The sequence below is a fragment of the Marmota monax genome, unplaced genomic scaffold, assembly GCF_021218885.2.
Source record: "Marmota monax isolate L192 unplaced genomic scaffold, Marmota_monax_Labrador192_F-V1.1 WCK01_AAM20220418_F8-fsc00007, whole genome shotgun sequence".
NCBI classification, from domain to species: Eukaryota; Metazoa; Chordata; class Mammalia; order Rodentia; family Sciuridae; genus Marmota; species Marmota monax.
The window spans coordinates 9,230,919-9,281,542 of record NW_026692781.1 but is presented as its reverse complement, the minus strand read 5'-3'; the positions used below and the strand labels follow the sequence as shown (position 1 = coordinate 9,281,542).

Below are 50,624 nucleotides of genomic sequence, written 5' to 3'. Positions count from 1 at the left end.
TTCATGATTGCTTTCTCTATTTCTACAAGAAATGCGTTGGGATTTTGATTGGCATTGCATTAAACCTATAGAGAACTTTTGGTAATATCGCCATTTTGATGATGTTAGTTCTGCCTATCCATGAACAGGGTATATTTTTCCATCTTCTAAGATCTTCTTCTATTTCTCTCTTTAGGGTTCTGTAGTTTTCATTGTATAAGTCTTTCACCTCTTTTGTTAGGTTGATTCCCAAGTATTTTATTTTTTTTGAAGATATTGTGAATGGAGTGGTTGTCCTCATTTCCATTTCAGAGGATTTGTCGCTGATATACAGGAATGCCTTTGATTTATGCGTGTTGATTTTATATCCTGCCACTTTGCTGAATTCATTTATTAGCTCTAATAGTTTCTTTGTAGACCCTTTTGGGTCTGCTAGGTATAGAATCATGTCATCTGCAAATAGTGATAATTTAAGTTCTTCTTTTCCTATTTTGATGCCTTTAATTTCTTTCGTCTGTCTAATTGCTCTGGCCAGTGTTTCGAGAACTATGTTGAACAGAAGTGGTGAGAGAGGGCATCCCTGTCTTGTTCCAGATTTTAGAGGGAATGCCTTCAATTTTTCTCCATTCAGAATGATGCTAGCCTGAGGCTTAGCATAGATTGCTTTTACAATATTGAGGAATGTTCCTGTTATCCCTAGTTTTTCTAGAGTTTTGAACATAAAGGGATGCTGTACTTTGTCAAATGCTTTTTCCGCATCTATCGAGATGATCATATGATTCTTATTTTTAAGTCTATTGATGTGGTGAATAACATTTATTGATTTCCGTATATTGAACCAGCCTTGCATCCCAGGGATGAATCCTACTTGATCATGGTGCACAATTTTTTTGATAAGTTTTTGTATCCGAGTGGCCAGAATTTTATTGAGGATTTTTGCATCTAGGTTCATTAGAGATATTGGTCTGTAGTTTTCTTTCTTTGAAGTGTCTTTGTCTGGTTTAGGTATCAGGGTGATGTTGGCCTCGTAGAATGAATTTGGAAGTTCTCCCTCTTTTTCTATTTCCCGAAGTAGCTTGAAAAGTATTGGTATTAGTTCCTCTTTAAAGGTTTTGTAAAACTCTGCTGTATACCCATCCGGTCCTGGGCTTTTCTTAGTTGGTAGTCTTTTGATGGCTTCTTCTATTTCCTCAATTGCTATTGGTCTGTTTAGGTTGTCTATATCCTCCTGACTCAATCTGGGCAGATCATATGACTTAAGAAATTTATCTATGCCTTCACTATCTTCTAATTTATTGGAGTATAAGGATTCAAAATAATTTTTGATTATCTTCTGTATTTCTGAAGTGTCTGTTGTGATATTGCCTCTTTCATCCCGTATGTTAGTAATTTGAGTTCTCTCTCTTCTTCTCTTCGCTAGCATGGCTAAGGGTCTGTCGATTTTGTTTATTTTTTCAAAGAACCAACTTTTAGTTTTGTCAATTTTTTCAATTGTTTCTTTTGTTTCGATTTCATTAATTTCAGCTCTGATTTTAATTATTTCTTGCCTTCTACTTCTTTTGCTGTTGTTTTGCTCTTCTTTTTCTAGGGTTTTGAGATGAAGTATGAGATCATTTATTTGTTGGTTTTTTCTTTTTTTAAGGAATGAACTCCAAGCAATGAATTTTCCTCTTAGAACTGCTTTCAATGTGTCCCATAGATTCCGATATGTTGTGTCTGTGTTTTCATTAATCTCTAAGAATTTTTTAATTTCTTCCTTGATGTCTTCTATAACCCATTGATCGTTCAGTAACCTATTGTTCATTCTCCAAGTGATGTATTCTTTTCCCTTCCTTCTTTTATCATTGATTTTCAGTTCCATTCCATTATGATCAGATAGGATGCATGGTATTATCTCTACTCCTTTATATTGTCTAAGAGTTTCCCTGTGACATAATATATGATCTATTTTTGAGAAGGATCCATGTGCTGCTGAGAAAAAAGTGTAACTGCTTGATGTTGGGTGGTATATTCTATATATGTCAATTAAGTCTAGGTTATTAATTGTGTTATTGAGTTCTATAGTTTCCTTATTCAACTTTTGTTTGGAAGATCTGTCCAGTGGTGATAGAGGTGTGTTGAAGTCTCCCATGATTATTGTATGGTGGTCTATTAGACTCTTGAACTTGAGAAGAGTTTGTTTGATGAACATAGCTGCACCATTGTTTGGGGCATATATATTTATGATTGTTATGTCTTGTTGGTGTATGGTTCCCTTGAGTAGTATGTAGTGTCCCTCTTTATCCCTTTTGATTAACTTTGGCTTGAAATCTATTTTATTTGATATGAGTATGGATACTCCTGCTTGTTTCCGAAGTCCATATGAGTGATATGATTTTTCCCAACCTTTCACCTTCAGCCTATGTATGTCTTTTCCTATCAAATGCGTCTCCTGTAGGCAGCATATTGTTGGGTCTTGTTTTGTGATCCATTCTACTAGCCTGTGTCTCTTGATTGGTGAGTTTAAGCCATTAACATTTAGGGTTATTATTGAGATATGGGTTGTTCTTCCAGCCATATTTGTTTATTTATGTTACTAAACATGGTTTGTTTTCCTCTTTGATTATTTTCCCCCCTTTAGTGTCCTACCTCCCACTGTTGGTTTTCATTGTTATTTTCCATTTCCTCTTCCTGTAATGTTTTGCCAAGGATGTTTTGAAGAGATGGTTTTCTAGCTGCAAATTCTTTTAACTTTTGTTTATCGTGGAAGGTTTTAATTTCATCTTCCATCCTGAAGCTTAATTTCGCTGGAAACACAATTCTTGGTTGGAACCCATTTTCTTTCAGTGTTTGAAATATGTTATTCCAGGATCTTCTAGCTTTCAGAGTCTGTGTTGAAAGATCAGCTGTTATCCTGATTGGCTTACCCCTAAATGTGATCTGCTTCCTTTCTCTTGTAGCTTTTAAAATTCTCTCCTTATTCTGTATGTTGGGCATCTTCATTATAATGTGTCTAGGTGTGGGTCTCTTATGATTTTGTACATTCGGCGTCCTGTAGGCTTCTAGGATTTGGGGTTCTGTCTCATTCTTCAAGTCTGGGAAGTTTTCTCGTATTATTTCATTGAATAGATTGCTCATTCCTTTGGTTTGAAACTCTGTCCCTTCCTGTATCCCAATGACTCTTAAATTTGGTCTCTTGATGTTATCCCATATTTCTTGGATGTTCTGCTCATGGTTTCTTAACAGTCTTGCTGAGCTGTCTATGTTCTTTTCAAGTTGAAATACTTTATCTTCATTGTCTGATGTTCTGTCTTCTAAGTGTTCTACTCTGCTGGTAGTATTCTCAATTGAGTTTTTAAGTTGGCTTATTGCTTCCTGCATTTCTAGGATTTCTGTTTGTTTGTTTTTTATAACCTCTATTTCCCTGTATAGTTGATCTTTTGCTTCTTGGATTTGTTTATGTAATTCATTGTTGAAGTGATCTTTCATTGTCTGATTTTGCTGTCTGATGTCTTCCTTGAGACTCCAGATCATCTGAAGCATGTATATCCTGAATTCTTTATCTGACATTCCATCTGCTGCAGCTATTACCTCTTCTAACGTTGAGTTGACCTGCAATGCTTGTGGTCCTTTCTTTCCTTGTCTCTTCATACTGTTCGCGTTCCTTTCTACTTGGTGAAACTGTTGTGCTATTGAATTTTCCCCCTATATATTTATATTGGTCTTGTATAGTTGCAAAGTCTCCCTCGCAGGCGCGGGCGGCGGCTCTGTCCCTCTGCAGGCCGCTAGGCTTGTTCTGTCGGTGGTCACAGTTCTGTCTACTCTGCAGGCGCAGGCAGCGGCACTGCCCCTCTGCAGGCCTCTGGGGCTGTACTGCCAATGGGTCGCAGGTGCGCCTACCTTGCAGGCGCGGGGGGGGGGGGGCGGCTCTACCCTTCCTCAGGCCACTGGGCCTGTTCTGTCTCTTGGTTGCAGGTCTGGCCTGCTCTGATGGTGGTCACAGTTCCGTCTACCTTGCAGGCGCTGGGGGGAGGGGGCGGCTCTGCCCCTCAGCAGGCCGCTGGGCCTGCTCCGTGCATGGTCACAGTTCCCTCTACTTTGCCGGCACAGGGGGAGGGGGCGGCTCAGCCTCTCAGCAGGCCGCTGCTCCTCTTCTGCCGGTGGGTCGCAGGCCCGCCTACCTTGCAGGAGTGATTGGAAGCTCTGTCCCGCCGCGGGCCCCTGGGCCTTTTCTGTCCGTGGTCACAGTTCCACCTACCTGGCAGGCGCGGGTGGTGGGGGGCAGCTCTGCCCCTCAGCAGGCCGCTGGGCCTGCTCTGTGCGTGGTCACAGTTCCCTCTACTTTGCCGGCACAGGGGGAGGGGGCGGCTCAGCCTCTCAGCAGGACGCTGCTCCTATTCTGCCGGTGGGTCGCAGGCCCGCCTACCTTGCAGGAGTGATTGGAAGCTCTGTCCCACCGCGGGCCACTGGGCCTTTTCTGTCGGTGGTCACCTGGCAGGCGCGGGGGGTGGGGGGTGGCTCTGCCCCTCAGCAGGCCGCTGGGCCTGCTCTGTGCGTGGTCACAGTTCCCTCTACCTTGCCGGTGCAGGGGGAGGGGGCGGCTCTGCGTCTCAGCAGGTCGCTGCTCCTCTTCTGCCGGTGGGTCGCAGGCCCGCCTACCTTGCAGGAGTGATTCCCTATTTTGTATTTTATTTAGAGACAGAGTCTCATTGAGTTGCTTATCACCTCACCATTGCCGAGGCTGGCTTTGAACTCACTGTCCTTCTGCCTCAGCACTTACCACTGAGCCACACCCCAGACCTCACCATGTTTAAAACTGCAATTCCCCAGCTGTCCTGATCCCCTTTACCCTGTGGCCAGCTGATTTCAAGGCAGAAGCATCATGGTGGAAGCACAAGGCCAAGGAAAGCTGTCCTCCTCATGACAACCAGGGAGGAGAGACGGGCAAAAGGAGAAGAACAGAGAGAACAAGGACAAGATATAGCCTTCCAGAGCACACCCTCCTGCTCCCAGTGACCTACTTCCTCCAACTAGACCCTACCTCCTACAGTTTCCACCACCCAATAATTCTATCAAATTATGAATCAATCAATGGTGATGAGGTTACAGCTCATGATCCAATCATCTTCCTGAAAGTCCCACCCCCGAACACTGACTGATGCACTGGGGACTAAGCCTTCCACACATGAGCCTTTGGGGAACATTTCTAGATCTAAACTATAATACTGTTTAATGAGATGTTTTAATGACCTTTTGTTGCTTCAAGTCCTTTTTGTATGTTATCACTTACTTTTTGGGGTTCAAAATCCAGGGCTTCATATTTCCAGATTCATTTAATTCCTTTTCATTTCTGTTCTTTTGAACCAGCCAGTTCCTGACTGAACTCAGTTCTTTCCGGTATTGACTTGCTAAACAAAGCCAGAAAGAGTCAATAGGCATGAATTTTGTGCCAACCCCTTCTTCTAGGATCACAGGCTAACTGAACACTTTGCTTACCAAGTAATTAAGGACAACAATTTTATTGAATAATTTGCTACTATATAACACAAGTCATCATCTTTTCAGCCTCACCTGTAGATTTTTTTTTTTACTTTCTCTAAAGCGCTATATATTTTAGAGTTTATTTTTAACCAGAGGACCCCTGTACAAGGGACTAGATTTTGTATTAATCATGATAATACTAGCTGCTATACACACAAATTTAAATGGCTGCATGTGGTAAGCCATTCTTATAGACCGTGGCCGCCATTAGAAGATGGCGCCGGCTTCCACTGTGGCCTGTGATAAACAACTCCTTTTTTGGAGAGTTGGCGCGCAATCCCTTACCACCCTATGAGAGAGATCCACGTGGCAGCTTGGGATTGGTATGCGGGAGGCTTTATTAGGCTGTGCTTGGGCGCTCGGCGGGGGGGTCGCTAGAAGATGATACATGAAACAAGGCCTGAATAAACTGCTGAAAGAAGAATCCTGTGTCGTGTTTTCCCTTGCCGGCGAGGGGTCGTGACAGCTGCACATGATAAATGTTTTGTTCTCATTCATGAAATAGTGCTATGAGGAGACCAGAGCAATGGAGTGCCCTCCTCCATGTGGTCACTCAGGGATCCAAGATGTCTAAGCAAAGCCATCTTCCACATGTGGTTTCCAAGTTGCCCTGGGGGCTGCATCCATTCCTGCCAGTCACAAGTCTAGAAGGGCATGGATGAACTCTGGTAGGTTATGAGTCTAAGAAAATTTCTCTTCACATTTATCTGACCAGAACTCAGTCACATGACTCCACATAGATGAGAGGGGCTTGCCAGGTTGTATGAGGGATGTATTTTCTGGCAAACAGTCACAGTGCTATGCTATGGAAGGGAGAGAACCAATTATTTTATCAGACAGTTTGCTGGTCTCCTGCAATTTACATAGAAATATGTAAGTAATGTGAGCATGCAGCTTTCTCCTTTATCCTCCAAGCCCCTGCTCTAATTATTTGTTTGGTCCCACTGGGGTGGGCGATTTGTCAGGATGCCTATGTCCTTGGGCATGAGGTGAGAGACTTTCCTCACCTGATTCAGTCTAGGAAGGAGTCACAGAAGGAGTAGGCTGTGTATCCTTAAAGAACTGCTTCCTGCTTCCTTTGACCTCAACCTTGCAAAGCAGCTCAGTTTGGTAAAAAGTACTTCTTGGAACGAGGAATCACTAACTGCTGGTTCTTAGGACTTTAATAAACAAAGAAATTGAAAAGCTGAACCACTCTGTTCTTTGCTTCCTTGAGTGAGAGTAGGCAGCAAATGGGCGGAAGGAAGCAGGAATCGGGAGCCACTGCTGATGTGGTGGGCACTTCTTCCCAGTAATCTCTCTGTGGTTGAATAACATGGTACATGGGAGGTGGGCCGTTTGCCCCAGCTAATGGCTCATAGGGAATGAGTCCTGCCTGACACAGAGACAGGGGCTGAAACAGCCACTCGGGGGCCAGAGAAACCAGTTTTATGAAAGACACGTCTTTGTTAAAAGCCCAGCCCAATCAAATATGGACCTCTCCAGTGGCAGATTCAATACCAACCACACACTTCTGTCACAAAGGCTCCAGGCGTGCTCTGCCTAACCCTGAAACAGGAAGTGCATTTTCTTGTTCAGAGAATGTAGATGTGCGTGACTAAGGAGGATTACACGAACAGCTGACATCTATGCATACCCAGTGACCCTAATTGAATCAATGCACATAGGTGGCATTCTAGTTTACACAAAAGGGAGGGGGTTGCTCACCACTTAAAATAATTCCTGCAAGTTCTTCCATTAAGAACTGATTCTTGGAGCTGGGGACGTAGCTCAGTGGTAAAGTGCATATTAGCATATGAGAGGCTGTGGGTTTGATCCCCAGCACCACAAGGACAAAACAAAACAAGACAAGACTCATGATGTATTTAAAATATAACAGCTTAGCGGAGGTTTGTGATACATGCCTGTAATCCCAGTGAGCCAGGAGGCTGAGCCAGAAGGATCACAAGTTCAAGGCCAGTCTGGGTAACTTCGTAAGACCCTATTTCCAAATAAAAATCAAAAAAGGACTGAGGATGTAGCTCTATAGTAGAGCACCCTTGGGTTCAATTCCCAGTACAGGGAGGAAAAAAAAAAAAATATATATATATATATATATATATATATATATATATATATATATATATGTGAAATATAAATAGGTATACATAAAATATAGCTCATACTCAGCTTGTTAAAAATATAGCAATCGTGTAAAGAGAGTCACACCTGTAACTGCATAAGGCCCTTTGCAGCTTTAGGCTCTAGGGCGGAGGACAGACCAGCTGTCGCAGCCATAAACAGGTGGTGTAAGACAATAGCTCCACTGAGCTGACCGGCTTTCCAAGCCCTCCAGCAGCCAAGTGTCCAGCCAGAGTGTGCCAGGGAGGAGCACAGACCACCACGCTGCTCCCAGTCCACAGCAGAACCGACAGCCCATGGAGCCTCGGCCTCTCCTCCTGTTCCTTGGCCTCTGCTCAGGTAAGCACCGAAGGTGGGGGAGTTTCTCTAAGGTTGAAGAACTAGAGGCCCTCCCATGCTTCTTCAAAAGGAACGCAGAACCACAGGGCCTCACCAGTCAGAGGTTACTCTTTTTAGTTTCTTCCTCATGTTGTTTGATTGGGTTTTTGAACAAAAATTTTCAGTTCATGTTATCCAGATCAAATAGGAACTGCCCTGTCAGAGACATCCAGGTCTCTATCAGTGCCTGGTGTCCTGCTCAGCCACAGGGCCTGCCTTATAGAACTTGGAACATTGTAGACCACTGTCACAACCTGGGGATACCTTCAAATTTGAACAAATTCGAACAATGGGGACCTAGCGCAGCAACTTCTAATCACAAGTAATAGAGTTAACAAAGCCGTTAGTGGCTCTAAGAGAATTCTGACAATGAAGAGAATTGATTGACAGATACATGTGCTATAAAGAGAAGCCTGTTAATAATTGTTAATAATCTCTTCATAGAGATGAACTGTTTTGTAATTTTTTTAACTTCTGAAGTGAAAAATGTCCATATGAAGGCATTCCTGCTATTCTTGGGGAAAAAAAAAAAGGATGTTACCAAATGTAGGTGTGGATTTGAATTGAAGCTATAAAAACTTATACAGCCCTTGACCTGACTCTGCTCTGGAATGTGTCACAACACAGCAGCTGAAACACTATCCTGAATCCCAAACTTCCGATACAGGGAAATAGGAGATGTTTGCTGATTGCTCCATGTAAAAGTTTACTGGTGATATCATCCCAACTGAGAAATAAGGTAACTTACATTCTGTGATTTTTTTAATATTGCTCTGATAAGCACAGGACTCTGGACAAGAGGTAAAAAGCTATATTATTAATTTTTTCAATAGCAGGGTTGAGGGAAATAGTTTAAACTCAGCTAAATTATATCCTGTGGGATTTGGACTCTATCCAACCTAAGCTGGCCTGGTGTGTATGAGTGCATGTGTGTGTGCATGCTCAAATAACACACTCAATGAAAATTCCTAAGCGATATGCTTCTATAAAAATACTTAAGAGATCTCTTAGGATACCAAAGACCTCTAAAAATGTGTGTTTAGCTATGAAAAGAAGTTTACAATATGTATTTTGATCAAACCTAAAGTTTGCTAGTATTGATTCTCAGGGGTGGTTCATAGAAATTTAGAGCTAGATCAGGCATTCCTACACCTCAATTTTTATTGTAAGGAAACAGGCTGAAAGATAGAACTGACCTGCCCAAGGTCACTTAATTTATAAATTTTGGAATGTGATCAGTTGGAGACTTTGTTAGATGCATAGTCAGAAAGTAGCCTGAAATTACCAAGGTAGCAAGAGACACAGCATCAGAGATTAGAATTACCCACGGTGACTAGTAAGAGTCCAAAAGTCATTTTGCCCAACCCAGAGGCTCTTTCCTACATAGAAACACAAGTTGGACCAGTATGATACAAAAAGCACACTTGGAATTATGGCTCAATCAGTCCTCTCTGGGTAAAATGCTCATGCATATCAGAACACTTTTTCTTATGATATCTGAACATATAATCATTGCTGTTCTATTTACACAGCACCTTTCATTTCAACCTCTTCCACCTTTGTAATCCCAAGTAATTCATTGTCATCTTTCTCATGGCATCTAATTTTCCAACTCATTCACGGTTATTTATGTTAATGACACATGTCAATCTCTATGAAGACAGAAAGACAGGATTTGTGCCAGATTCACCTTTGAATATCTCCAAACTTCTATAGCAATGCTCGTATATCTCCAAACTCCTATAGCAATACAGCAATACTCAACAAATCTTTGATGAATGAATAATGTTACACCATCTGACTAAAAATTACCAAGAAAATCTTGCCAAAAAGGGAGATTCTGACATGATCTGTTTATTTATACACTGACTTTTCATAAAAGTTATTTACTGTGATTCACTAAATCCATGAAGAACTGACCCAACTCTTCAAACCATATTGGAGTTGGGAAGGGATTCATAGAATTCTTCCTTTGAATATTATAAATATTCGTCCCTTTAACCTGTGCCAATGAAACCAATCTATGAAATGGTGTATTATTGCTGTCAAACTGGAATAAACAATCATTTAAGAATAAGTAGCCCAGGACAATGCCAAAACGACAGCCAAGAGGCTCAGCGATCCACTCCTGGGCCCAGTCCCTGTGGTGGGTGGGGCCTGGGATGGACAAGGCATGGCAGACAGGAGCACTGCCATGTCCCAAGGGCTCAGTGGAGCAATTACAAAATCTGCATCTTTGAACTACACACTCCCTTGGAGAGTTGCCAAATGCAGGTGGCATTTGGGGGGTGCCATGTGGAAGCTCTGTGGAGTTATGTACCTTGGTATCCTTGGAAGCTTTGGTTTGGTAGCCTGGGAATTTTGAGGTTCAGAAAATTGGGGATACTAGAAATGAAGAGGTAGACTATGTCAACAAGAGTTCTCTACCTGGAGTCTATGAAGATAACAATAAAGGTATTTAAGCTACACTGAAAGCTTTAATAATCTGTATGGAAATGATACATTTATCTGTAGGGAGGAGGTAAACTGCCTCTGCTATAATCCCACCTCTAACTGGCAGGGGAACCAGGGATGGATTGCTCAGCTCGGAACCTCAGTTTTTTTATCTGTCAAGTGGGGGTAAAAAGTAACCTGAAAGGATCATTATAAGGATTCAAGATGATAATACAAAGACAGGGGCTTGAAGAAGGCTCTCTGGGATCATTAAAATACACATTTTACAAAGGGGTGAAAATGTATCAATTCGTTGCATTACAATGATGATTTCAAGCAAATCCAAAGCCCTAGGTGAGAAATCATGGTTGAGAGCCGGGCTCTGGGTTTGTGTTCTTGAATCTACCTCTTATGAAATATGGGCAAGTCACTTAACCTCCCTGTGCCTCAATTTCTTCATCTGTAGAGATAAGAGTAGCATCTAGTTGTGAGAATTGAGTTAGAATGTATTAAGTAAATATATGTATATAAATATCTGCATATAACAAATTGTTGTGTTGGTTATTATTTTCATTGACTAATAAAAAGAGAAAATATATAATTAATTTTTATTTAATAATTATTTTTTACAAACTCTTCCAAATGTAGAATCAAAGTAGAAAAATAGTAAAGAAAAATAATAACCTGCCGGGCGCAGTGGTGCACACCTGTAATCCCAGAGGCTCTGGAGACTGAGGCAAAAGGATCATAAGTTCAAAGCCAGCCTCAGCCACTTAGCAAGGCCCTAAGTAACTCAGAGACACACTGTCTCAAAATAAAATATAAAAAAAGGGCTGGAGATGTGGCTTAGTGGTTAAGCACCCCTAGGTTTCATCCCTGGTACCCAAAAATAAAAATAAAAAATAACCTATCTTAGAGGCTAAAAATTAATACTACTGGGCAAAAAGGGAAAGCATCTCACTCATTCAACATTTAAAATTTTCTTGGCCTACGGAGAAGTTCTGGTGGCCTCAGCAATAACCTGCGGAAAGGGGAGATCTGGTTACACGAACCAGGGTAAAAGCATCGTGTGTCTCCTTCCTCTAATCGTGTGTCTACTACCCTGAGCAGACAGTCCTCCGTCCCTGTGTGGCTTGAGTTACAAAGCTCTTTCACAAGACACTTGCTGGAATTTGGAACACATTTTCTCCCAGGAATAAAGATGCATGTGGTTGTGAGGTTCCAGCATAGCCACACCACACTCCGAGATTAAGACTTGGTACAGGAGCACGCACAGGGTTCTGCTCAGAGTTCTGCCCTCTGGCTGCTCAACCTTAGGCAAGTGGCCACCTTCTCTGGTGAGATGTCTGCCTGCCTCATCTGAGGCTGCTAAGGACCACAGAACTTGCTGGGCAGAGAAGGGCTGTCTTTGGTGATGCCACTCTCTATCCTGAAGGAAATGTAGAAAAGATGGGGTCACTCATGTTCCCAACAGGAGCCCTCAACCCCAGTCAACAAAGCACAGGGTTTTCACTTTTTTAACAACTGAGATGTGTATCAGCCAGCAGTGATTGCTTAAAAGTATGGTAAAACACACATTGTATGAATTTATCATTTGAACATTTTAAGGTGTACAAGTCAGCAGTATTCAGTGCATTTACATTGTTAAATGATATTACTATTAACTATTTCCAGAACATTTTCATCATCCCAAAAGGAAAATCTAAACCCAATAACAGTCGCTCCTCACACCTCAATGCCCACAAACCTCTGATCTCTCCATTTCTGTGGCTTTACCTATTCTGGACATTTCTACAAAAGGAAACATACAACATGTGTCCCTTTACATTTGGCATCTTTCACTCAGCATGATGTTGTCAAAGTCCACCTGTGCTGTAGCATGGATCAGTACTTTATTCCTTTTTGTGGCTGAATAATGTTCCATTGTTCAGATCTACTTCAATTTGTTTATCCATTTATGTACACACCCTGACTCCAGTACTCAGGGGTGCTATAGCTCTGAGCTATCCCCCAGTCCTTTTTTTTTGAAACAGGGTCTACTAAATTGCCCAGGTGGCCTTAAACTTGTGATCCTTTTGTGTCAGCCTCCTGAGTAGCTGATATTACAGGTGTGTGCCACCTCACCTAGATCATCCATTTATCTATGGATAGACAAGACCCTTGGCTGTTTCCACCTTTTGGATGTTGCTGTTATTCTTTTGGGTATGGTCTTAGGGGTAGAACTGCAGGATCATATGATAACTCAGATTTGCTGAGAACCTGTCACTTTACATTCCCACAGCAACATGGGAGGTTTCAGCGTCTCCACAGCCTCACCAGCACCCATTACTTTCTGTTTTGTTAACCATGTCCCTCCTGAGGAGTGCGATTGAGCACCTATCTTTGACTGTTCCTGGCATCATCCGATCTGAGGCCACCTTGTCCAACATTTCACTATCCCATGACCACTCGGAAACACTGACATTGGCTTTTCTGTGTGCATGTTCCTGGCAAATTTGATTCAGCCAGGGACTATGTTAAGGAATGTCACCTGTCCAAAGTACAAGTGTTGTGATAATCCGCCATGCCAACAACTGCCCTTGGAAAGGAGCTTAAGGCAACAAAACCTGCACCCAGGAGCCCTTTGACAGAGGCCCCGCCTGCCTTCTGAGCTCTGGGTTTGTCTTGATTTCCTTGTGTTAGTGAATGAAGGGTGGGGGTGGTGTCTGACCGGGTTTGTGTCATTTGCTTCTCAGCTGGTCTTGTCCTGGGCTCCGAACATGAGACCCGTCTGTTGGCAATGCTATTTAAAAACTATAGCAGCGTGGTCCGGCCAGTGGAGGACCACCACCAGGCTGTGGAGGTCACCGTGGGCCTGCAGCTGATACAGCTCATCAATGTGGTGAGACAGGGGCCTGGGGGCGGGGGTGGCACCCACCCCTCACACCTGGGGGCACTCTGCCTTCTGGTTGCCTCTCCATTCCCTAAAGAGGAGACATTTTCTTTTTTCAGGATGAAGTAAATCAGATTGTGACAACCAATGTTCGTCTGAAGCAGGTAATCCAGCACGATAACTGCATTTATGTTATTTTTATTCACCTTGAAACTAAACCTGGGCCCAGAGGAAATCAATTTAGGTACATACACTAAAATGTTAAAAGTAAGGATTTTAGAATGATGGGAATATAGACCCTGTTGTGTTTTGTTGTTGTTGTTGTTTTGGGGTTTTCTTTGTTTGTTTGTTTTATTTTGTTTTTTAAACCCAGGGCTTTTTCTATGTTCTGAATTTGCTAGGGCTACCATAACGAAGTACCACACTCTAGGTGGCTTAAACAACAGAAATTTATCATCTTAACATTTTGGAGTTCAAGGTCAAGATGCCAGCAGAGTTGGTTCCTTCTGAGGGCTATGAGAGAATGTCTGTTCCAGAACTTTCTCCTTGGCTTGTAGATGAGATCATGCTTTCTCCCTGGGTATACATCTGAGAGACATAGATGTTTTTAAATTTCCCCTTTTTATAAGGGCACCAGTTATATTGAAGTAATGCTTACCTTAACAGCCTCATTTTCACTTAGTTATCTCAGTGAAGACCCTATTTCCAAATAAAGTCACATTCTGAAACACTGGGAGTTAGGACTTCAACATATGAATTCTAAAGGGACACAATTCAGCCCATACCTTTGTGTTATCCCATTTTGCCACACTGAGCCAGATAATCCCAGTGACTCAGGAGGTTGAGACAGGAGGATTCCAAGCTCAAGGCCAGCAACTGAGTAAAGACACTGTCTCAAAATAAAAAAATAAAAAGGACAAAGATGTAGCTCAGTAGTAGAGTAGTGCCCCTGGGTTCAATTACCAGTACCAAAACAACAACCATAGTAAAAAACAAACAAATAAACAAACAAACAAAAAAAACAAATTCGCTACATTGGGCATATATTTTTTTTAGTGCAGGAAAATATATAATGCTTTTTAGAAATGACTTTGCCTGCTTGCCATAAATGTTTGCATTAGGACCAATGTCCTTAAGTCCTGAGGGTGGACAGTATGGCCTGGTGGATCTGCCACCCTCAGCTGTGTGACCTGGGGTCTCTTTGCTTCCTTTTCTGTAAACTAAGGTCACTAATCGTTCTATAGGACTGTTGTGAGGACTGGGTCCAGTACTTAGTACCCATGCGCACACTTTGCTGTTACTGTTGGCTAAAGTAAAAGGTGAATTCTGAATCAGACTTTCCTTATCCAAACATAATTTCTGTCCATTTCTGAATTACTGAGGCCATGAAGGCTCTTCACCCCCCAAACATTTTATAAAATGTTTTTGACTTTTTAATTGCTTCAATGTCTTCATTTCCAGCAATGGGTGGATTACAACCTAAAATGGAATCCAGATGACTATGGTGGTGTGAAAAAAATTCACATTCCCTCTGAAAAGATCTGGCGGCCGGACTTTGTTCTCTATAACAAGTAAGCAAAGCAGACAGGCGGGGAGGGGGATTCCTGGGGCAGGCGGAGCCCCGTGTCCGCACGGAAGGGCTGACTGCGGCCTGCTTCTCACCACGTTAACATTAAATAACCCTTAAAAACCAGAGCCACGTTGACAGGCCAGGCAGTGCCATATGGTGTCTCGTGTTACGAATAGAAACAATGATCAGAGCCAAATTGGATCAAGACTGTGGGTGGGGAGCATTTAATCCCTGAGAGCTCCTGAGGAGTGTGTGGCAACCACCCAAAGCACCCAAACTTCTTATCCCCAAGTTCCTTGGAATCAAATGTCCTTCCTACCTAATCGGTCTGTGCTCCCGAGGTTGATACTCATCACGTCCTGAACGTCATCCTGACACTGATGGTCCAGAATGCCTGCATTCCCATCCACCAGGTCCCATGACAGACTGCCTGTTGTGAAATTATAATGTGATTCAAGACGCTCCGGTTTAATGACACGTTCATTATCATATGCCCTTCATTTGTCAGGGAATGTTCATTTCAAAGAGCATCCTCCCCAGACAGGAGCATTTGTCGTTGGCCTAGAGGATTTACAGTCTGACATCACTCCATGTGGGTCTGGGGAGCAAGCTGTGCGTTCCAGCAGATGTATGGGGTGTATGGGGCAAGGGCCAGTGGATAAAAATGATGCACTTTACGGCAGCCTACCCAGCTTTGATTTTCTACTACATGTTGTCCAGTTACACTTAGGTTCAAGTATGAACCAAATTACCCAATCAGCGATATAAACTTTTTGGACAAATATGCTGACATAGCAGAATATCCATGTTCAGTTTCTTTCAGGCAGAACCTGGGGGAAGCAGTTAAAGTTCACTGGGCTTTCTGACATGTTTACGTAGGAACACCCTGGTGGAGAGAGAACCTCAGTTTACCTGCTTATTGGGAGAGACTAAGACAATCTTTTGACCCTCTGCTCTTTCAGGAGGGTCTAATGCCACACAGTTCTCTGGATTAAGAATCCTACTTAATCCAGAGAACTGGATTAAGGAAAAGTCGGGGAAAGAAAAATCTCTTGTTTTACAACAGGAGGGATCAATACATGCCATTAAGTCCCTAAAATCCCATGGGGCAAACCCTACCCTACTGATTTAACTCCTATTCTAATACTTACTTCCTGGTACCAAGTGTCCTAATCATGCAAGGCTTGACCACTGAGCTACACCTCCAGCCCTCAATACCTATTCTAATTGCCTCACTTTTTTGCAAAGTCCCTTGGACACAGGCTGTTTATGGAAGAATGTCCACTGAATAAGGCCTATAGAAGTGGCTTATTGCTACTTTTCAGTACATACCATGTTTTTTTTTTTTAATTTTATTTTTTTGCAGTACTTGAAATTGAACCCAGGGCTTCAAGCATGCTAGGCAAGTGCTCTACTACTGAACTACATCCCCAGCTCTTTTATTTTGAGACAGGGTCTTGCTATATCATCTTGGCTAGGCTTGAACTTCTGATCCTCCTGCCTCAGCCTCTCAAATAGCTGAAATTAAAGGTATGTGCTACTGTGCCCAGCTCCCTGATTTAAAAATATATATAGGGCTGGGGATGTGGCTCAAGCGGTAATGCACTCGCCTGGCATGTGCAGGGCACTGGGTTCAATACTCGGCATCACATAAAAATAAAATAAAGATGTTGTGTCCATTGAAAAATAAATATTAAAAAATTCTCTCTCTCTCTAAAAAAATAAAATTAAATTAAAAAATTGGAAAATCAAGAAATATCATATTAAAATTTTGATTTTTAGCCTGTCTAGAAAAATTCTACAATAAAAAATGTGAAAAATTTGGGGCAGGGCAATGGTTCAATGACAGCACTTGCCTAACACGCATGAGACCCCTGTGTTCCATCTCCAGCCCTGGGGCTGGGGAAGGAAAAAAAAAAGGAAATATTTGACTCAAAAAATGTATGTTTTCACCTTCTGACCAAGAAAAAAGCCAAATATCTGGCAACAATGGGCATCTACTCCCACGTGGCCATACGCAGCACTGTGTGGGGGTTCCTTCTTCATTTCTTACCTGTCTGGTCCTTAATCTGAGTTCATGATCCCACCCCACTGGATAGATCACCTTGCCCTCCACACTGGGGATTGAACCTGGGGCCTCCTGCATGCAAGCAAGACTCCGCCACTGAGACACACTCCCCATCCTAAATGGTTCTTAATGTAACAGTAAGGAGCTACTGGAGGAACATTTTATTTTAAATTCCTTTGCTTTCCCAACTAACTCTCAAAGTATATCCTGAGTATATAGGTGGATATGAACATTACAAATATCACTGAGGACAGAGAAAGAACATCTGAGATGCAGTGTACCCATGTTATCTGCTATTTCTTTAAACCCATAGATTCCTACTTCCTTCCCAGATAGTCTAACTCAGAGCTGACTTAAATGGTGCTCGGGAATCTGCATCTGTAATAAGCACCCCAGTGACTCTTATTATCAGACAAATTTGGGAAACACTGCCATAGATTTAAAAAGCAACACAACCAGAAAGGAAGCTTCTATAATTAGTACTAGAATAATTAGCAGCTGTCTCCTGTTAATATCTGCAGGCAGAATGGAAGGCTCATCTGTCACTTGGAACCCTTTTCTTCCCTTATCCCAATTGCAGTGCAGATGGCGACTTTGCTATTGTCAAGTTCACAAAAGTGCTCCTGGACTACACGGGCCACATCACGTGGACACCTCCAGCCATCTTCAAAAGCTACTGTGAGATCATTGTCACTCACTTTCCCTTTGATGAGCAGAACTGCAGCATGAAGCTGGGCACCTGGACCTATGATGGCTCTGTGGTGGCAATCAACCCGGTAGGTAGGGACTCCGTGTGATGATGCTGGTTTCAGGAGAAGTGTGATTCAGGTCTCTGACTCTGCCCCTAGATAATCACAGGCTCTCAGAACCAGTTAAAACTTGGGAGGCTCTAGTCTGATGGTTCTCAGGACGGTTCTTGATGTGCTGCTCATAAGAACTATCTTGGAACTGAAAGAAACTCCTTATGCCCAGAACAGTCTCAAGAATTTTGATTCAATCCGTCTGGAATGGGGCTAAGTAGCCAATGTTATGAATCTCCCAGATACTTGAATATGGAACCCAAATGAAGAATCCCAGTAATCTAAACTCCTTATGTTATGGGAAAGAAATCCAAGACCCCAAAGTGGAGATGGCCCCAAGTCCCTCCTGGATATGTGGCCCACAGAACTGGAGATTATTGCCTTATCACGGGCTGATTACAAAACCCTGCCCTCCCCCACCCCCCAGATAACTTGGCTAGGGTTTCCAAACCTCATCTCATTTTTCAGGAAAGTGACCAGCCAGACCTGAGCAACTTCATGGAGAGCGGGGAATGGGTGATCAAGGAGGCCCGGGGCTGGAAGCACTGGGTATTCTATACCTGCTGCCCCAGCACCCCCTACCTGGACATCACCTACCACTTCGTCATGCAGCGCCTGCCTCTTTACTTCATCGTCAACGTCATCATCCCCTGCCTGCTCTTCTCTTTCTTAACCAGCCTGGTGTTCTACCTGCCCACAGACTCAGGTGGGTGCCGTTGCCATGACTGTTAAAGTGAATTGGTCACCAATACCTATTTGCCCAATACCATCTGTGTGCCCAGAAATATGCGGGGTTAGGTGTGTGCTCACAGACCTCCTCATGTCACTTCCTCTACAAAGAAGCTTTCCTTAGATGGACTCTTCTGGGCATTGATCCTTTACTGAGTTTGCCACTAGAATATCACTTTTGCATGTCTGTTTCCAGATGGCAATACCTTTACACATGAGACCGTACTTCCCAAGTGGCAATTCTTTCCCACATATCAGCCTGGACAACTTACTTACCTCTTACTGAGTAATCACATCTGTGATATAATTTCATCAAACACCAGCAATCTACTGAACAGGGGACGGGTACCCATATGTCTGCCAGCAAGTCCCTACTTGTAAACAATTGATGGCAGACAAGCAGGAGGAAAAGATGGTGCAGACGCCCCTCAAACTTATGACAGATAGCAATTTTATCCAACTGATTTTTTTAAACTCACAAAAATTTAAATCTAACTGTTCAGAAAGGGGAAAAGATTATTCACTCATTCAATAAAGACTTGTTGAGCAACTCCTACACAGCAGGGACACAGTGGAGAATAAGGCAGGAAGGACCTCCCCCCCGCTGAGTATATGTATGTTCTCATGATGATCCTCATTTTTTTTTTCATGCTGGAGATTAAACCCATGGCTTTGAACATGCTAGGAAAGCACTCTACCTTTGAACTACATTTCAGCCATTTTTGTTTTTGATTTTTAGACAAGATTATGTTAGGTTGCACAGGCCGGCCTTGAACTTGCAATCCTCCTGCCTCAGCCTCCCTGGTAGATGGGATTATGGCATGTACTACTGTGCCCAGTGATTGCGCTAGTTTTTAAACAAATGATTGAACCCAGGGGCACTTAACTACTGAGCCACATCCCAAGTGCCACTTCTCACTCCCCTCTTTTTAAAATATTTTTTTTAGTTATAGTTGGACATAATACCTTTATTTATTTATTTAATGTGGTGCTGAAGATCGAACTCAGGGCCTCGCACGTGCTAGGCAAACGCTCTACCACTGAGCCACAACCCAGCCCCTCCCCGCCTCTTTTTTTTAAAAAATATTTTATTTAAGTCTCAATGAGTTGCTTAGGGCCTTGCTAAGTTGCTGAGGCTGGCTTTGAACTCATAATCCTCCTGCCTCAGCCTCTAAGTTGCTGGAAGCTTCCTCTTCTTCTTCTTGTTTTTTTAAAATAGTTTTAAAGTTGTAGATGGACACACAATACTTTTATTTTATTTTATTTATTTATTTATTTATTTTATGTGGTGCTGAGGATTTAACCCAGTGTTTCACATGTGTGAGACAAGCGTTCTACCACTGAGCTATAACCCCAGCCCCAAATAAAGCTTCTTAAAGTAAATAAAGAAAACACTGTCAGGGAAATATGGAAATAATTAGTGTCTATAAATATTCAATTATTTATGCTTGAAAAGCCTTTAGGACAATGACTATATTATGCTTGGTAAACGTTAGCCATTATTTATTATCAGTCAAGAAATTGTAGCTTGATAAATATATTTACAATTGTGACTTCTTCTTCACTTTCAAAGGCCTTCCTACCCAGCGGGTAGAGTGGACAATCTCATGTTGCCTCCACTTTGCACCCAGTGTTTATGGTTGTCCCTTAGTATCTGCAGAGGATTGGTTCCAGGACCCCAGGATACAAAAATCTGTGAATGCCCAATTCCTTTATATAAAATGGTGCAGTATTTGCATTTAACTTATATGATCCTCCCATATGCTTTACTTTTTAAATAGTTTTTATTGGTGCATATCAATTATACAGATAGCGGGTTTCATTGTGGCATAATCATATGTGCATATAACAAAATTGATCTATTTCATTCCCCCGTGCCTCCCCCTGCCCACCTCTCCTCCTTCCCCTGTTCCTTTCTCTCTACCCTAGTGGTCTCCCTTCTGTTTTCATGAGATTCCCCCCATCATCATGCTTTTTTTTTTCCTTTCTTTTTTCTCTCTAGCCTCCACATATGAGAGAAAACATACAGTACTTGGAACCTGGTTTGTTTCACTTAACATATTGCTCTCCACTTCCATCCATTTTCCTGCAAATGACATAATTTCATTCTTTGTGGCTGAATAAAACTCCATTGTATATCTATTACCACATTTTCTTTATCCACTCATCTCTTGACTGACAGTATAACTTGGCTATTGTGACTTGTGCAGCAAGAAACATGAGTATGCAGGTATCTCTATAGGATGCTGATATTAATTTCTTTGGTTATATACCAAGAAGAGCTTTAGCTGGCTCATATGGTGGTTCTATTTTCACTTTTTATTTTTGGAAGGACCTCCATATTGATTTCCATAGTGGCTGTCCCAATTTACATCCCCACCAACAGTGTGCAAGAGTTTCTTTTTCCCTAAATCCTCACCAGCATTTATTCTTACTTACATTTTTGATGATTGCTATTCTGACAGGGGTGAGACTGAATCTCAGTATAGTTTTGATTTCCATTTATTTCCTTCACAGCTAAAGATTCTGAACACTTTTTCATATAATTATTGGCCATTTGTACTTCTTTTGAGAAATGTCTATTCAGTTTATTTACCCATTTATTGATAGGGTTATTTGGTGGGTTTTTTTGTCATCATTATTATTTTGGTTTTTATTTTGTGTATTAATTCCCTGTCAGAAGAGTAATTGACAAAGATTTTTCTCCTATTCTGTAAGCTGCCCCTTCACTCTCTTTACTGTTTTCTTTGCTGTGCAGAAGCTTCTAAAATTTGATGTCATCTCATTTGCCAAATGTATTATTTTCTGAGCAATAGGACCTAATCAGGAAGTCATTGCCTGTGCCTCTTATCTGAAGTGTTTTCTTCTAGCAGTTTCAGGTCTTATACTGAAGTCTAATAGAGTTACAACTGATTTTTAAAAAAATTTTTTTAGTTGTTGATGGACCTCTATTTAATTATATGTGATGCTGAGAATCTAATCCAATGCCTCACACATACTAGACAAGTGCTGTACCACGGAGCTACAACACCAGCCCCACTTTTAATTGATTTTTGTACAGGGTAAGAGAACAGGATCTAGTTCCAATCTTCTACAGATGGCTATCCAGTTTTCCTAGCAACATTTATTGAAGGTTCTCTTATGTATGCTTTTGGCACCTTTGTCATGGATCACATGGCCATAGCTGGGTTTGTCTCTGGGTTCTCTATTCTCTTCTGTAGGTTTACATGCCTTTTTTTGCCAGTGCCATGCTTTTTTTGCTACTATGGCTCGGTAGTATATTTTGAAATCAGATATTGGTCTTTTTGCTCGGGATTGCAGTGGCTATTCATGTGGTTGCATTTTATGCAGTTTAACACATTCTGCTGCAGAAGGAAAGCCTGCCACCCTGAGTCTGCTTGCCAACCCATAATCCCTCTCAGCTCCCTAGGTTCCACCAAGAAACAAAATCCTGGGGCATGAGATGAAGTAGACATTTACTTCTTGGCACCCTCTCATGGAACATCTTGCCACTTGTCATCATGGGTACAGTTAAGGTCACACAGGAAATTATGCAGGAAAAAAATTTTCTACAATGATGTTTCATGAACATGGGTCACATTCCTTCACCTTTGGATTTCAGTGGTAAATACGTTTGCAAGGGCTGCCGTGACAGAGTACCAGATTGGGTGATTCAAACAACAGACATTCATTTGTCACCATTCTGGAAGCTGAGATCAAGGTGTTAGCAGGATTGGTTTCTTCTGAGGCCTCTCTCCCTGCTCTGCAGGTGACCGCCTTCTCCCATGCCCTCACATGGTTTGTGTCCACATTCTCTCTTGGAAGGACACCAGTTATATTGGATTAGGGACCCCATACAACTTCATTTAAACTTAATTACCTTTAAAGGTCTTATCTTTCAAATACAGATTTTGAGGTCCTGAGGTTTAGAATTTCAATATATACATGGGAGGGGCCAATTCTGTCCATCATGGTGGGTTGTTGGGTTTCTTCTTTTTGTCTTCCTAGGAGAGAAAATGACGCTGAGCATCTCTGTCTTACTGTCCTTGACTGTGTTCCTTCTGGTCATTGTGGAGCTGATCCCTTCCACCTCCAGTGCCGTGCCCTTGATTGGAAAATACATGTTGTTCACCATGGTGTTCGTCATCGCATCCATCATTATCACCGTCATTGTCATCAACACACACCACCGCTCTCCCAGCACCCACGTGATGCCCGAGTGGGTGCGGAAGGTGAGTGCAGGCGGCACATAGGGAGGACACTTCCAGGTCCCCCCTTAGACAAGAGCCAGTGTTGTTCTAGCCAATACTTGCGCACATTTAGAAACCTATGTCCTTTCTGGACTTCAGGGGACTTGGGTGAAGAACTTTCCTTGTCTTCTTTCTAGGGACAACTCATGAGAGAGAAAGGAAAAAAAAAATACCAGAATTTATAAACCACATTCTAAATTCAAGTTTAAAGGATCTCTTTGAATAGAGATGAATAAATCTCCATCTTTTTTATGCTGTGACATTCTTAAGATTTCCATTTGTGTGTCTTTCAATTTGGGACAGACTTACTTATTTTTGCTAGTAAAATCATCAGCTGAGAATAGAATGAGATTTAGAGATGGAAGAGGGGTGTTAGGGTTTAGATATGATGTGTCCCCCAAAAGTTTATGTGTTAGACGATGCAAGAATTTTTAGAGGTTAAGTGATTGGGTTATGAGAGCTTTAACCTAACCCGTGGATGAATCCACTCACAGGGATTAAATGGGTAGTGACTATAGGCAGGTCAGGTGTAGCTGGAGGAGGTAAGTCACTGAGGTCGTGCCTTTGGGTTCTATATTTTGTCCCTGCTGAGCAGAGCTCTCTCTCTCTTTCTCTCTCTGCTTCCTTGTTGCCATGTCCTGAGCTGCTTTCCTACCCCTATGATGCTCTGCCTCCCTTTGGGCCCAGAGCAATGGAGTAGGCCATCTGTGGACTGAGGCCTCCGAAACCTCGAGTGTCAGATAAACTTTCTCAAATTGTTCTTGTCAGGTTTGTGGTCACAGTGGCAAAAACTGCCGACTAAAACAGAGGGCTTGAGGAAATAACACAAAAGTGAGGAATTTTGTCTCAAATGTTTACATTGCTGGATTTAAAAATGCGCTGACATTTCAAATCCCATCCCCTTTGGTGCTGGGATTAAGCCCAGAGCCTCACACATGCAAGGAAAGCATTCCACCACTGATCTACACCCACAGCCCAAATATGTGCTCTTTTGGATAAAACTTCAGAGACACTAAAGCCCAGGATCTTTATGTCATGAATTGCCAGAGAAACTAATGGTTACCATGTACTCTTTGGAGGCAATTACCAGTCCTCCTTGACTCCTGGCAATACCCATATTGCAGTTTCTTTATAAAGAAAGGGAAGAAAAAAGTCTACCTATTTTGGGGGACAGAAATTTATACAGGAGGCAAAGAGCCCTTTCTTTAACTAAATGATCCTGGAAACACATTGCTAGGACCTTTCTGTTGCCTACAGGGGGATCTGAAGCAAAAGGCTCGCTAGTGTCTGGTGTCTGGTGTCCGAAAGGTTGCCGGCTGCTCACAGGCTCCCTCTGGTGGCAAACTGTTTATATTACAGAATCATCAGGACCACTGTAATTTGACACGTCAGGAGTGGATATGAAGGAGTCTTTGGGAACATCTAATGTGGTTCTTTTTGTTTTAAAGACAAGGAGCCTGTCAAGGTTGAGGCTGAGATACGTTGAATGGCTTGCCCAAGATCATGTTGGTAATTCAGAGTTTGATGTTTGCCTGTGTTGACAATAATTCTCATACATGGATTGCTTTTTTATTAGGTTTTTATCGACACTATCCCAAATATTATGTTTTTCTCCACAATGAAAAGACCATCCAGAGATAAACAAGACAAAAAGATTTTTACAGAAGATATTGATATTTCTGACATTTCTGGGAAACCAGGGCCTCCACCCATGGGCTTCCACTCTCCCCTGATCAAACATCCCGAGGTGAAAAGTGCCATTGAGGGCGTCAAGTACATCGCAGAGACCATGAAGTCAGATCAGGAGTCCAATAACGTAAGCTCTGCAGTTTGAAATCTTCCCCTCTGGGTTTAAATGATCAAATGCATGAGTACAGACAAATGGGTTTGTTTTGACAGTTAAGCTGGCATTCAAGATGCAGCCACCAACCTAAAGTGTACCTAGGGGACCACCTCTAGGTCACCTTAGTAACTCATCATGATGTGAATTATTATTCAAAAGTTAAAGATCATGCCAGCCAAGGGATGTGGAGGGCTTTGAGACCTACAAATTAAAGGACCCATCGATGATATGTAGCATGAACTCTGTAAGTCTCTAATAATCAGCCTAGTGGAATTCTAACACTCTCCCCTCTCCCAGGCGTCTGAAGAGTGGAAGTATGTTGCAATGGTGATGGACCACATTCTCCTCGGAGTCTTCATGCTTGTCTGTCTCATCGGCACTCTGGCTGTGTTTGCAGGTCGGCTCATTGAATTAAACCAGCAAGGATGAGAAGTTACGTTGAGCCTAGCTCTGCCCCAGGACCTGCCAGAGCAGAATAAAATGAGAAAAAGTAGGATTTGTATACTTAGATATATTCTCTCTTATCAAACATGAAGTTTTCTGCACTTATTATTAATAGTAACCGTGTCCATTTACATGAGGTCATGGCCTCTGGGTGATTCCCCTTTGCTTCTCCCTGCACTTCTGCCGTGTCTCCCTGGAGAGTGAATCCTTCTCAGTAAATGAAACTGGACCCTTTATGGAAGTGTTCATTTCCAAATGGCATCTGGAAGGGTTTTACCAGATAGCCAAGATTTTCTGTTGTGTTATTATTGCTAATTGCTTTCTTTGTTGCTCTTCTTTTTTCCTCCTCCTCTTCTTTTTCTTTTCTTTTTTTTTGGAATAGAGTCCTTTGCTTAAGAATCAGTTTTGTATCTACCAAGAAATCCCCATGTACCCGCCCCCCAAAAGATTAACCATTTGATTTGCAGAGAGGAAACAATAGAAAGGAAATAAAGTAATTTCTAGAATGACCATGGAAATGCAAACAGCCTCAAAAATCTATGTTTTAAAATAGATTTCTAAGAACTGGGGTGTGGGGGGTTTCCCCTGGTGTTTTTTTATTTGTGTGTGTGTGTGGCGGGGGGGGTGCTAGGGATTGAATCTGAGTCCTGTGCATGCTATACATACCTTCTACCACTGAGCTACACCTGAGCCCTAGGTGTCCCAATTTAACAGGGAACCTGGTTTTGATTCTCAAGTTTGAAGGAAAACAGGTGGCAACATTATTGAGCACGAGTTGCAGGTACTATGGGAATCATCTCACCTATGTGGTTTTATTTCATCCTAACAATTTTCATACCATCCCTGTAATGGCCTTATTTACAAAGGAGAAAACTGATTTCAAGAAGGTTAAGTTTGACTGTTAGTAGAAGAACTGAGATTTGAACCCAGACCTTGAGATTCCAAAGCAACTCTCAGCTGGTTCAGGCATCTGCTCGCTTGCTCTCCTGTCACCCTTGCCTTGATCAAGACCATTCTGTGACTTTGTTCAGTGTTCTTGAGCACTTGGGCCTTAGTGTCAACTATCTTTCCACCTTCCCAATTACATTGCCTGCATTTTTTCTCAGTCTTTACATCAATCATTGGGGTTCAATTCCTACAAATGAAACCAGAAATGTGTGCACACAGGATCACCATTTCTAAAGTTCTGAAGAAGAGAGGAAGTGATTTTTCTTTCTTTTTTTTAATATTTATTTTTTAGTTTGAGGTGGACACAATATCTTTATTCTACATTTATGTGGTGCTGAGGTTCGAACCCAGGGCCTCATGCATGCTAGGCGAGCGCTCTACCACTGAGCCACAATCCCAGCCCCAATGATTTTTCTCTCTGAAGTTAACTTCCAGTCTCAATATAGTTTAGCCTAGAATGAGAAACCATGTGACTCTGGGCTCAGAAAAGGCCTTCAGAACATCAAACACACCTGACCCATGTCAGCTCCAGGGACAATGTTGACTGGTACAGACAGAGTGCCTGAGCTCAGGTAGCTTCTGTCCTCCAACAGACTCCCCATCACACACTTTTAGAAGGGTGGGGTGTCCTCATTGAAGGATAAAACTGTTTCCCTATTTTAAAGGTAAAATAGTTTGGCAGTTCCTCAAAAAGTTACACACAGAGTTACCATATGATCCAGCAATTCCATTCCTAGTATAGACCCAAAGGAATTGAAAGTAGAAACTTGAACAGACACCCGTAAGCCAATGTTCAAAGAAGCAAATAGCCAAAAGAAAGAACTCTGTGTCCACTGAGGGTAAATGGCCAACAAAATGTAATGTGTATACAATACAGTATTATTAAGCCTTCAAAAGCAATAAAATTCTGATCTATGCTATAATGTGGAGAAACCTCAGAAACATTATAAGTGGAATAAGCCCGAGGAAAGGACAAATATTCTATGATTCCACTTATATGAGGTACCTATAAATTTAAAGAAACAGAAAAACAATAGAGGTTATCAAAAACTGGGATAGGGGAATTGGGGAGTAGGGGGATACTATTTAATGTAATCAAATTTTTTTGGGGGGAAGATAAAAATGTTCTGGAGATGGAGAGTGGTGGTGGCACTAAATTGTGCATATATTTAACACCACTGAGCTACATACTTAAAAATGATTAAAATGATAAATTTTATGTTCTATATATTTTACCACAATTTTTAAGAAAAGAGCAAACTAAAGGCTCGAGTCCCTGATCACCAACTTTAGATAGAGAAAAGACTAAAAAAAAAAAAAAAAAATCACCTCATACCCTACCCTCTGTGACCCGAGGGAAGCCAGAGAAGTGGCTTCCCTCGGGTCACAGAGCTAAGTAGACAAACCAGGTCTGTGAACTCTTGCTCTCATTCTATTTCTGTTACATCAAATAATCCTCCTCTCCCCCAAAAGTGATGCCCTCTCCCATGTTCCCCACTCCTCCGCCCCCATCCTGGGAGCCAGTAGGCTTGGTCCTGAGTCCACAGAGCAATGCCACAGTGTGTCCTGCATCGGCCCAGACATCAGTGCCGGCAATCTGCTGCCAAGCCCAAGATTTTAATGCTCCACATCTTGTCCCTTAGGGAAGGCCACCAATGAAAAGAAAGGGGGTGGGGGTGCTGGGATTTATCTCCCTAGTGATGATGTAGGACAGAAGATGAGCGACACCTGAGGTATTTTCAGGAAGCAAGTTTATTTAGTTGCAGCAGCCCAGAGTATCTATGGCCTAAAAATCTCTGGACACTGAGTCTGGAAAGTCTTTATACTCAGTGGGGTTGCTACATGTCAGTGGGGGGTACAAAACAGTTGCTATTTATCCATATTTTTATGGATAAATATATGTTTACCAGTTTTTTGTGGTTTTTTTTTTTTTGTCTGCAAACCTGGCATTTGCAAAAAGAGGAAGCTATAAACCACAATGTCCTCTGCAGAAGTTTTTGTTGCTATCCTGTGTAAAAATCTTTTTAACTAGAAGAGAAGCTCAATTATGTGGGGAGGTCCCTGGAGAAGCTTATATGGTATAAATATGGTAGGGGATCTCTTTGGTGGGGGCACCTGGTCTGCTTCACTGAGAGGTGTTTGTCGAGGACCAGCCCTGGCTGGTCCTGTGTAGCTCTGCTGGTGAGCTCATCTGGATGGCAGGATGGCTTCTTAGGAAATAAGGAGCTTGCAGAGGAAGCAGAACACAAGGCAGGGACGTTGTGATGGAGGTGCACAGACTGCAAGTGGGGCAGGAAGTTTTCAGAACTCAGATGCCCCAGTCTTCTTTTGGACTGCTGGTCTCAGTGAGGATCAGGGTCTTTGGGAAAGTGAGGGAAACTGTAGGAGTCTCCTGGGCTTTGGTAATGCAGGTGCCTTAAAGCAAGAGAAATTTATTCTCTCACATTTCCATGGCCAATCCAGGCTGAACTGTACCCTTCCCCCAATCTCACATGTTGGAGTATTTGGAGATGAGGCCTTTGGGACATACTGAGCTTTAGATGAGGTCACATGGGTGAGGCCTCATGATGGGATTAGTGCCCTGACAAGGAGAGACACCACAGGGCTTCTACACTCTTTTCTCTGTTTCTCTTTCTCTTATGTGAGGACAGAGCAAGAAGGTGGTCATCTTCAAGTCAGGAAGAGAGCCCTCATCAGAAGACAACCATGCTGGCACCTTGCTCTCAGAATCCCAAACTCTAGACTCAAAGAATAAAATTATCTGACTCAGATAAAGCCAGAAGTCCAAAATTTAGGCGTAGATAGGTCTGGAGCCTCAGAGGAAGAATCTGTTCTGTGCTTTGCTCCCAGTTTCCAGTGACTACCAGCAACCCTTGGTGATCTTGGGATTGTGGCAGCATACTCCAACCTTGGCCTCCATCTTCATGACCTTCATCCCTGTGTCTCTGTCTTCCCCTTTCCTATATTTTAAGAAGAAACTTGTCATTGGAATTAAGATCAACCCTAAATCTGGGATGATCTCATCCCAAGATCTTAATATCTGCAAAGACTCTAGTTCCAAATAACATCATTCACAAGTTCTAGGGCTTAGGACTTGGACAGACGTTTTGGAGCCACTATTCAATCCATGACAAGCAGCATGGGACAAAGGCGGAAGGCACAGAAAACCTTTCCAAGAAGCCCCAGAGGGAGCCAGGAGTGGAGAGGGCATGTTGGGTTGGTCTCCTAACCTCACTGTATCCTCAGTCCAACCTGGAGAACTGAAAAGCAGCTGAGCCAACTCCTGGCTTTCTCCTTACTCTGCGACAGGTTGCCACACTTCAAATGCCCAAGGAGGGGTCTGGGCCTGTAACCTCCAGATCCACCCCAAGCTTCATCCCTGGGGTTTTCAACTGCACAAGAAGTGCAGAGTGGAGCCCCGCAGAGACAAATACACCCCCTCCCACCCCCAGTCAGAGCAATGATGGACCCTGATCATCAGCCTATAGAGTTGGGAAGGGAGAGAATAAAAAGAAAGAACTAGAAATGGTACTTGACTTCCTTCAACTCAAAGTTCAGGACTCCTTCCACCCTCTTCTGCTCTTGCTGGTGAGGATGTGGAGAGGTTGGAACCCCTGGGTATTGCTGGTGGGAATGTACAATGGTCCAGCTGCTATGCAAAACACTTTGGCGGTTTCCCAAGAAGTTACACACAGTGATGAGCATGTGATCCAGCAATTCCACTTCTAGGCATATACCCAGAGGAATTGAAAGCAGGGGCTTGAACAGATATTTGTATGACAATGTTCACAGCAGCATTGTTAATAACCAAGAGAAGGAAACAACTCAAGTGTCCATTAGCACATAGGTGGATGAAGGAAATATATATATGTACAATGGGGTATTAATCAGTCTTAAAAAGGAATGAAATTTTGACACAACATAGATAAGTATTTAAAACATTATGCTAAGTGAAATATGCCAGATGTGAAGGGACAAATATGGCACGATTCCACTGACATGAGTTGAATTCATGAAAACAGCAAGGAGATTGGAGGTTACCAGGGGCAGGAGGGAGGCAGGTATTGGTAATAGTTTCAACTTCAGATAATGAAAAAATTCTGGAGATGGATAGTGGTAATGATTGCTTGATGCTGTAGATGTATGTACCATACCTGAACTCTACACTTAAGATGGATAAAGTGGTAAACTTTACTTTATGTTTATTTTGACAAATAAAAATTTTCCTTTTTTGAATTACAAACTGCTCCGTTCTTATCCTTGAAAATGGCCCTTGAATATGGTTCGGGCCAGAATGAGACACTGAGAGAGAAACTGGAGAAATTGATTTCTCTTGGTGGAGATTGATTCTTCCCCTTCCTCTCCCCTGCCTTCCCCTCCTTTTCTCTTTTATTCCTTTCTCCTCCTCCCCCCTCCTCCCCATCCTCCCCCCTCCTCCCCCTTCCCTTCCTTCTCCCCCTCTTCCTTCCCCTCCTCCTCTTCCCCTCCTTCTCCCCCCTCCTCCTCCCCCCCTCCTCCTCCCCCCTCCTCCCCTGATCATCAGCCTGTAGAGTTAGGAAGGGAGGGAGTAAAAAGAAAGAACTAGAAATGGTACTTGAGCACTTCTTACACATCCTCCTCCTCCCCCTCCTTCTCCCCTTCCTCCCCCCTTCCCCCTCCTTCCCCTCCTCCTCTCCCCTCCTCCCTCCTCCTTCCCCTCTTCCTCCTCCTCCTCCTCCTCCTCCTCCTCCTCCTCCTCCTCCTTCTTCTTCTTCTTCTTCTTCTTCTTCTTCTCTCTCTCTCTCTCTCTCTCTCTCTCTCTCTCTCTCTCTCTCTCTCTCTCTCTCTCTCCAAAATGTCCTTTAGTGTGTCTGTCTGGCTTCCTCCTCCAACAAATCTCTGACAGATTTCCCCCCACCTCTCAGGAAGTCAGTTTGGAAGAGTACAGTGGGAAAATTGTCCTGATTCTAATTTAAACCCACTTTTAGACAATTAGCTCACCCACATTTCAGGGACCTTTACCAAAGGGAAGCAGAATGAGGAGGGACCCTCACTCTTCACCAAATCTTGCCTCCCTTTCTATCCACCAGTGAAGGCCTGGATAAGGGAATCTAAGGTACTTTTTCAGAGTATTTCTGTTCAGCCAGAAAAATAAAGCTCTGGAGCATCTATATTTTTTGAACTTCAGTGTAACAGTCTTCCAGCCTATTTATTTTCTCCTCCTGTAGCCCTTCCCTATATGCCACTTATCACTTTGTAGTATTTTCTTGTGTATCTGATTTCAGGTCCTAGCTTAGAATCTTCCTGAAGCACAATATATCATGTTATGTTAATATTCTCTGGTACTAATCAGGTAGGTGCTAAAAATCATTTGTTGACTAATAAGTGAATGGATAACTAAGTCACCATGTTATCTTCAGGGTCCTCTCATTCTCTCATGAATACTCTACCTTTACAATAAATGCCCGTGGTTTCAGCTATTTTGATCTGAATTCTGACATCAACTTAATAGTCATTTCTGTCCCTGTTTCTTACTGTGATCACTTCTCTACCTGAGAATATGTACCATCCTAGTTCTGTGAGCACTTCTTAAACATCCCCAACCATATCACTGTGTCCACCCTATGGAGGGAAAACCTTACCCCACTGGCAAGGGCCATCCCCAGAAGCCTTTGCCTGAAGAACACCTTCTTGGCTATCAGCTGCCCTGAGCCTGAGGTCCTCTGGACCTTTCTGACCTCATGCACTGCACCCAGGGGTCTCCTGACACGTGTGCTTGGCAAATTGCTTTGTGTATTTGTCCCTACCTGAAGAAGGCAGTTTGGTGGAACTAGTGCTGGTTCCTGCTCCTCATACTTCCACTTCCTGTGGGACCTTGGGTAAGCTACTTAGCACTTCTGAGTCTGAGAATAACAAAAGTGGATAGTGACTTCCTCCTCCTTGAGCAGGGAAAGGTGGCTGACACTGTCCTCTGCAGGCACTCCCTAAATAATATCCTCCAGGGCAAGGATTAATTCCTAAATTTCTTTTATATCCCCCACCAAATTCAGGAGGGGGTTAAGTACTTACTGTGTGTCCACAAATATTTGCTGAATTGAAATTTTTTCTAGTACATTTTTTACTGAGATATAATTCACACGCCATAAAATTCACCGTTTTAAAAGTGTATATTCCAGTGGTTTTGAGTATACTCACAGGCTGTGCAATCATCACCACTATATGATTCCAGAATATTTCATTCACCCCATCTCCTCACACTTTTTATAGCTTTATTTGGCTTTTAATGATTCAAAGTATAATTTGACTACATCTCACTAAAATACAATGATTCTGCTATAAAGGCACTAACAACACTCACTGTGTCAGGCATTGTTCTCCCCCCCCCTCCAAAATGTTCTTTAGTGGGTCTGGCTTTACCTGTTAGAAATCCTATGTGGTAGCCAGGAGCACTATTGTGCACCTGTAGTCCCAGCTATTTGGGAGGCTGAGGCAGGAGGATCTCTTGAGCCCAGGAATTTGAGGCCAGCCTGGACAATATGGTCTTAAAAAAATAAAATAACTTTCTGTGGATAAGTATTGTGGTCGTCATCATCCCCATGTTATGATGAGAAAATCGAGTCATCGATAAAACAAGTACCTTGCCAGGACCATACAGCTAAAAGCAGCAGAGCTGGGATCTGACCCTGAGACATCTAGGTTCCTCATCATTTTCTGCTCCCTCTTGACCAGAATATCAAAGCTTAACCTGAACTGGGGGTGTAGCTTGTTGGTCGAGAGCCTGGTGTGTGACTGGGTTCAATCCTCAGTACCACAAAAACAAACCAAATAAAAAGAAGTTCTGTATGGGGCTGGCTTGTGGCTCAGCAGTAGAGTTCTTGTCTCACACATGTGAGGCACTGGGTTTGATCCTCAGCACCACATGAAAGAAAGAAAGAAAGAAAGAAAGAAAGAAAGAAAGAAAGAAAGAAAGAAAGAAAGAAAGAAAGAAAGAAAGAAAGGAAGGAAGGAAGGAAGGAAGGAAGGAAGGAAGGAGGGAGGGAGGGAGGGAGGGAGGGAAGAAGGAAAGAAAGAAAGAAAGAAAAGGTATTGTGTCTACAACTAAAAAAATATTTTAAAAAAGTTCTGTAGAGCATCCTTTAGTAAAGCAAGAAATTCTTTGAAATGACGTATGTACTTGCTAATCACCCTCCAAGTTTGAGTTACTGTGTATTTTGGATGATCTTGATTCAAGCTCTGAATCTGGGCTACTTCATCATCTATTTTGAAGCTCTTTGCAAGGGAAATTGCACATCCTTGGTTTGAAAGCTGAATTCTGCCAACACACCAACATCTCATGGAGACTTTAACCCACATGAAAAGCTGGGCACTTAGTAATGGCTGTTATCTCAGCCTTGCTGCCCTCATTCTAGGCCCTGTGGTATTTTGATAAACATAGCTTCCATTACTGGGAAAACCTGGGTTTAGTTAAGAATCGGAAGCAGCTGCTGGGTGCAGTGACGCACACCTGTAATCCCACTAGCTCTGGAGGCTGAGGAAGAAGGATTGCGAGTTCAAAGCCAGCCTCAGCAACAGTGAGGCGCTAAGCAACTCAGTGAGACCCTGTCTCTAAATAAAATACAAAATAGGGCTGGGGATGTGGCTCAGAGGTTGAGTGCCCTTGAGTTCAATCCCCAGTACCAAAAAATAAAAATGTTATTTTTTTTTCTCTGAGTCATGAATTTAGGAGAAATTTATTTTAGAAAAGAAAGATAAAAATTGTATTGAATTATGATATGATTTTTTGGTGGACTATTGGTTTTGGAACAATGATTAAATGACACTATACCATAGTTTGAGAAGAACCCACAAACCTAGAGAACTACTGTTTTAAATAAAATAGACAGCAGCTCCCTCTTGTGTTAAACAATACATACTACAGCTAGTGAATTCAAATTCAGGAAAGCATCCCTTAATGCACATAAAACTTGTTTAAACTGAAAGCTTTTCTCAAATAGCTTTAAGTCTAAGCAAAGCATAGTACTTAGTAACTCTTATTGTAGCCAGAACATCCATTTCCACTAATCTTTATTTAAAGACTCTTTCCAACATTGATTGAGCACTTACTGGGTGCCAGGAATCAAGTATACTAGGGTGATTACACAGTTGCTGCTCCTAGATTGCTCATGGGGTCTGGCTCATTGGATGTTGCTTTTTTTCATAATGCTGGTCTCCTATCAACGGTGACCTCTGCCTCCCCATCCTGAGTCAGGCCATCTCATGCCTCTTCACTCTGTCTTCTTATAACCACAGCCAGTAATTTTCTTTGAACCCCTTTGAAGGCAGCAGTCATGTCTGATTCCCTTAGTTTTCCCATAGTCTCTGAGTGTTCATTGGTCCACTTAGCATTCAAATGCATATTCGTTCAGTTTAATTGAATTCAGTCAAATGAAAAAGCAACAGAGCTCCACAGCTAATTAAAAAAACAGGTTCTAATGGAGAATAGTATTTCAGCTGCTTGTCAAAAACAGAGTACGTAGCTATTTTTTGCTGCTGCCAAAATGCATGTTGAATTTTTCTCATCAATTTCTACGGGATAATAAGGCTACCAATGGAAGGTAAGATTTATGCTAGAATCCATGGTATCAGAAAAATCCCACCTGTCATGAAAGGTGTTTGCCACGGGTGCCTGGTCACGCATCTGAATGGGAATGTCTGCTTTAGTCCAGCAATTTGTCTGCCCATATACACATGGGATGGCCAAGATTCTAGTCAGTTATTCCCCAATGGCAGTGTTTTATGAAAAATATCTCCAATAATTTTTTCAGGGACCAACATCAAGTTGCCAATATTTTATTCTAAGTATGAAACAAAAAAAATAGTATAAAGAATCAAGAATGTTTTTTTTTCCAACTGAATACAATCCAATCTAGTTCACCAATCACCAGTGGTCCACTGACTGGTCTAGATCACTAACAGAATCTCAGATTTTCCCAATTCAGACCTTTAGTTTTACAAACAAGAGATTGGGCCTGAAATTCATGAACCGGGGCAAGCTACTTATCTCTGCAGATAAGAGTCTGAATCACTCTGACAGCTAGAGGGGGAGAGCTGACCTAGAATCCAGGGCTTCAGCAAATGCACTTGGCCATCTTTCCTGCCTCTACTTTCCCTTGGGCCCTCATCAGGTTTGGGTAGTACAGGGTCTCCTTGTAAGCCTGAACACACTTTCTCCCCTTAGGAGGAAGGAATAGTAGCTGGCCTTACCTGTCTCTCTGAAGGAAAGCTTTATTTTTACAGGAAAATTCTGTATTGGTTCTGGCTCTGCAAAACTGACAAGATTTTCAAAGTGCAGACGTCGGTTAGGGGAATGAGCAAACATTAGGAAACAGAGCTGCTTAGAGATTGACAGGGAGATGTTGGAGCCTCCTGGAGTCATCACTGAGCTCCAAATTCTTTTTATGACCTAGACCAGAGAAATTCCACTCGGGATAATTTGGTTGCTACAACCTGGTGGAGTGGGGTGCTATTAAAGTCTAGTGGGTAGAGACCAGAGATGCTGTGAAATGTCCTACAATGCACAGGACAGATCCACAACAAAGAATCGACTGTCCAAAGCATTGAGAATGCCTCAGAACAGGCCATCTCTTTGTGGCCTTGTAGGTTGTGAGAATGATCAAGAAATTAGATCTCTTGGGGCTGGAGTTGTGGCTCAGAGGAAAAGCGCTCGCCTAGCATGCTTGAGGCACTGGGTTTGATCCTCACCACCACATAAAAACTAAATAAAGGTATTGTGTCCACCCACAACTAAAGAATAAATGTTTAAAAAAAAAGAAAAGAAAAGAAATTACATCTCCAGGGACAAGGGTTAGGGTGGAAACCAGCTGGTGCCCAAACCTGAGTGAGAGAATTATCAAATCAAAATAAATGATTTCATCCCACAGAAGGAAAGGATGGGCGGAAGGCAGTGTCAGGCTGTGCCCTTGAGTCCATCCTTCAACTTTCTCCCTCCAGTTTCTGGATCCAGTTGTGTGGTTTGGCAGGTAGGCAGCAGGGGAGTATGTGGCCATGGCCTTGCCTGTTTTTGAGAGAGGAAGAGGATGGAGAGACCCAGGGACTCCATTCCACTGCTTCTCCCATGTTGAGCACAGGTGAACAAGAGTTTGAGGTTGTCTCCTGCCTGAGTTTTTTGAAGGCTTTCAAATTACCTGTTCTACCTGATCATCTGATTTCAGGGAGATGATAAGGTTGAATCCCCTCCCTCCCACTCCAGGGCTTCCAGAAGGAAAAGATACTGGTCATGGGAGCGTTATTTTTAGGAGCTGAAGGGCCCTAGATTATCCGTGGGTAATAAGGGGGATAGACCCATTGAAGAGAACCACAGGACCCCAAATTGCTTGTATCCCTCACTTCACACCTTAAATTGCCTTAAATATACCACTTCTTCCCATAGAGAAGGAGCTCCACCAAGTCCCCTGCTAAGAGCCACAGCCAAGTAATATGATGCATGGCATTTTGGGTTGAAAGGTGACGCCAGCAAGCCATTGAGATGATATGATTATGTTAAGGTCTGCATTCATATGGATATTGGACTCCTGCTGTCCACCTCGGCCTGCTACAGGACTCCTGGAGAGTTCCCATTGGTTGGGGAAGTGCGGTAGGAGGGAATTCCGGAAGAGGGACTTCCTGTTGGGGTCCGGGAGAACGCCGCGTGGGTCGGTTGGCAATCCCGCAGGAGCTTACGGGGCATTGGCAGCAGTTTCAAAAATAAAGTTTGTTCCTGCTTGAGTGGCTCGTGATTTTGTGCCCAGCCAGACTGCGCAGTCCCCCTCCCTACAGCAGTGCCCTCTGACCCTTGGAACCATCTCATGGGGCCTCCCCACTCACTACTCCTTCCTGCATACATTTGCAGCATTCTTGGGGCCTAAGTGTAGGTGGCCAGGCTTAGTCTCCCTCCTCCTACCATCATTTCTCATACCAACAGGAGAGAGAAGCGCTTAAGCACCTTTGAACTGTGAAAAGGAGCAGATGGAAAACAAGGCTTGCTAGCCTTTCTCTTCTGCTAGGTCTTCTGCCCAGCAAGTCCCTGAACCTGGCAGGTGAATAACTCATTGCAAATGTCAGGTTAAGAGAGACAGCTCCTGTCCCCTTAATGTCAGTGACCAATAACTCTTCCACTTTCAGGGCACTAAACATGTAACTCATTGGCTGCCTCCCAGCTTCCCATGCCATCGTCCCCAAAGGTGTCAGTGTCCTTAACCTCAGATAAACCTCCAGCCCTGCAGCGTCCAAGGGTGTCTTTGTTCTCAGCAGATCTCTTAGTCTCCAGGGGCAGGCCTTCCCCTCATCTTTCCTCACGGTTTCAATCAGCTTTTTCGCTGCTGTGACCAGAACAAATGTAGAGGAGGAAAAGTTTATTTGAGGGCTCACGGTTTCAGAGGTCTTAGTCCATAGAAGGCTGGCTCCATTCCTCGGGGCTCGAGGTGAGGCAGAACATCATGGCAGAAAAATGTGGCGGAGGGAAGTGCTCACATGGTGATGGGGAAGCAGAGAGACTCCACTCTCCAGATACAAATACACCCATAGCCACCCCCCAATGAGACACTTCCTCCAGCCACAATCTACCTGCCTCCAGTTACCACTCAGTTAATCCCACCAGGGATTAATTCACTGATTAGGTTAAGGCTGTGACCCAATCATTTCTCCTCCAAACCTTCTTTCATTGTCTCACATATGCTTTGGGGGAACACCACATCTAAACCATAATACTCACCTCATGGGGTCCTTCTTCCTGTCCTTCCCCTAATTCCAGTTTGAAAAATAACTCAATGACTACTGGGGAGAAAAAAAGATAAAAACAACACTTTGTTTCTTGAAGACAATCCCTTTGGTTATATAGTTGTAACAGAATTTTACCTTTGTAACCTAGCTTCTTGGGATCAATGCTCTGAAAGAGCGTTGCCAGTGTACAGTATGTCCAGATAAATTTGAATTTCAGATAAACAGTGAATGATTTTTTAGTATAAGTATGTTGCATGTGATATTTCAAACTGTCTTTATTTGCTAAATCACAGTCTTAAGCAGATGTCACAGTCAAAATGATTCTACTAGTCACTGAGCGCATAGCACAGGCCCTTTCATTAGGGGACCAGCCTGCAGGGCCAGCAGCAGTCACACCTGTGGCCCTGGTGGCATTTCTCATAGCACCTTTGTTCACTCTTTCAAGTGTCCCACTTGGATACCTCTGAAGCATGCTCCATTTCAATTCCCATGACAACCCTACTCAAGGAAGTTTCTATTATCCTCATGTTATAAACAAGGAAATCAGTGTTCAGGAGAAATAAACAGTTAGGCTAAAGTTATATAGGAAGCAAGAAAGTATCAGTGTTCAGACTCCAGGCCCTTCTTGCTGAAGCCACTGTCCTCCTGAGGAGGGAGGCAGCAGAGCTGATATCCAACTTCTGTAGTGGTTCATCCCCCTTGACTAGTAATGGTCCATTCTGATTTTGGAATCAAAACTGTGCATAAGATTTCAATGCACAGGATTCTACTCCAAGCAATGAGGCCCCCCTCCCCATGCACACCAATTTAGTTGATATAGAGGAGAGGTTCTCTGTTAGCCTCATGGAGAGAACCTGGTTGGATTCTGGTGAGATTGAGGTATGAGGAGACTGTTCATGCTTTACATGGGCTTCCTGTGGTAACACTAGGCTCACGGGGAAGAGCCATGAAAATAGGTGTTAGTAGCACCAGTAAGATACGAGTAACATGGTTATCTTTCCTTTGATCCTACCAGCACAGTTTAGCAGGTATAAAGCCCAGGGAAGGACCAGGATTGCAGGCCAGTGGTGGAGCTCTTGCTTAGCACATGTGAGGCCCTGAATTCCATTTCCAGCACTCTAGGGAGCAGGATGAGGGGTGGGGGGAGAAGGAGAAGGAGAACCCAGTGAACAAAGGCTGGGGAGGGGGCTTCCTTTGGGAATCAGGTTAATAGCCACAGTCTTCCACCCTCTATTTCTTCACACAGTCCACCTAAAATATGCAGCAATCCTGTGCCAGACAAAATGCTAGACTCAACATAAACTTGTGGCTAGTTAGAGGCCCTGACCTCATGGGGCTTCAGGTCTGGTGGGGAATCCAAGTGCCTCCCAGAACCAGCCTCCTGTCTCTTCTTCCTTTGCCAGTAAGGGATTGGGCCCTATCCTCTCTAGTATCCAAGGTCTAGCCCCAAGGAATTCCTGTGCCTGTTGGTCAAACAGTAAGAGGTGTGAAGCCCATTCTGCACAGGGACACAGTCAAGCTCACAGCCTGGCTGCTAATCAACATCCACCCACTGATAAAGCTGAAGTGTGCCTTTTGTATATGTTTGTGGTGCTGGAGATTGAACCCAGGGCCTTGTGCATGTGAGGCAAGCATTCTGCCAACTGAGCTATATCCCTAGCCCTGAAGTGTGCTTTGGAGTTCCAGCTCAGTGTAGCCCTTGGCTATGTACCTCTCGGTGCTTTAGCAATCCCTAGAGCCAGGTAGCATTCCAATTTGAACGGAGGGAAACTGAGACTTGGAACAGTGAGGCAACTGTCCTGGTTACAACCACCACACCATGCTCCAAGTGTTGAGCCATGCCCAGGCCTCAAGGCTCGGGGAGGGACTTCGCTCTCCCAAGAATGGGGTTGGAGAGCATAGGCAGCCCAAACTGAAGAGCACTTAACCATCCTTGATTTTTTTTTCTTCCTGGTGCTGGAATTGAACCCAGGGGCGCTTAACCTCTGAGCCACATCCCCCAGTCCTTTTCATTTCTCATTTTGAGATAGTCTCTCGCTAAGGTGCTTAGGGCCTCACTAAGTTGCTGAGGCTGGCTTTGAACTTGAGATTCTCCGCCTCAGCCTCTGGAGTCACTAGGATTACAGGCGTGTGCCACGGTGTCAGGCCGCACCTTGCATTATTAAATCATTTAATCACTGTGACCCATGGCCCTCTGGGTAGATCTTACAGGTGGCAAAATAAGCCAGCATGATAAGTAACTTGCCCAAAATGACACAATTAATAAATGTTAGATTTTTCAGTACTTACTTGTCAGCAGTTGTTAAAACATTTATATTTGACAAGTAAAATGACTGAATATTTATGGTATGTAACATGACGTATATGTTGTGAAATGGCTAATTCCAGCTATTTAACATTACCACATGCATTTGTGTGTGTGTGTGTGTGTTGAGAATGCTCAGTATCTATTCTGTTAGCAACTTTCAACTACTGTCTACAACATATTGTTATTAACTGTAGTCACCATGATATAGTGTCAGTGCTTTTTGAACTTAAATGTATGTATGATCACCTGGGGAATCTTGTTAAGGCTCCATGGGCCCTGGTTAGGGCTCAGGACTGCTTTTCTAACAAGGTCCCACTGATGCTGATGCTGCAGGTCAAAGTCACCTCTGGAGTAGCAGGCTTTGTACTGAATTGCCTCTTGGTAGTTCCACTGCCTTTTGTCCTCAATCAAGCTTTCCCAAATGGCTCAGGGTCTTAGCAGCAATAATTTTAGCCAATGTTTATTGAGTACCAACTATAAATCAGGCCCTGTATTAACAGCATCACATGGATAATCTGGAGATTAAATAAATTGACATTTTGTTGATTAATGAGATAGAATACAATTATTGCCCTCATTTTACACATGAGGAAACTGAGGCTCCGAGACTTTAAAGAACTAGTTCAATGTTACAAAGCCAGCAAGTGACAGCACTGGTTGCATTTGCCACATGCCTGTGAAGCAGGAAGTGAGGGCTTGGCCACCTCATTTTCTATGTGGGTTCCACAGTAGAGAGAGAGTTCAACAGAGTAAAGCCTTGAAAAAAAAAAAAAGTTCAACAGGGTAAAGCAAGGCCTACAGTCATCATACAAAAACCTGCCCCACCCCGTTTTCCCTAACCATGGGCAAATGATTCCAGCAAGAGATTTCTTCCTAAGCTGGTCCTTCAGACAGAGACAAGGGAGTTCTTAACCAACCCACCATCATCCCCAGGGATTTGAACTGACTTTCCTAACTCAGCTGTGTCCCTTTTCAAAGTCCATTATGGTGGTTAGAATCTCTGGAGGCCTGCAGCACTGGAAGGTGCCTCTATTGCAGCCCAGAATGCACCTCCCCAGGCACTGATAACTGGCCACAGTGGCGACAGGTGCATCCAGTCTGAGGCCTGACTTGAACTTTCAGAGACTCTACCAAAATCCACAAAGCCAGTTCTTTTTTCTTTTTTTAAAAATTATTATTATTATTATTATTGTAGATGGACAGCATGCCTTTATTTTATTTGTTTATTTTTTAAATGTGCTAAGGATCGAACCCAGTGCCTCACACATTAAAGACAAGCGCTCTGCCACTGAGCTACAGCCCCAGCCCATGTTCTTTCTTTCTAGCTTCTTCATTCTCGGCTCTCTCTTCTGACTCTTCTCAGGTATTGTGCTCCTCCCTTCTTTCTTGTGCACTCCTCTCTCCATTTTCCCAGACTTGCTTTTGTGAATAAACAGGTGACTGATAATGCCTAAACACTAGCATAAATTACACCAGGTATTGTGAAAGGGAGCAAGGACTCAGAGGTCACAGAGATTCTTGCCCTTGGGGTGTTCATAGCTTAGTGAGGGCAGGAGATAGAGGATATCAGCAGAGAGAGATACTTCTAAGAGAAGTGGAATGTTAAGGCACCAGGGGAGCCCTGAGGTCTCCTGAGAGATAATTCATAGGTGAATTCTGAAGAATGGGTCAGAGGCAGCCAGTGGAGAAAGGTATCCCAAGCAGAAGGGACAAACTGAGCACAGAGGATGAGAAGATAGCTGCATATGCACAGAAGATATTCCATGCTTTAGGTCACAAGGTGTAAAACAGCTGGGCGTGGTGGTGCATTCCTGTAATCCCAGTGGCCCAGGAGACTGAGGCAGGAGGATTGCAGGTCCAGAGTCAGCCTCAGCAATTTAGCAAGGCCCTAAGCAACTCAGCAAGTCCCTGTTTCTAAATAAAAAGGGTTGGGGCTGTGGCTCAGTGGTTAAGTGTTCCTGATACCGAAACAAAATAAAAAACATAAGCTGTCAAACAGGAGGTGGCCAAGGACAAGATGGGGGTGTTATGAGGAAGGTCCCAAATGCCTCATCAAGGGTCTTGAACTTGCTTTTCCAGGTAATGGTTCTCAAACCATGCCTAAGGCTCCATGTTGGAAGGCTGGGCCCTAGATCATCTGAGCTCCTGACCTTTAGCCCTCACTGTCCCTCCAAGGGCAGATTTACAATCTGTGTGTCTGCTGTACATAACTTGGTGCTCTGCAGAATATTGTATGAAAGAAGTTTTCTGTTGCCAAAAGACACATGGAACCACCGTCCTATCACCAAGTCAGAGGAACCAAGATTTCAGGGACCTGGGAGAGGCTGCACTGGGGGCTTTCTCCATAGTGGTGGAGTGCTCTCCACAGCTGGGAAGGGGCCACTTCATTTCCCAGCTCCATTCTGTAAGGTTAAGGGGGTGGGGACTGCTTCCTTCCTCAACAATCCCACTGAATCCATTCTCCTCCATCCAGCCCTGGTGATCCTTAATTCAAAGTTGGGGATTGCCGGTGTCCACTGTGCTGCCAAAAGTGACCTTGCTGATGAAATCTGCCATTTTAAAGTTTGCTGGGCTTCCCCATTTTTCCACCATTCCTTACCCCACTTACTAAGAGCTTGTCTCTTAGTCGTCTAAGCCAGTCTATCTTTCCTTTCTGGCAAAAGGATCTGAACCGTCTAGCACTCTCCACTTTCTTACCTGTGAGACTGGCTAATTGTTTTTGTGCTACTTGTTTACAAAAAAGTAATGGTTTGCTGTCTTTATTGTTGTCTTAGCATGATTCCTGCCCTATGTATGCCTTGTCCAGTTACCTGCCATCTGCCACTGTGGATCTCTGGACTGCTCTGATGCTGAATGCCCTTAACTGTCCATGCCCCACCTAATAGAGAACAAGGACGTTGGGTTATTGCCCTCAACTTCACCCCTTTTCAACAGGAAGTAGCTTGGAGATGTCATCGCCCACTTTCCATAGAAATGGAACCTAGAAATTGACAATGGGTAAATGTAACAGGGGTTCCCTTGATGCTTTGACATATATCCCTTGTGGCTTTGAGACTTACGTTTTTTTTTTTTCTTTTTCCCAACCTTCTTCTCCCTGAACTTCTCCTTCCTGATCCTCTTTTCCCTAACCTTTTCCCTGATTCTCTTTTTCCCCGATCTTCTCTTTCCTGATCTCTCCTCCCTAATCTCATTTTTCTCTGAATCACCTGTTTAAAAAACCTCTGTTCCTGTTCCTTTGGGGCAGGGCAGAATCACAGCCTTTGAGACAGGACTCCCTGTGTTTCTCCTTTGCTAGCTCTGGCCCTGCAGGGATACTCCCTCCTGTATCTAGGAGGGTAGACTAAACTTTGTTTTCCTGAGCTTCTCCTGTTTCTCCACAGACGACAGCCACAGAGCATCTCAATGACAACACAGAACAGTTAGTGAGTTCCCGGAGCTGGTGGAACATGTAACAAACCTTTAAAAATGAGAAAAGGAAATTAACAGGAGGAAGAAGCAGGACAAGGGACAGTTTTTCCTTGAACTGTTGAGAGCTAACTACAACAAAAACAAACCAGCATCTTTAATGTGTTTCCCTCCCAACCGGGCATCATCCTCGAGTACTGGGGATTGAACCCAGGGATGCTCTACCACTGACCTGCATCCCCAGACATTTTAATTTTATTTTGAGACAGGGTCTCACTAAGTTTTTGAGCCTCGCCTTAAACTGGTGATCCTCCAGCCTCAGCTCCCAAGTTGGTGGGATTACAGGTATATGCCACCATGCCCAGCTAATGTATTTGCTTTTTAAGTTTTAGTTCTGTGCAAACATTTACATTGAAATATGTAATTTTTTTTAAAAAGGATTTGTCCAGTGTTTCTTCATTTATGGGATTTATTTATTTATTTGCCTTCTAAATGTCCACATTGAGAGATCTGTTAATATTTATGCATGGGCCTTCCTGAGGATGAGTTCATCTAAGTCAGTGTTACATGATAATCTTTCTTTGATGTCTCTTTTATCCCTAATTCTACAAAATACACTTGTGATTTTAGCAAGTGCCCTCATCACCTTTTAAAGGGTTGTTTCCAGATCACACGTATTTTAATAGCACCTTCCAAAAGCATTTATAAAACAAATATCAGCTGCCATAATAAAGAAATAAACAAATTTAGCCTTCCCTGATGGCACATTTCCTGGGGACTGGCTCCAACATCCCTTCATATAAAAGAAGAACAGCAAGAGAATTAATCCTGAAGTGTCTTCCACTTCTACAGGCTTAAAGGATGGGAACAACGATTCAAAAAAATTGAGATTTCACAGGGACTCCATGTAATGTAGAGGCCAGGAGGGGAGAGGCCCTCCATGATTTTACTGGGTTCACCCATTTCTTGGTTTTGTATTTCCACTTCTCCCAGGGCCTTCCAGCTACACAGCTTTTTTCTTTCCTTTTTTTTTTTCTTTTTTACCACAGTGAGGCTCCTGGATACCATTATGGAAAATGATGTTTGGAAAACCCTACACCTTTAGCAGCCTGAGGTCTTTGGCAGTTACTGCCATAAGTTCCTGACCAACAAAGCAAGATGTGACCATCAGTCAGAGTCATCCGACTGTATAATCAGAATACGTCAGCAGAACGAATACCTTTCATGTCATTACGTCCATTTCCCGGTTAAAATACAGCCTACAGCTCACATGAGCTTCCTGAGCCATTTCCTCTGGACCAGTCTTCCATCTGTGGGTTTAAATCCCTGGACCTTCCTGACTGGCCCCAACGTAAACTCCTTTAGAAGTACCTTCAGCCAAGATTGGATTGACTGTCTTTGGAATTGTGTTCCCTGATTCCACCTCTCCCTGACTACTATCCTGGAATCTCAGGATTAACTCTCTTTTTGTTTCTCTTTTATATGAAGGGATCTTGGTGTCAGTCCCCAGGAAATGTGCCATCAGTGACTAGCTGTCCCTTCCCATTGCAGGACATTTTACATTCATCGCTCTAGTACATAGTCACCATTCTCCACGCTGCTCCAGGTCAACGAGGCTGACTTTAATGGACAGCATCATGGCTTCCTTGTCCCCTGGCTCCTGAGTGGTCTCATGTGATGAGTGACAGTGGCAGAAGAGGTCTAGGTCTGGATATTTATTACTCTAGACCTCGCCCTGCTGGGTCACTATGGCTTGGCACTATTCTGCTGAAGATCACAACTCCTCCCAGCAACCCCTTCCTAGAGCTACCCTCTCCCAGTTCCGGTTAATTGCCTCCCCTTCAGTCCTAGAGGTGGTAATGACTCCACACTGGTCTGGTTCTGGAGCAGGGCACCATCCCTCATTCCTCTTCCTAAGTACTTTTGTAAATAATTAATTTTTTAAGCTTGCCTATGTTACCTTATTTGGGAAGCTTTCTGTTTCCTGGTAAAAATTGCCTGCTACACCATCTGAAGAATGGCTTTGTTTTTACTTCCATTCTTTTGTTTTTACTGTGATACTGAGTCAAAGGAAAATGGATGTGAGTAATGGGATGATGATGATTAAAACAATAACTAGTAACAACAAACCACTTGAGTGCTTACTAAAATACGACACCACATATATTATTTTACATTGCATGAATTCACTTTAACCTCATTACACTTTCATGAGAAGCTTAGGAGGCAACCTTTAAGTTGACCTTTGCTGAAACTCATATCCTTGCATAACATCCTCATCTTAGTGTGGGCTGAATTTAGTAATGTCTTCAACAAGTAGAACACAGCCTAGACGTGAGATATCATGTTAAAGATTAGGTTACAAAGACTGGCTTCCATCTTGGGTACCCCTCTTGCTCACTTACTCTGAGAGAAAACAATTACTTTGTTGTGAGCTGTCCCATGAAGATACCCATTTGGCAAAGAACTGACATCTTCAGTCAACAGCCACTGAAGGCCCAAATCCTGCCAATGGCCATGTGAGTGAACTTGAAGGTGACCTCTCCAGTCATGCCTTGAGATGTCTGCAGTCCTGGTTGGTGCCTTGATCACAGCCTTGTGAAAGACCATGAGCCAACAGATTCCTAACCCACAGAAACTGTGAGATAATCAGTGTGTGTGTCTTAAGTCACTGTGTTTTACAGCAGCTTGTTATATGGTAAGGGATAAATACTTGAAAGACTGCCATTATTATCATCCTCATTATTGTGATACAGAGCTAAGGCTTAGTTACCTGCTCCAGGTCACATAGGAAACCAGAGAACAGACTGGTAGTCAGACAACCTGAGATCCAATGCATGTAAACATTACATGTATGGCTTCCTGATGTAATAGTTTATGAACAGAATTTGTTTTTAAGAATTAGCCGTTTAAGTTCTTATATACTGTCATTGGAAGTTTAAATTGATACCAACATTTTGGAAAGCAATTTGGCAGTACCTATCAAATGTAAAACTGTTTCTATTTTGCAGTATCACTTAGCCAGTGGAATTTTTTTCTGTGAGTTATGATATTAATTTCCATAAACTAAAATGCTAATTAGGAAGTACATAGATGCATGAGCACTTAAGAGCATGAATGTTTACTACGCATTTTAAAAAGGCAAATAACTGAAAATAATACAAATGTTCACTACTAGGGAATCTGGTTGAATTATGGTACATCAAATAGTAAAAGAATATATTGCTCTTAAAAATTAATAAGGAGCCCAGTGATGTGGTGCTCTGCTGTAATCCCTGCTACTGGGAATCTGAGGCAGAAGGATCACAAGTTCAAGGCCAGCCCCAGCAACTTAGCAAGACACTCTTTGAAAATAAAAAATAAAAAGAGCTGGGTTGGGGATGTAGCTCCATGTAGAGCACCCTGGGTTCAATCCCCAGTATTAGGGGGGGAAAGGACTAGTAGGAAAAAAAATGGTAGCTATCTCTGAATTGCAGGCAACATTCGCTTTCTATATTTTATCATTATGAAATATTTGAATTATTTAGAATGAGAACATGTTTTTCATAAGGAAAGAAACTGATAAAGAATTAAAATATTTCTAAACTTGCTATCCTGGAGTAAGGTTTAAATTTTACCATATTCAACTCTTATTGTCTAAAAGTAAATTAGAAAAAGAGTTTCTTATTTTTGAGGATAAGAAGTGGTATAAATAAGTAAAATATCTATCCCTTAAGAGCTCAGTTCTTTTAGTTCTGGATATATATATATATATATATATATATATACACACACACACACACACACACACACATATACGTATATACATATATATATACACACACACATATACATATACATATATTTTTTTTCACACATGTATATATGCATATGTATTGTGCATACATATTATATTATATATATTTCTGAGTACCCATGAGGTGTAAAGCAACCTGTAGGGACCTTCCTCCCCAACTTACCATGATTCTTTGCAGCATCCCCTGGCCTATCATTGATGCTGTTGTTCAACTTAGCATTCCAATCCCTTCTTGCATTAACTCAGAAGAGAAAACCCAAGCTAGCACAGAGCCTGTAATCAGATCAGCTTGAACTCCAAGCATTCTTGACAAGGGAAAATAACAATATTTTCTTTTTTTGTTATTTGACATCAAGGAATCTGGATGTTATACAGTTCAAGTCATTCATACCAACAGAAGCTCAGAGGTGGAACAAACATGGGAAGTAAAGCCAAGAGACAGTATTGCATGGTGTCAGAGCAAGAGTGTTAGGGTTACAATAGTCTGCATTTGGATGTTCACAAGCTAAGTGATCTTGGGCAGTTTACCTAAGCTCTCTGAGGCACAGTTTCCTTATGTTTAAAATGGAGACAAATATCTATTTCAGATGGTTACTGTGAGAATTCACTGGAGAGACAGACAGGCTCTTTTGTTCACCTTCTCCCCCCAAGTTGAGGCTACTGTTTATTGAGGAACTAGTAATTGGAATGAACAAGTCATTGTTACAAGAAGGGAAGTTCTAAGGCATAGTGAGTTAGTTTGGGGCTAATGTGGTGATGAAATGGGAAGCAAATACATGTACTGTTCCTTCTGGACTTATAGTGAGGCTACATCCCAAGTAAATACAGTGTAAGCTGAGAACATCTTAAGCTGACAGCATTGTAACACACCTAACCTCCCCAACTGAACAGCTTAGCAACCCAGTCCACTGCAGAGATCACCTCTTTACCCTGGTGATTTCCAGTAGTTGCTTCAATAGAGTATTGTCCCACATATTGCTAGCCCAGGAGATCAAAATCCAAAATTCAAAGTATAGTTTCAACTGAATGCATATCTTTTTAACACAATTGTAAGGTTGAAAAATTAACAGTTGAACTACAGTAAGTTGGGGACCATCTGTCTTTATTAATATTGTACTCTGGTAAATTTATCTAGCATTGCCAGGTTCAATATCCTTCTATCTTTCTCCCTTCTCCTTCTTTATCATAACCACTAATATTCCTGGCTTAGTTTCATTTTAAAGTAGTATAAATGAAGCCATTTTTTTCTTATTAACTTATTCATATCAAAGTGTACATACTGCAGAGGTTTATATAATATGTTGGCCTGTTACTAACTTCAATATCTCTAAGTTTATAATTTGGTATCATATAAAGGAACATGTTATTGGTTATAGAATTGCAGGATCTGATATTTTTCATCTTTAATTTTTTAACTTATCAGTTTAAAATAATTTCAAACTTATAATTAAGTTAAAAAAAAAACAGTAAAAATGTCTCCATATGCACTTCACCCAGCTTCCCCAAGTGTTAACCTCCACACAACTGTCGGCTGCTTACTAAAGCCAGAAAATTACCACTGATAAGATACTACTCAGGTTTCGATCTTTTTTTGGGGGGTGGGGGGTATCAGGGATTGAACTCAGGGGCACTCAACCACTGAGCCACATCCCCAGCCCTATTGTGTATTTTATTTAGAGACAAGGTCTCACTGAGTTGCTTAGTCTTGCCGTTGCTGAGGCTGGCTTTGAACTTGGGATTCTCCTGTCTCAGCCTCCAAAGCCACTGGAATTACAGGTGTGTGCTACTGTGCCTGGCTCAGGTTTCCCTCTTTTATTTATTTATCTATTTTTATTTTTTAGTTGTAGTTGGACACAATACCTTTATTTACTTATTTTTATGTGGTTCTGAGAATTGAATCCAGGGCCTCGCACATACTAGGTGAGTGCTCTACCGCTGAGCCACAACCCCAGCCCTCAGGTTTTTATCTTATTGAGAGAAATGTCGGGGTTTGAGGACAGAGAGCCCTGGGGAATTCTAGGCAACTGATCACTGGCCTTATGAGTGATTTAAAACAGCTGACAATTCAGAACATTTTTTTTTTTTTACTTCCAGGATGAAATGAAAAGACACATGTATTTTACCTTCTTCTATTAGTCTGTTTTCTGTTGCTATAACTAAAAATCACAGATTGGGAAATTCAAGAATAAAGGTTTATTCAGCTCATGGTTCTGGAGGCTGAGAGGTCCAAGGTTAGGGTCCAGTGAGGGTCTTCCTGCTGGGTCACTGCATGGTGGAAAATATCCGTGGCAATACAGAGCGCATACAAGAGAGCCAACTGGTTTTCATAACAGATCCAATCTTGAGATATCCTATTATTAGCACATTCATGCACAAATGGACCAATCCATTCTTAAGGGCAAAGCCCTCTTGACTTAATCACTTCTTAAATGTCCCACCTATTAGGGTCTCATGATGGGGATTAAGTTTCGACATGAGTTTTGGTGGGGAGAATCAACTCATAGCACCTTTCTTTTGTAGAGATTAATGATAAAATTACCTGACATTCCTGAGACATAAATTCAAGAGAGTTCTTATTCCAACAATTATTTAAGTGATTCTTTATAAGGTGCTAGTTCTTCTGGATATTTGGGAATTACAGATAGGAATCCTTAGTCCTGTGTCACCAGTCACTTCATGTTTAGAGAGATTATCCCACATAATCTCAACAATCCTAGGAGCTAGGAACTATCTCCTGATTTAACTGAAAAAAGACAAATTGAGGTTTAGAGAGCTAGTAAGGAAACCAGCCTGCTCTTGGATTTAACTTCTTGCTACACTGAGATAAGCACTACTGAAATGTTCTCAAGTCCAGAGTCATATATTTATATATGAAATCACTTGTCTTCGTTTTATATAAAGAAGAGCATGTGCATATTTTCACAGGAATGATTTAAAAAGAAAAGCAAATATACAACAGAAAGGTAAATATATATAATGAATCTTTTAAAAATGAGTACATTTAGGGACAAAATTGCCAATGAGGAGAATTGACTGAAGTTATAAATGTCATTCCCGGAAGGGTTATGTGTGCACATGGGAATGGTGCAGGAGCAGAGAAAGCCTCAAGGGCTTCTCAGCCCAGAAAATCAAATTCTGAATTGCATCTATTTCCACCTTCTCATCTTTTTATTAAAAGGGACACACAGTCTTTGTATTTTAACAATATGTTTCAAAAGTTCTTATATTGACCATAACTTGATGTCTTTTCAAATATATACATGTTAGTATCTAGTAGTCTTAGTGTGCGTCAAGTTTCCTTTGGGGTGTGGAGCTGGTGAGAATATCCTAATGTAGTAAGAGTCCACTCTGGCAATGGAGCAGAGCTTCTGCTTTGTCCAGATGTTTGCCACAGTTCCTATCGCATTTAAGGATGTGGGTGGCT

General features: G+C 42.5%; 1 protein-coding gene across 1 annotated transcript; it reads left to right on the top strand.

Annotated features, from left to right (window-relative positions):
- The first annotated feature begins 7,916 nt into the window (after positions 1 to 7,916).
- Positions 7,917 to 25,473, top strand: Chrna1 (cholinergic receptor nicotinic alpha 1 subunit). Its single transcript, XM_046447527.2, has 9 exons — positions 7,917 to 7,959; positions 13,167 to 13,312; positions 13,423 to 13,467; positions 14,765 to 14,874; positions 17,522 to 17,717; positions 18,210 to 18,447; positions 22,479 to 22,702; positions 24,297 to 24,536; positions 24,861 to 25,473. Exons 1-9 carry the CDS (start codon positions 7,917 to 7,919, stop codon positions 24,990 to 24,992), a joined length of 1,374 nt encoding a protein of 457 aa, XP_046303483.1. The 3' UTR covers positions 24,993 to 25,473.
- The last annotated feature ends 25,151 nt before the right edge of the window (positions 25,474 to 50,624 follow it).

Coding starts and splice junctions, on each gene's coding strand:
- Chrna1 (XM_046447527.2), top strand. CDS start 7,917: ATGGAGCCTCGGCCTCTCCTCCTGTTCCTTGGCCTCTGCTCAG. Junction 13,313..13,422: donor TGATACAGCTCATCAATGTG/GTGAGACAGGGG, acceptor TTCTTTTTTCAG/GATGAAGTAAATCAGATTGT. Junction 22,703..24,296: donor TGCCCGAGTGGGTGCGGAAG/GTGAGTGCAGGC, acceptor CTTTTTTATTAG/GTTTTTATCGACACTATCCC.